Source organism: Sceloporus undulatus, chromosome 4 (genome assembly GCF_019175285.1).
Source record: "Sceloporus undulatus isolate JIND9_A2432 ecotype Alabama chromosome 4, SceUnd_v1.1, whole genome shotgun sequence".
Classification (NCBI taxonomy): Eukaryota; Metazoa; Chordata; class Lepidosauria; order Squamata; family Phrynosomatidae; genus Sceloporus; species Sceloporus undulatus.
The window spans coordinates 44,985,814-45,057,902 of NC_056525.1; the positions used below are offsets into that span (position 1 = coordinate 44,985,814).

General features: G+C 40.5%; 1 protein-coding gene across 1 annotated transcript; it reads right to left on the reverse strand.

Moving 5' to 3' along the window:
- Positions 1-16,479: 16,479 nt before the first annotated feature.
- Positions 16,480-55,001, reverse strand: MYBPH (myosin binding protein H). The gene is made up of 10 exons (XM_042465952.1): positions 54,629-55,001; positions 52,689-52,823; positions 49,089-49,256; positions 32,142-32,230; positions 29,907-30,105; positions 28,800-28,939; positions 26,394-26,553; positions 25,422-25,558; positions 23,973-24,159; positions 16,480-17,252 (listed from the first exon to the last, which is right to left on the reverse strand). Exons 1-10 carry the CDS (start codon positions 54,834-54,836, stop codon positions 17,242-17,244), a joined length of 1,434 nt encoding a protein of 477 aa, XP_042321886.1. The 5' UTR covers positions 54,837-55,001; the 3' UTR covers positions 16,480-17,241.
- Positions 55,002-72,089: the final 17,088 nt, after the last annotated feature.

Here is a 72,089-nt window from a genome sequence, read left to right on the forward strand (position 1 = left end):
TCTGGAAACCATGCCCTATGAGGAAAGACTTAGGGAGCTGGGGATGTTTAGCCTAGAGAAGAGAAGGTTAAGAGGTGATATGATAGCCCTGTTTAAATACTTGAAGGGATGCCATATTGAGGAGGGAGCTAACTTGTTTTCTGCTGCTCCAGAGACTAGGACCTGGAACAATGGATGCAAGCAAGCCTCAGGAAAAGAGATTCCACCTCAACATTAGGAGGAACTTCCTGACAGTAAGGGCTGTTTGACAGTGGAAGAAACTCCCTCAGAGTTTAGTGGAGTCTCCCTCCTTTGAGGTCTTCAAACAGAGGCTGGATGGCCATCTGTCGGGGATGCTTTGATTGAAATTTCCTGCATGGTAGGCCTGGATGGCCCTTGCGGTCTCTCCAACTGTATGATTCTATGGTTCTATGGTTCATGGTTTTCATCAAAAAAAATCCAAACATTATTGTATAAATCTTTGTGAACCAAATAGCAGGAATTTTTTTACTGGTGTTCAATGTCTTTTTGAGTAGGAATGCAAAGCCATGGAGGGGGCCATGTGTGAAAAGTCCTTGGTGACCTGCCTCTAAAGAAATTCAGTGGGTCCGATATTAAGAAACATCACTGAACATGGAGTAAATCCTTAAGCCAGGGCTTATGAGTGCTTGAAGCAATCACAAAAAGCCAAATTCTTGTGTTATTTATTTGTGACACTTCTGTCTGATCTTTCTTGCTAAGCTCCCTAAGTGGAAGGTACTGATTTTATCTTCATCCTCTGTGTATGTATGTATGATACCATCCAACTTGCAAATGCCCTCAGGCAGATATACAAACAGAAAAACACAAAGCATCAAGAAATCATATCCAAAACAAATAAGTCAGCTGATAGGGTATCAAAGTGTTGAAAAAATATTAGGATATTAAGTGTCAGTAACCCTGGGGAAGTAGATTCTGCTGAGAGAGAATTTGTGACTGGCCCAAGGCCAACCAGTGAATTTCTTAGCTGAGAGGGGACCTGAAACAAGACCTAGCCTTAGCCTATTACCCTTAGGACTACAACTCTCAGAACCCTTTAGTGGCCATACTAGGTGGAGGATTCTGGGAGCTACATTCCCCCAAAATGCAACTTTCTCCTGCTCTGCTTTGTCTTCCTAGACTTAGTTCAGTTCATTAATATTTTTTTACCACAGTTGGAAACTGCAACTCCTCTGCTCCAGAATAAATCAGGTGGCTCTTCAGTTTTTAGTTTCCAAAGAATGTGGATGAAAAATAAAATTTTAATAGCACTGTTTGGGAGTGCAGTAGCTCCCTAAAAGGCTGGCTTTTATTTACTTACATTACACCGAGATGCATTTCCTCTTTCATTTTAACAATTTACCGCCAAATGAGTGCTAATATGAAAAGTCCCCCCCCCCCATTGTGCTGATAATCAAGCCTACCTTTGTTTAAACAAAGGCAGAATGAAAATAATCTTTATTTCATTAGCTGCTAGAAAGACAAAGGAAGATGTGAGAAAGGGCTGAGAAAATATTTATTTTTTTAAAAAAATTAGAGAGGTATATGATTGTAGAGAGGTGTAGTGTAGTGGTTTGAGCATTGAAGACATCTGGAGACAAAGGTTCGAATCCCTGCACGCCTTGGAAACTCACTGGTGTGATCTCAGGCAAGTCATACTCTCTCAGCCGCAGAGGAAAGCACAGACAAATCTCTGAATACATCCCACCCCCAAAAACACACTATGTGATCGGTTTGTCTTGCTGTTGTGTGCCTTCAAGTTGTCTCTGGCTTCTAGCAACCCTAAGGCAAATGTATCATGAGGTTTTTTGGCAATATTTCTTCAGAGGAGGCTTACCATTGCCTTCCCCTGAGCTGAGAGATTGTGACTTACCCAAGGTCACCTAGTAGGTTTCATAGCTGAGCTGGGAAATGAACATTGGTCTACAGAGTTGCAGTCCAACACTCAAACCACTATGCCAACCTGGTTCATAGGTTTGTCTTAGGGTCACCATAAATCAGAAACAACTTGAAAGCACACAACAACAAAATAACTGTAGTCTCGGCCTTAAATTGAAAACCTGTCCTAAACATGTGCTAGAAGAAAACACTGGAAACAGCAGATAGGAATTGGTGAGGGAAAGGCACTCTGCACTTGTTTTTGTGTGCCTTTAAGTCATTTCTGACTTACAGCAACCCTGAAGCAAATCTATTGCAGGCTTTTTCTTGGTAAGATTTGTTCAATTCAGAAGAGGCTTGCCATTGCTTTTCTCTGAGGCTGAAAGAGTGTGACTTACCCAGGGTCACCCAGTGGGTTTTCATGGCCAAGTGGAGTATTGAACCCTTTACTCCAGAATAAGTATTGAACTCTTTACTCCAGAATCCTAATTCAACACCCAGACCACTATGCTACACACTCTGCTCACTTAAAATCTCTACTTCTGTTTTTATAAGCTGGGGTGGGAGGGTGCAGTAGCTCAGTATCCTGGGTGGATAATCTGTGGAAATATTCATTATCTATATTAAGCAAAGAACTGCAAGGCTAGTGCAATATGAGCTTGTGGCAGAAACAAGAGTAATTACTCAATTACACAGCAGTTATTTTCTGCTCATATTTCAGATTTCAGCCTGGTGTTGTATTGAAACACACACACCTGATATGAGTCCTTGGCATAAATTGCATGATGGAAAGAGATAGTTTGTCTTTGACAGTGACGGTAGTGAGTAGGTTTTGAGAAAAAGAATTGTAATTTTTGGCAAAGATTTGTTGGAACAAGGAAAAAAAAGAAAATATCAAGATGAAGAGGACAGAAAATATATGTTCCCCCTGGGGACACAATCTGTGCTTAATTTCTAAAGTGATGTTTGAGCTAACATCTGTGACGGGGGGATGCCATCACTCTGTAAACCAGGGATGGTGAATGTGGTATTTGGGTTGCCGCAACAGTCTTAGGCATTTCTGTGGCATCTGCTGCCACCACTGGTTGCAGCTAGAAGCACACTGCTGAATTCTGATAGTGCCACACAACAGCTCTAAATACCCCAAAGGCACTAGATCCCATTTGATCTTGGAAGCTAAGCTGGGTCAACCCTGATTAGTACTCAGATGGAGAACTGCCAACAAATACCAGGTGCTGTGGGTATCTTTCAGAGGACAGAACTGACAAAAACACCTGAGTATTCCTTGACAAAGAAAACCCCATGAAATTAATGGGAACTCCATAAGTTGACAGGCAACCTGAAGGCACATACATACACACACATCAGAAGGGATGGAAATGCTCTAGGGAAGGAGTCTGCAGAACTCTATGTCAGAGAAAAGCACTCTAGCATTCTTCTACACTATACAGTTCCTCTTGAATTACAGCTGTAGTTTTGAGGACTTGGTGGTGGCTGCTGGTATTTGGCAGTATCAAGAGTCAAATCACCTCATTCTGTTTGGGGGAAGGAAATCAAATATAACCTCCAACTGCCAGTACATTGCAGACCCCTGCTGAAATGCCACTCTTTCCTTCAGTGCTGAATGTGTAGATAATTGCTCAGTGGTGAAGGCAAAACACTCTGGATGTGCTCAGAGCCACTTTTGAAATTGCTACTTTTCTGTTATTGCAATGCCATGGATTCACTGGCTGAAAGTAAGCGTGTATTGCCGTACCTGTAAGCTGTAAGATGTGAACAACGTCCTTTGGTACAAATGCAATAGAGTGCATCTGCATGCACTAAATGCTCTTGACTATCTGTGCAGGATGTAGCTTGCCTCACTGATTTTGTTGTCTTGGGGCTCAAACTAGAAATCAAGAGGAATGCATTTTTCTCTCTCCCATACTTGGATTTCTTCAGGGATGCATGAGCAAGGAGAGGTGCAAATTAAGCTTGCATTTACCTTTTGTGATCAATCATACAGCAAACAAAGCAAGACACTATGGAGTTTATCACATGGGAGGAATTTCTCTTAATTTCGAATGAAAAGAAAGTGGGGCCAGAACGCATTCACATGAATTTGCTAGTTCAGCAAATTTATGTGAATCTGCTAGTTCAGCGAATTTATGTGAATTCGAATTGCGTTCGAACTGACTTCCCATTGCCTGAAAATAGCTTGCCATTGCCCAAAATTGCGTGTGATCACCTCTCATGCAATAACGTGAAACCCCAGGATTGCGTTCGGACTGACTTCCCATTGCCCAAAATTGCATGTGGTGGTCTATCACGCAATGTTAAACCCCATGATTGTGTTCGGATTGCCATTGGATTATACTTCCAATTTCCCTTGTCTGATAACATCCATAGGTAAGGGAAAACATGTACTAATACAGACAGATATCTTTCAGCACTTGGGTAAGCACCTTTTGTAAAAATGTGTTAAATGTATGGCTTAATTTGCCTGTCTCGACACAGCTCACTTTCCATTCTCTGAATCTAGAATGTGTTAGTCCTGCCTATTGTCTTCCAAGCCACATGGTTACAGCATTTCCAGACTCCACCTCTACAACTTCCTTCACATATTCATGCATCCATTCATTTATTTCCTTTAAATTGTCAAATGTTGGATGATAGAAATATAGCCACTTTGATGACTGGGAATCATTGGCAGCCATTGGGTTTCCATTGGGTTGGGTGCTTACATAATTTTCAGTAGTGGTACTTTATACATTGCAGAGTGAAAATGAGTTGTGTAGATTTTAGCTCACACTACCTTTTCACTGGTTTTTATTTAGTGGGAGTTTTCAGATGTACAGGCTCCTAGCACTGTCAAGCAAAGCTCGGAAATTTTACTTTTGGAACTACAACTCCCAGCATCCCTTGGGGATTTAAAAAGAATTTCCAAGCTCTGCTCAAGAGATGTGGTGCAGTCAATATATCTTTCTTTTCATAACTGATCATCATATGGGGGCAAGGCAGACAGGAAAAGCAATGGGGAAACATGGGAGGGTTACAAATGGAAGATGCTGCTGTCTGGGTCCACTCACCCTGTAAAATTTTGTGAATGTGACAAATTACACAATAAAAGCTATCAATAGGCACATCTAGTGTTTTGTTTCTAACTCCAAATGCTTTGTAATTTTATATATAAATGTTTATTAATTTAGAGTGCAGAGAATATGAGTGAGTTCAACCAATCCAGAAATGTTCGACTTGCATTTGCCAAAAATCTATACTAAGAGCTTTCACCTACGAAGTCTCTGAAACATATGAGCATGGTTCTTCCGCCACCACCATCACCACCTGCCAGTATGCATATTTTCAGTGCCAACATGGTTAAGCATCTCCTGGTTCATCAAAGCAGAAAGTATTTGCTGACCCTTCTGCATAGCAGACTAGAGTTTATAGTTTGATGCAGTTGAAAAACTAACAAAAGCGTGGTACAGAGCACCAAAAAGAGGCACCTCCTCGGTGCCTCTCCTTGCTCCACAGCAGCGCCGCAACAGCTCAGCAGCAACCAAATTGTGCAGCGCTGCTGCGCAGCAAGAAAGGAGCACGCAGAAGCAGCTCCTTTTTTGCGGCACACTTCTGCCACCCCAAAGCACCAGCGACGGTGTGGTGACGTACCAGCAGCGCAGCCCCGGAGGCTGCACTGCTGGCATGTCATGGCTGCACGCACCATCTGGATGGTGTTGCGCAGCTGCGGCACACCCATGGTGTGCTAGGGTTGCAGGGTCTGCATGCCCCACTCCCAAACAACCTTTGCATGTCATGGGCATGCTGCAAAGGGCGTTTGTACCAGGCCAAATGTAGTTTCTCTTCCATAAAATGAAACCAAACTGTTGGGAAATGCCAATGTATGTTGTTATAATTCAGCTGTTGGGACTCTAAATGAAATTATGTGCAAATACTAAGAGAGGGATATTAATCAAATGGGAACATTTTCAGCTCTGGAGGCAGGAGGAAATGCATTCAGACATATTTTCCAATCTTATGCAATGTTTTTCCTTCTCTCTGAAAAGACTGATAAAATCCAGGAACCAAGTGATCCCCCCTTCCTCCAAGCTTGTGTTTACCGGGCTAAGTGGTTTCTAAGATTTCTTTACCCAGAAACTGGCTTCTCTACCACCCTATCCACAGTTCTAAAATAGCATTGGCGGCTATATTTGCAGTCATACATATGCATGCAGATGCACAAGATAAATATGGGCAAGTGTAATATCATCTAGTCAACACTCCTACCCTCCTCCTTAGCTTTATTCAGATTACATATGTGGGAGTGTCAACATGTAGACAAAGGGATGATTGTGCCTGCAGGCTCTGCTTTTCTATCCATGCCATAACCTCAGGTTGCAAACAGAACCTCAGCAGACCAAGATGTAGCCCTCCAAATGTTGTTAGATTGCATCTTCCAGCATTCCTTACCATTAGCTATGCTGGCAGTGGCCAATGGACGTTTCAGTCAACAACTTCCAGGGGCCTACATTTTTCCCATTCCTGATGTATTCACTGTACACATGTAGTCCCTGAAAGTGCAGTCTATGAATGAAACAATTTTGTTATTGCTAGAAATAGCACTCAGGAGGCTGCTAGCGGTGTTAAATGTGTTAAAACCACATTTTAACAACACTGAAATTAAAGCATCAAATAAAAACCCAGCCCCATGAAAAAGACAGCAGCAACAAGAAAACTGCAACCACCAGATTAAAACCTACTTTAGCACCACATCAAAGTGTATGCCAAAAGATGGAGTGAATAAAAATATGTGTGCCTTTCGGCAGAATAACAAGAAGAAAGAAGTTAGCCTGGCTTGTCTCTGCAAACTATAATTAATATATAAAAGCAATTCAATTACAAACACATCAGTGAAAAAGAACTAAGTTGACCCATGAGTTAAAACTTGCTTCAGCAAAAAAATCCATATGCTGGGCTGAATAAAAAAACATCCTTTGTGTAACGTAGTGTAATGTAGACTGAGACACAAAAGATCCTGGATCCTGTCCCTACTAGGGGCTTGTCTAGTTAATTAAAATACAGTGGACCCTTGGTATCTGCTGGGGTCTGGTTCCAGGACCCTCCGTGGATACAAAAATCTGTGGGCGCTCATGTCCCATTAAATAAAATGGATAGTAAAAAGGTATCCCTTACATAAAATGGCAAAATAAAGGTTTGCCTTTTGGAATTTATATATTTTTTGAATATTTTCAAGCTGTGGATGCTTGTATCCATGGATAAAAAAAATCCACTGATACAGAAGGCTGACTGTACTCCTCATTCTATGTGAATACAATGTGATCCTGCCACATGTGATTTGGAGAAGTTGGGGGGTGAGGGCAAGAAACTTTGCAAACTCTGCAGAAAAGGACTTCACAGTTTTTATCAGAGTATCATTGAGTATCCTTAAGGATGTGCATTAACATGTGGCCAGCCATTTGCTTAAGATTGGAGTTTAACACACATGACAGATCCCAAGCAGAAACGTGATTTAAAGTGAGAAAAACCTGCAAAAGCAGGTTGTTTTTCACATGACGTTTGGGGTTAACCCGAACAGAAATCAAAAATAAAGCGCAAAAGCTGGTAGTTTTTCAGACAATGTTTGCTTCAAGGAGAAACAACATGACATTAATTCAAATGCAAAATCAACAAAACCCATTCCTTCAAAAGGGTTGGTTTTTTGACTTTACGTTTGGATTAATGTCACGTTATTTCTCATTGACACAAATGCATCTGAAAAACAACCCACAAAAGCAGATTTTAAAATCCCGTTTCTGCACGGTATTTAACCAATTTGCCTCCAATTTGCCTCCATGTGATAAAGTCTATTGATTGGCATGTCTGCACATTTTCAGCAGAGGAAAGGTGAATAGATGTGGATAGGTATGAATTTACACAGGAAAGTGAGAACAATTAAACATTGATGGGAATGTGTGAAAATCTGCAGTGAGCTATGAACTTCATCTGAGCAAGTCAATCTCTCTCAGCCTGACCTACTTCATAAGGCTGTTGTAAGGATAGTAGTATAAAATAAACTGGGGAGGGATGATAGCCACATATGCTGCCCTGAGCTCATTGGAGGAAAGGTGAGACATAGATTTAATTAATAAATATTTGCCTACTGGTGGAAGAACCACAAAAATGGCTTCCCTTCGCAAGGAGTTCTAGATTTTGGGACAGCCACTGGGAAGGCCCTCTCTTGTGTTCCCATCAAATGTGATAGTAAGGGAACAGAACACCCCCAAAATCCAGGCAAGCTCATATAGGAAAATTCAGTCTTTTAATCAGCTTGGTCCCAGGTCGAGTCAATTTGGAATCATGCCGGTAATCAGTGTAGCTATTGTAAGATATGAATCACATGGATCCCATGACAGTCCAAAGTCATGGCCCCAAAACTGGACCAGCTCTACTTAGGGAGACTGTTCACAGCCTGCAGTAAATGTGTGGATGGGGTTGGTATTTTTAAGGTCTACAAGCAAACTAAAGAAATAAGGCTGAAAGACATATTAAAGACTGCTGAACAACTACATATAGGACTCTTGGTAACCACTTTCCCACTGTAGTCAGATCTCCAACTCCCCAATGCTTAGCATGTGTCACCAAATTACAAAAACATTGGAGTTCACCAGGCTAGATCCTGTACATTCCCTCCTGTATTGATATATGGCTACATCTGTCACAGAGAGGAGGGAGGTTAAGGGTAGGCAGTCTTGATTTAACAATGACATTTCAGAAGAGCAAATATAGCTAACACTGTTGCACTGTGTCACCCACCGTTTGTCTGGGAACACTCTGGAGAGGCCAAGGGGGCAGCCCTTCCACATGAAGGAAGCCACCCTAGGGAACGTGCTCCCCCTCCAGAGTTGCCCTCAGGGCATTTGAATTCCACTATGAATACTGTTTATGGAATGTGGCCCTTTGGCTGTGTAAACAACATAGCATTTGGGATCTGCAAAGGTGTTCGGAAGCTTTGAGGGTGGCCTGTCCATAAATTCAATGCTGTTGTTCTCAGCTATTTCTGCCAGATTTCTCTCCCAGGAGGTCACCCTGCAGAGGTGAAGTCCTGAAGGAATTCTACTCTGTTTGGGAATTAGTAGGTCGGGGCCTTCACTCATTACTTCAGCATGTCTGCTGCTCATTTGCCTTCACAAAGAACTCAGGGCCAGATTACAAACTATGTTAAATGCACAGTAGTAACTATAGACGTTGCTTTCCATCTCTCTTTGTCTGGGCTCTTCCAGGCTGGTTTAAAGTAGCATGACTTGTAGTGATGTACTGTATATACTCATGTATAAGTCTAGAAATTTTAGTCAAAAAATTGACCTCAAAAACCTGGGTTGACTTATCCATGGGTCAATGTAAGTACTGCACTTTAACACACACACACACACACACACGAGAACTATTCCCTGTCTCTGAATAGAATAGTAAAGCTTAGTCCATGCTGAGCGCACCAAAAAGAAATATGAATTCCCTCTATTCTTTCATCCATCCAGCCTTTAAGATGAGCACAAACAGTTATGCCTGCCAGAATTTTCTAAGTTACAGTGGACCCTTGTTATACGCTGGGGTTTGGTTCCAAGATCCCCCATGGAAAACAAAATCTGTGGATGCTCAAGTCCCATTAAATATAATGGCATAGCAAAATGGTGTCCCTTATAAAAAATGGAAAATCAAGGTTTGATATTTGAAATTTATACTTTTTAAAACATTTTCAACCCGTGTATGCTTGAATCCATGTATAAGAAATCCGTGTATAAGAAGGGCCGACTGTATTTGGCATAATTTTCCCTTGCATCGTCATTTACATCCTTTGTTACACGCCCCTAAGTTTTACCCTCGATTTATCCATGGGTCATATCAAAATCCATAATTTTGGCCCCCAAACCTGCCCTCAAACCTGACCACAAGGGCCATCCAGTCCAACCCTCCTGCCATGCAGGAGCTCTCAATCAAAGCATACCCGACAGATGGCCATCCAGCCTCTGTTTAAAGATCTCTAATGAAGGAGACTCCACCACTCTGAGGAAGTGAATGGAAAAATGAATCTAACATTAGATACTGAAAGTTTTGTAGCTATGCTGTTTGTGGGGTTTTTTTTTATTATTATTTGCATATTCGTATTTGGAGCCATTGCAGATTTTTAAAGATATTAACAGAACCAAATCCTGTAATTCATAAAGAATTAATTTATACATTCTTGTAAGTCCATGCTCTCTCTAACAAAACAGTTTATTATGTGGTGAATATTAAGGTCTCAAAAAGCAGCAGACAATAGTAATAGCTAATGTGGAGTTGAAGGTTTTTATGGCCAGCATCCATAGTTTTTTGTGGGGTTTTCAGCTATGTGGCCATGTTCTAGAAGAGTTTTCTTACTGACATTTCGCCAGCATCTGTGGCTGGCATCTTCAGAGAATGCTTGCCTGGAAAAGAGTTGGGTACATAGCCCAAAAACCCCACAAAAAACAATAGTAATAGGTGTTTTCAAAAATGTGTTGAAGTCAGCTCCACTGTTTCTGTGTCTAATCCTTTCTGAAAACTGGGAGGTCTTTTTATATACTCCTTTTACTGCAGTGATCACTTCAATGGGAGCTTGCACTCAGGAGGGAGATAGGTGTTATGGTGCCATCTGGTGACCAAACTGATGAGGGCAGACTATTCTACAGATGTCTGCATTGAGGACCTGGCACCTGATAAGAATGTAAAGAAGAATGGTTGGTAATAATCATGTTGTGACAAGTCTGACCCTACCATTAGGCAGAGTGAGGTGACTGTCTCAACAACAAATCTGCCTGTTCTGTAAAGGTACCTTACTGTTAGGTTTTGTTTTTGTTTTTTGTTTTTGTTTTTTGCTGTAAATTTACTGCCAGGGTTGAGGAAAGGTGATGGTAGGATTTTCTGTCTTAAGGGTCAAAAGCCAAGCTGGCTCTGGGTACTACATTCTTTGGTTGACAGGGGAGGCACCATCTGTTGCTGTGCCTCAGGTAGCCAAATATCTTCAGTCTCATTCACAGTGATCTGGAATGGAGTGATTGTGTACCCTCTGAAGGCAGAGCTCATGAATCATTCAATTGCAGTTCCTGGCATCTTCTGCCATAAGCAAGAATTTATCTTCCACATTTTGCTTTTCTATTGCTAGCCCCAATAATAGTCAATAAGTATCCAATTTATGGTAGTGAGTACAAGGCATGAAGAAGCAGACACAAGTTTTTGTAATATCGCAATAGCTAAATATTTGCACATCTCAGATAAAGAGAAAATAAATTTGTAGAGAAAAGTCATGTATTCTGTTCCCTCCAAGGTGTCTTGATTCTAATGGGTTTTTTATTAACAAAATGGATCACTGGATAAGTGTTTAGGGATGCTCTGCACTTTCTCAGATGCATGAAGTGTTATTCTGTGGCATGTGGATGCTGTGACATGGGAGACTGTACAGTGAGGCTGAAGCAAAATGTCATACAAAGGACAGTCAGCAAACCACCTTCACCCATTCAGTGAGTCAGATTCTTGTCTGTCTGTTGATTTTGACATTATAGTGACAGAAGTATCTGACCATTTCTTTACCTTTGTCCTCTTACACATAGACAGGTCTCAGAACCATTTCCAGAGAAGCCACTCAGTAGGTTCCTTAGGTAAAGGTAAAGAAATGAATGGCACCCACTTGTAAAATGTCAGCTGATAAATACTAGCCGTGATCATACCTGGGCAGCAATAGCTTGATGATCTTTGCACTCTGACAACCACTTGAGATTACTGCAACTGCAAATGAAGCTACATTTGTAAATGTTTTAGAAACTTCCACTTGTTCAAAATGGAGCTGCTAGGCCAGTGATGGTGAACCTTTTCGAGGCTGAGTGCCCAAACTGCAACTGAAAACCCACTTATTTATTGCAAAGTGCCATGTCACTCTGGGATTTCTAGTAACAAACTCTGGCAAACTCTGCTGGGGCGACGGCACATGTGCCCACAGAGAGGGCTCTGAGTGCCACCTCTGGCACGCGTGCCATAGGTTCACCATCACTGTGCTAGGCTACCAAGAGTGGGTGATATGACTGTGTGATCTATTGCTTTTTCATCTAGCTTTCATTGTGTTTGGGTCCAATGCAAAGACTTAGCATTGACCTTTAAAGCTCTGAGGTCCAAGTACCTAAAGGAATGTCTTATCACAACCCCTTTAGTCATTGTGAGAGGCTCTCTCTCCTCTGGGTGTGTTCATCAAATGTGGCTACTAAAATGAGGACATTCTCAGATGTGGCAGCCCATTTATAAAATGTCTTCTGCAGGGAGGCTTGAGTGCACATACACTGGTGTGTGCTTTTTTCCAGCATCAATAAAGTTACTTTATTTTCTCCCATCTTTTTATATTTTAATTATTGTGAGGCCTTGTAAATCTTTACTGTATTGTGGACCATGTTGGTGTTCTAGCCCTGACAGCCTTTCAGTATAGGGGTAGATAGAAACATCATAAATAAACTAACAAATATGCAACTGTTGAAGCAAAGAAGCAAATGGTGGTAACAAATCCATCTGGTGCATCTAGCAGAGCCAATTTTCAGTAATATCTCTCAAATTAGTTTGCACAAGTTTCCACTGTCTGTACCAAAAAAGAAAAAAGAGGACACTGATCAAAAATTACACACGTTAAGCTAAAAAATAATCTCTTTTATCTGCTGTCTCATAACTGACAATATTCACAAGAGGAACATTTTAGACTAAATTAGCATGCTTTGTGTCATCTTGAAAAGCACCCATAATGATGCTGAAGAAAAAAGGGAACTATTGAAATTGTTTTTAAATGCTGTCTAACCCTAAGGTTAAAAAAAAGGAATACTTGAGAGTGGAGGCTGTTGTATAACACCTCCAATTTGACCTACCACCACAAGATTTCTTACACTACTAAGGAGGTATTTCACTAATCACTCAACACTCTTCACTGCAGCCAGCATAGTCAGGAAAACATAGTGCCTCTAATCACACCAGAGATTGATGTTTTTTTCTTACACTTCCACAAGCAGAGTTTCTAAAAACTTTGTTTTCAATATCTGCCTAATTATGGCGTGGTACAGATTGCCCAAATGTGCCGTGCTGGCGCTGATTTTAGGGAACCGCACAGTCCCTAACCCTAGCACGGTGTGGCAATGTAACAATGGCGGCGTCCTGTGTACACAGTTGCTGCCATTGTGACATAAGTGCCGTGTGGCACCACATGTCACTTACATCGCAAGTTGGCCATTGGCGCACTCGTGGTGTCCACCCTGCGGCACAAAAAGAACCTGTTTTTTCCAGGTTCTTTTTCCTCCAGAGGGAAGCTGCACGGTTTGGTGGCTGAGGCTTCCCTTTGAAGGGAATTAGGCTGCTGACAGGACGCCCTTTTGGGGCGGTCTGTCCTGTTAAGGAAAAAGCAACATGGGACATACAGTAAGAGAAATAAAACATGTATGTGAAAGTCAGAGTGACTCAGCAGAAGCCAATAGAGAACCACACAGGTGTGAATGGTAAGACAATTAACAAGTGCTGAATGCCAAGGACAAGAATTGCAGAGTGGATAATTGGACACACCTGACAATTGTTAAGTGGTCAAGGCTGAGATGATGAAATCGTTAATTGTGGGTTGTAGTTGTGGGTAGTAGAGTGGATTGGAGAGTGAGGAGTTGAGTATTGTTTGGAGCTGTGTATATAGTAGAATAAAGTAGATCTTTTATATAAGACTACTGAGTTGTCTGGTGTCTTGGGTGAAGCTACAAGAACCAGCAGGACCCTGGTGAAGAAGGGTGAAGACTTCTGTGGAAGCAAGAGTGAGAAGGCTTGGAGAGTTTGTCGGGGTCTTCAGCCTGTTCTCTGCAACTCTTGCAAAGATATAACAACTGGCCAAAACTGGTCAGCGTGGTGCACAACCAGGTGGTGAGTTCCAGGCCAGGTGAAGAGCCACAACTCCCATCATCCCTGACATGTCCCACGCCTATGTTTGTCTTCTGGAAGCAGTACAGCACCCCTGGGAAATGGTTGCTTTCTTCTGTGGGTACTGCTCAGCCACTCACTATTTTCTGGCCTTAATTAGTTCACTTCACCCCATTTCATGTAACTACAGAAACCCTATTCTGACATTTAGTTAGTGGACAAACTGAACCTAATGGAGAAGTCAGTGAGTGCTAGCTCCATCTTTTTTCTGTCCCGTTCATTGCCCTTCTACACATAAAGGGTGACAAATTGTCTGTTATCTATGAAGATTCTGACATTTATTGACTTTTCAGGATTTCAACTCATGTGGAAAGCCTCCATGGACAGTAGAGAGTCTCCACTTCAGACTTGTCTGCTTGTATATGTAATAACAAACATTGATAGAGCAGTCTCTCCCCTTGAGACTCATCCCCCTGAATGGTTCAAGGCTGGCACATTGCTCTGGTCCATATTATAAATAATCACAATTACCAAATACCTGAGCAGGTCAGTACTGCAACCACAAATACTATCTGGACATATTTGATCTTTTTCTAGTTTTGGCAGCTAAGCAGTGGATTAATCCCTGGATAGGAAATCCCTATGGATCATTATAAATCTTCCAGCAAAGCTAGGAAAGAATCCTGCCTGAGATCCTGAAGTGCCATTGCTGACAATCAGAGCACTGGCCTACTTCTAGATGTTTCATGTAGATGGATGATTGTCTGACTCCACATTAGGGCAGCTTCTTGACTCCTATGTCTTCCAATCTCCAGTGAAAACCAGTTGCTGCTGTGCAATGAAAGGAAGAGCAGCATGTTGGAAAGTACTTTTGCTCTTTGGCTAAAATAGTTTTCCTGGTTTATCTGCCCATTTTTTCCCCTCATCCCCAGCCTCCACCTTAGAAGACATGAAACATCTAGCATTATTCTGGCTCATTTCTCTCAATCATGATGATGGCTGGGGCATATTCAATTCTGAAAGTGTTTCCCATGCATTATTGTGGAAAAAAAATATCTACACAATCCACATCTGTTTATGAAATCCTTTATCAGACTTATTGGCATTAAACCAAAGGCTTTTACATTGGCCATGCAGTGCATATACCCCTATTAGTTTATGAGCTCGGTTCAAGTCATCTGCAGAACCTATCATAGAACAGTGATGAGTTAGAGGGTCCTCCCAGGCTCTCCACTAGAATTGTTTTCATTTCAGTGCTAAGTGCACATTTATTTAGAACTGTAATGATGACTGTATTGCATGGCCATGAGTAGAAATATGTAAGTAATAGCTTCATGGTCAGAGGAAACATGGTTGGCATTCTCTATAGTGTTAAAACTGTAGTAGGTTCTGTTCTCAGTGAAGTGTCTGTTTTTGAAAAGACAGAACAGTGCCTTCATTTCCAAGCTACAGATCCCTTCTAAAAACCACTAAATGAACGTAAATATAAGGTATTGTTCCAGCCCAGTGAGACCAAGAGGGTTTAGGTGGCTTTGATCAGTAAATAATGAACCAAAATACTGCAGTCAGTGTAAGAAATTGGTTCTGGGCACCCAGAACAAGACTCTTAACATGCTCAGTTGGGTGCTTGCTCTCACCTACGTATGGCTCACCACTACAAATGAATGGATTATTTTTTCTCTCCCTCCTTTAAGGACTGACTGCTTCCTTGAAAATGGAATATTGCCACTCCCTCCCATCTTCTCTCTCTCTTATAAATAGGTTCAAGGAAACCTTTCAATCCTGGTTCATATCCTCACATTTCATATATACTCCAGGATGTACTATATGTTTAAACATTTGCCAAAGGAACTGGTTGCTTATTAGATTAAGTTTCTTTTAAAAGAGCTTTATTTCTCTTGGCTGCATATCATGGAATTCTCTGTTACATTAAAGTGATATTGCAATTTGCCGTACAGAGCAAGATTTTGCCCATGTGGTTCAAAACTTCTAAGAGGCTCAGCTGTTGTGTACTGTTTTGATCTTAAAGAGGAACTATTAGGTTCCTTTTGAAATGCAATGACTGGAATCCTGTTCGTTGATCCCATCTAGAGTATTCAAACAATTGTTGAACAATATATGAGTAAATCCAATTGTTTCAGTGGTTCTACACTAATTGGGAAAAGTTGGGCCAATGGTAGTTAGCATACTTTAAAAGGGACCCTATCTATTCTTGAGCTCATTCCCACTTACATTTAAACCGGTTGGGATTCGCCTTCACTTCATGTTGGTAAATCGATTCCAAAAGGCCTGTCATTCCCGCTATGAAAGTGGATCTTTTCATTGTCCCCTTGTAATCACTTCTTTTTTGGCATGATTGTTGTTCCCACTAGTTTGCACCACTTCAAAATGCATGTCAATCATCTGTGCATCATCAGTGACATAACTGGCAGCCCGGACAGCCAAGGAATTTTATAGATAGATAGATAGATAGATAGATAGATAGATAGATAGATAGATAGATAGATGATTCAATTCATTGGTTTTGCAACTGCTTGCCTCGCTGATTGCAAGTAGTTGCAAAATCAATTAATCAAATCTACTATAATTTTTTTTTTTAAAAAAGATCATGCACCCATAGGTCACACTACAAACACAAAGGTAGCACTGGGGGGGGGATGGTGGATCTACCCAAAACTGAGGAGGAATGGTAAACACCCTTCTGCCATTCGTCTCTCCCCTCAGAATGATGTGACTCAGATCTGTTATCCCCACTTGTTGAACATGCTCCGGAATTGATTCTTTCCAAAATAGCCATTAGAAAACTAGTGTCTGGAAAAACTGTGGTTTTTTGCATTTGCCCACTTTATCATGACCAGATCAGAACTGGTTTCGAATGGGAATGATGGTAATATAAACCAATCAGCAATTCACTTTAAATAATAGTGGGAACGAGCCCTTAGTATTACAGTTTAACCAGACTTTATGGGCAGGAATGTAGGAGAATGTAGGAAATCAGAATATATAAGCCTGTGCCTTTCCTTTCCTTTTGTACCCAACTCTGCCCTTCTGCTTTTTCTCCCCTCCCTTTTTGGGTCTTCATATTGATCTGTCTTTATAGATGTATATGTTCTATGTTCCAAATGAAGGTTTTTAGATTATAATAATTAATGTGATCTTCAGTTAGGCTTCAGAAGATGAATGGACTGAGCATAAGAAGAAGAAGCAGGAGAAGATCTGTATAACAATTTTATATGAAGTCTGTTCACTTCATTTCCTTACATCTCTGTTTGTGCATTATATAGCTAAATGCAACGGAGCAATGCCAAATGTTACCAGTCTTGTACCAATGTTGTCTCCAATTCCAAACATGGACTCTTTAATATAACATATGTTGGCTGGCTTTTAAGTTGGAATGATCTCTAAAGTGCAGTCAAACACACCTTGATCTTCATCCAATTCACTGTGCCATCTTCATTCTGGAACTACAGAAAAACAAGAATTGTTACAACCAAGGTGCAATGTTAGCTCTCATAGCTCTCTTTTTCATGAAATAGATGTCTTTTGTGTCCTGCTAGCACTATCAGCAGGAGCACATCTGCCATGTACTGTAAAACACAAAGAGAAAAAGACTGAAGCAGCACACTGACTAACATCTATCAGCCAGTTAACCTGATAGATGTCATGACTACTCTGCATTTCTGTGGTGAAAACCTGAATTCTGAAATTCAGAATTAAAGTGGCAAGCACTTCAGTTCAATTTCAAAAAATGCCAGTGAGAACTGCATTTTTTGCATATTGGGACTGGAGACATTTGGGAGACAATTGTCATCATTTCCAACACAGCAGACAAAAACTACTCCTTAGCAGAAAACTTCATTTGTACAAAAATACTTCTTTATAGGTTCCACAAGAACAAAATGTAAAACACATACAGATAATTAGACCCAACCCTTTAAAAATTTCAAACCTTAAAATCAGCTGACTCAGAATGGTGTTTAGAAGACAGTGCACTATATTTGATACATAATACATTTAAAGGCTCTTGATTCTTCACCTCTGTATCACACGAGAGGCAAAGCGCCCAAATCCCATGGATATACAGTATGGGGTTTAAATCCTGGGAATGTCCAGCAAGAGTTGGATTGTTTTCAGACATGTTGGATGATTTTGACATTAACCCGACATTAACCTGTGCAGAAAGCTGCAACACTGCACCGCTTTTTAACTTGGGGATTTTCCTGAAATTAAAAAGTGATGCTATTTTGTGGCTTTTTGTACTGATTAATGTCATGTTAATGCTCAAGTCACATGATGTCATCTGAAAACAATCAAAACGACCAAAAAAGTTGCTCCACAAGCAGGGGGCTGCTATAGAAAAGACCATCTCCCTGGTGGTTATCTGACACACTTTTTTTTATGGCAGAGCACTTGGAGCAGGACTCTGAAGATCTTAAGACTTACCGTACGTAGGTACATATGGAAATGAGCGCTGTGCAGACCACTCTGAAGGGGCAGCCTGCAGCCACCTTCAGGTGTGCTGGATCAGGGCTGTGGCAACCACACCCCACAGCCCTGATCCAGCCTTTCCAGGGCACAAAAAGGAACCACGAAATGTGTCTCCTTTTTGCACCCTGGAAAGGGCATGACAGCCGTGGTACCATGGCTCGAAGGAGCTCCTTTGGCGTTGCAACAGGGGAGCGCCATGATGCCATGCACCGTGTGGTGCGGTGTGCAGCATCACAGCACTCTGGAGGCAGAGCTAGGGCATGCGTCATGTAGACACTATGCCCCGACTCTGCTCCCAAGCTGGCTCAAACTGCCGGTCTGCACAGAGCCTGAGTTATCTTGCTAAAGTGGGGGGAGCTATTTTGTGGGCTGAAACCTTCCCCAGTGGTGTAAGATGGGAGGGGGTAATTATTGCAACATCAAATAAGAATTTGTCCATCCCATCCAACAAAATTTTCCCTCAGTCTCCAAATACATCACACCTCAAACTCTAATATTTGCTATGTTTACATTCTCTTGGTAAATTCCTGCCCTTTTTATTTGGATACCTAAAGGTCAAGATGCGTACCCGTAACAGTATTCTTTAAGTGGTCATCTCTTGGCAAGACTAGACAGAGGGGATCTGAGCGGGTTGTGTGGGTTCACAAATGACCACTTGAAGAACCACAGTCACACATTTGAATTTTTCTGTCCTTTAGGCATCCAAAGAAAAGGGGCAGGCAAAGTTACCAAAGAAATCCCTTTTTCTTAGATTATGAAACTTTATTTCTTAACACTCAAGCAAAGTTTTAAGTTGCAGCAATGTGAAAAATGTGAAGATTGAAATCAAATTTCATTCAGAGGGGTAGAATTTTTATAAGGGACAATGTTCTCATTGCCCTCCTCCCACAGTCAAGAAACTGCCTGAAGTATTTGGGCTGAAAATTTATATTTATAAGAATCCATCTTCCAACTACTGGACGAATACTGATCATTTTAGATACAGTGGGTCCTCGCCTTACGTGGGGATCCGTTCCGGATCCCTCCGCATAAGGCGAATTCCGCCTATGCTCAAGCCCCATTGTAAACAATGGGGCTTGTGCACGGCGGCGTGGCGGCGTGCGGGGCGCAACGGGCTCACGCACCCATTCAATTGAATGGGACGCACCGCCCCTTCCGCCCCACGTGCGCCCCGCGGCTTGAGCCGTATGCTCAAGCTGCGTAAGGTGCGCCCGCGTATGATGCGGGCGCGCTGTATTATGGTTCATATCCAAGCCAGATCTGAATTTCCTCTGCCATAGAGTAGGTTGGAACAGCCAGCATATGGCTGCTGGCCTGGGAGCAGGAACCCTCAATGCCAGCTGTGGGTGAGATTCCTCCAACCTCCTGTACATTTTCCAGCAAGATATATGCCAGGTATCTTGGCAATTTTGGACTTGCACTGAATTGTTTATGCTCAAGAAGGAAGGGAAGCTTGCCCCATCTACTGCCCTCATATTTCTGTACTCTCATTATTTGGGGGACAGGCACTTTTGACATATTCAAACATATTCATATGTTACCATCTGGATCAGTCAGGGACAGACAAAGTGCAGCCTCTGAGCTGCATGTATTTTCCCAAACCTCATTTTCCAGACTTCTCCACCACCTGTTTACTTTTTAAAAAACTGACACTGAAGTTTGTAACTGATGTCCAACACTGCTTGTCCACCTAGAATTAAACTTTACTCCTTTTACACCTGCCTAACTCTCAGTTTTGTCCCTGGTGTCTCCAATGCTTCAGCTGGACCTTGTGAATGAGAAAAGTAAATCTTTTGGTGTATTCAAGTATTCCATTTGTTTGCTTGGGAGCCATGTCTTCTCCAACTGGAAGGGTGGGGAGCTGGGGATCACTTTGCTGAAGCACAGAAATTTGAGCAAGATGACTTATGTGAGAAATAAATTATGGCTTCCCAGGTGGGCTGTAAGTACTGCAGATGGTGAAGGTGAATCCACCACTTACAGTTGGTTATCTGCCATTAAAACAATGGTGAAGAAATCAATAGCTGCATAGTGAGGCATAAATGGATTCTATTAGAGAAATATGGGATTCCAGAGCCTGGAAACATGATCAGGTGCAACACAGTGTATTTCATCTTTTTGATTGCCTGGTTTTCCGACATGAACACACACACTCTCTCTCTCCCTCTGCTAGTTTTTATTATGCTTCCTTTTCTGTGTTGGCTGAATTGTTGATTTGGGACTTGTAGCTATGAGGAAGCCTGGCACCAAGGCAATAAAATCTAAATTACTGTCAACAGATGTATTTCCACCCTCTTCTTGAACAACTCCAAGGAACTGATTCCACATTTTCCCAGCTCATTCTGGTGCTGCACTGATACAATCAGGAGTTCTTAATAATTAATCAAAATATATTGTCCTCTAAGTAGATAAAAAAAAACTGATGCGGCAGCAAGGCCAGGCACCCATAAACAAGGTGAGCTCCATGAGTTAGGCAGAAGATTAGGAAGGAGGGTGGATCATACATTCCCAACTGCTGCCTGGAAGACAATTCATCTCAACTGAGGCCCCATTCAGACTCACCTACTTGTGCTGGATGGAACTGGGCAGAATCGGGTCCCCCCCCTCCCGGATCTCTCCGGAAGCAAGTGTCCACAAAATTTACCTCAGTCAGGGTAATTAAACCCCGAATGCCCTTGCAGCTCTTCCGGAGAGTTCACATTTGCAGGTACCGGTTTAAAATGAAGTCTCCTCTACTGTCAATCAAATTCAGTTCCACTATCGTCAGGGTGACGTTTCCTACAGCCATTGGGCAATCGGAAGTGTGTTTCCTCCTCTCCTTTTTAAAAAAACAACAGGCGGCAGTATGCACAGATGCTGTCAAATTTAAAAACCTCCAGATGTGTGTGTGTTGTGTGTATTTGGGTCACTACAGATTATGGATCTTCCCCTGCCTCCTTTTTCAACCCCAAAATGCAATCTAATGCCATCTCTGCATCCTCCCTCCTTGCGACCCCAGAATGCCTCATACACATACAACAACAACAACAACAACAATAACAACAACAACAACAACAACAATTCCTCACCCCAAATGGCTTCTCTGCATCCTCTTGCTTTCCCTTAGCCACCCCAGAATTCCTTACAGACAGTAGCAAAAGCATTCTGTGTCAATTTGCCAAATTGAAAGGGAAACATTTGTAACATTTGCATTGTAGCATTCACATATAAAAATACTTTAGAAAAAAAGCCTTTTGCAAAGTGCCTTGCTGGGAACAAGGAAATGAAAGGGAAAATAGCACAAGCAGACACACAATCTATCTATATATGTATTTAACTGTAGCAAAAAGCATGCACGCAGTCTGTCAAAAATAAAAATAAATAAAAATAAAAAGAGAGAGAAAATTGCCTGAGAGAGCGGAGACTTGCTCTATTCCCTGCCCTCCCTCTGACCTGCTCTGAATTGACCCTTTCTCCAGCTCCATCCTCCTGCTCCGTTATCCCCGATCACCCTTTGCACCTATCCTCCAGCTCCTTTCTCCTCCTCCTCTTGCTCCGTTACCCCCAATCACCCTTTGCATCCTTCCTCTGGCTCCTTCCTCCTCCTCTTCCGCCTCCATTACCCCTGATCACCCTTTGCATCCTTCCTCCGGCTCCTTCCTCCTCCTGCTCTGTTACCCCAGATCGCCCTTTGCATCCTTCCTCTGGCTCCTTCCTCCTCCTCCTCCTCCTCCATTACCCCTGATCACCCTTTGCATCCTTATTCCAGCTCCTTCCTCTTCCTCCTCTGTTATCCCTGATCGCCCTTTGCATCCTTCCTCCGGCTCCTTCCTTCTCCTCCTCCTCCTTCTCCAATGAAGGGAAGGAACGTTCTGCCCTCTGCCCTCCCTCTGACCTAAATCCCTCCCCTGAACTTGCCCCAATCATGATCGGGGACAAGTTCATATTCACCAAACCCGTTTCCCCCCCCAAAAAGATACAGCTTTTACTCTGCTTTCAAAAGACCTGCGCTAAGGGGCATTTGCCCCGGAACAGGTGTGCAAGCCTAATTGTCGCTTGTGAAAGGATCGGGTCCAATATGAACTTCCCGTGGTTAATTCGGTTTCTGATCCAGGGTAAAAGGTGGTCTGAATGGCCCCTGAGTTTCTCCAGTCAGAAATGACTGCTGCTACTGCCACCACTGCCTGCTCACTGCAGAGCTCTGCTGCCAATACAAAGCTGCAGAAGGGACATTGCTTGCCTCCTGCTTTACTTTAATGTGTCCTTACTCAAAGTGTAAGGCAAGGTGGCCCTAAAGATGCCTGTACCACCATCTCTTTATCAGCAATCTTGAGGAATACTGTTTAAAGAAAATTTAAATATTAAAACTTCATAGTAAGACATGGGGTAAGGATGGTGGTCTGTACTATCATTACTAATGTGAAGGTAAAAAAGAAAAAGCTGGGGCAGAAGGCAGGGGTGGGTGGGCCTTATATCTTAGAATCATGACATCTTCTGGTGGCCATGTGTGGCATATTGCATAAGAGACTGATGATGTTTGTGGCTTAATTTTGCTTTTGCCAGGGGCCTTAGATAACCCTCAATATGGGGGAAATAATACCAGGCAATTTAGAAAAAAGTATGGTGCAAAAGTAAAGCTGTTTTTATTCAGTTTTGCACCATTCTTTTTAAATCACCCTGTACTGATCTGTCTTCTAGGACTTCAGCAAAAATGAAATAAAGACATTTTGAAAGGATACCTTTAAAAAAACTATATAAATGCTACACAATATGATTATTAAGCTAACTTGTATATTATTCTTCTGCTAAAGATAAAGATAAAAGATTGATAACACTGTAGGGGATGTGGTCCCATGCCACCCAGGCAGATGGGTTCTTATATGCATTACTTATAAGCATTAGTTTTTGCTATTTGATTCTGTCCTATATAACCCTGGAAATCTGTCTTCTAATTGCCTGATTGGGAGGTGCATCCCTGCACAAGGGATCCATTTTCTAGCTGTGATGATTTACAGCATTGGCCCTGGGATGGTCTGGGTAGAAATGATTGTTTAGGGACCAAGTCCTATTATCTACTCTAAAAAGATGCTAGAACCCGTCCATTAAAGGGGCATGATGTTTCCTCTGCCATAAGCTGCTACACTAATTTAGCAGTCATAAAACCTCTCTTATAGTAGTGATACCATTTATTTTTAGTACAAAGCCAATTTCTTGGGAGGAAAGGAACTGTAACCAGTTCCAGCTCAGAACACACTGCATTACCAAGCTGCCTCTCTGGATTGGATCACCTTTTGAATTAATGATAATGAAGCATAGTGGAGCATGTCGTATCAAATGTGTAACCCCTTCCTATTGTGCTGCATTTCTGAAAGAAGATCCTTTGTATGAAGGGCCGTCAGTCCTGGGAACTAGCATTAACAAAGTTTGAAAATGATTATGGGAATGCCCAAGATGGAAATAGATGCCAGCAATCCAAGCAAATGGAAGCCAAAATACCAACCTTGAACTGCTTCTGATAAATACACCCTAGCTGTCAACAACATCTCTACAGGGAACCAAAATATTGAGCCAATTCATTACAAAATTGTGGCTGGAAATCCCATAGTGACAAACATTTCTCTGGAATTCCCCCACAACTGTAAACTAGCTCCCTTTGAAAAGTTTGGCAATGGTATCAGAACAGGGAAGCCTGAGCAATAGGAACACACATCACATACCTGTTACATTGAGCTTGCAGTCTACAGAGGCTTCTCCAAATGGGTTCACAGCTTTGCAAGTGTAGACCCCACCATCAAAGGGACTGGGCTTGCGAATTTCTAGAGAGCAAACACCTTGGTTTGTGATGGCGAGATATTTGGGATTTTCTCGAATCTCCATTTGGTTTTTCATCCAAATGACTTTGGGCTGAAACAGGATAAAGGGAACAAAACAGCAGAAATGAACATATATATAAGACTGGGGGAAGAAAGCTGCTACTTGATCCAGCTGCATAGCAACTTCCCCCTAGTTAGTGACAAATTTCTAGACAATATCTGCCCTTCATTACTTTTCTATCCTTATCCCCCTTAAGATTCAAAACATTACCAATGAATTTCCCAGTGTTGCTACAGACTGTAACAACCATGCAATATTTGCCGATATGGGGTGGAACTCATGAATGTATCGTTATTTATTGTTTAGGAGCATCACTAGCAGGTCTTAGGAAACTGTTGGGCATCCAGGGAGGTAGTATTTCCATATCTCTCTCTCTCTCTCTCTCTCTCTCTCTCTCTCCCTCTCCCTCTCTCTCTCTCTCACACACACACACACTTTTTTAAAGGGCAGGGGCCCTCTGATGGGAAGAGTGGGTTATTTATAATCACACTACCAATATTATTAAAGTATACTTAGGTTGGGAATATTTGTTCCTTGCTATAGAAGCCAAGGCAGTATTTTCAACCCATGCTAGAAATGGGGAAATAAATAGACAAGTAATATAGCTGGGATTACATAGACCAATAATGGCAAAACCAGGAATGCCTCTGTGTTTGGGGCACATTTATTTCAGCACAAGCAAAGATGAGTTCATCTAGGGATTGGAGGGAGCCACATTGACTATAGAGATCAGGTGGAGAATGTGCAGCTCTGCAGTTGGAGTGCAACTCTTGTAAGACCTCACCACTGCCTATCCTAGCTGAGAGACTCATGGAAATTGGAACCGAACAACAACAACAAAGCCACACATTCCTCACCTGCTTGAAGTTCCACTCCTCTAAATACTGATTGCACTGCTTTAAATACTGTAGTGCACTTCTTAGCTCAAAAGAAAATGTATTTATTAAAATATGTTTTAATATGCATGTTTTGAGATAAAATATATTTTGAAATGTTCGTTTGAAGAAAATCACATATTAACACACATTTAAATGGGAATTTTTATGCAGAATTAAAGAAAGCATTTTGGATTAAAGTGTGAGTAACACAGAATGGACTGATCACATACAAAGGTAACAGAGACTGTAAACAGGCTGACCCATTCACCTGTAATTAACTTATCCCACCATTGTGATGAATGAGGTTGAATGTACTTAAGAAAGTTCCTCAGATTATTCTTCCTGTACTTTCTATGGAACCCCTTCTTACAGAAGAAGGTCATTGTTCATTATTCAAGCTAGAGCAATACTCACCATTGGGAAACCCCGGACAGAACAGACAAGCTGGGTACTATAACCTCGAGTGGTGGTTCTGTCAGTCAGAGGCTGGGTGAACTTTGGAGGTTCAGAGAAATCCCGGCTACTGTACTTCTGTGATTTGCACACAGTTACTAAAACAAGGGGCAAATAGATACATAACTGTAAATAAAGGTAAGAACAGTTTTTGAGACAATACAAAACCTGAAAAATCGGTTTACCAGAATAAGTGCACATACCATGCGCAGCAATTCTTCTCTTACTCTACATTCAACTAGGGATGTAATTATTTGTTAATTTCTTCTTGAAGGAAGTGATGAATAGTCCCAACTGTTTTCTTTTTTTTTGGGGGGGGGGGTCAGAATATATTGTGTGCAAAATTTGCACACAGTTATTTTTCACACACAAAAAACAGCATTTCCTCAGTAAGGAACAACATTTTCTATGGAGAAAATAATATTTCTGTGGATAACTGTTATTTTCTGTACAGGAAATGCTGTTTTCTGTGCAAAACAAGCATGTACAAATTTTGGGCAGAATAAGTGCTGAACTGCAAAGGTTCTCATCAGCCCAGAATCCTTCATATCATGGTTTCTTGATGCTTGAGAAACATGATTTTTGACCATTTTTCAAATATTTCTAAATATTCAGCCCTTCCCTACACTCAACTCTAAAAACAAAACAAAACAAAAAATCCCTCCACTCTCCAGCCATGTATGTACCTTCCTAGCTTTCATGTAGGATCTTTGCAAGGTGAATTTCTTATTATTCTGCCATAATCCTTCCACTACAGCCTCTACTATGTTATATAGCCAAACATAAAGCCACACATACATAGATGCTGCCCAGATTTCAGATGATCCCTCTGGAATACTTAAGACTGTGTGACACCCTTTCATGGAAGACTGTTAGCCTAGCCAAACGAAGTTCTTTCTACTTTCTCGCTTGTCATGTTTCTATGGACCCTACCTGATTTTTTGATTTGTGCCACATCCTTGGTAACAGCAGGTTTCTCGCTGAGGCCACAGGGATTCTCTGAAAAGACTCGGAAGGAGTAGGTGTTGCCAATGATGAGATCAGACACTGTACAGCTAGTGCGATTGTAATGTTCCAGAACAGTGAACCATTGCTGGAAAGCAAGGAATGCCAAACTTTAAACATTAAAATATCCAAGTTCAGGACAAAAAGCTGTCCTGTAGGCTTCTTCAGATACTTACCTATGACAGACAGACCTTTCCCCAATCAAGAATTATCATATACTGTTTGACATTTTAGTTCACACATCAACCCTGGAATGATGATCTGTTTGGTGAGTTACTCTACATGAGGTCACATGAAAATAGAAGGAATTTTCGGCACTGGTGGGAACTATTCCCCCGTGTGTGATTTTTGTTGGGACTAAAGTCCAAGAGGAAAGAGATGACTTGCACCATTTCCCATATGCTGCAGCCTCTACCTTTCTACATCAGTGCATTTAACAAAGCATGTGGCTTAACTTGTTGTTTTTCAGTCCATGATGTTTCCACAGTCATTTTGAAAGGGAGAAAGCAGAGCTTAGAACATTTTTAAAACCACATTAGTGTGAGCTATTTCCTTTAGAAATTTTATCTTTGACTCATTTTTAACAAAAATATATTTCAAAAATAGTAAAATAGTCAAAAGTGACTGCAACAGTGTTTTAGAAATAATATGGACTATTATTCCAAAAAATAATTAGGTTATACATAATTACATTGCTATGGTGCAATACAGACAGGCCAAAATAAAGCTGCTTCAGGTCACTTTGGAGGTATGCTGTTTAAATGATGCATGTGTCCTAAGAGTCCAGAAGCCGCGCCAAAGTCACAATCCAGTCCTAAGGTGAGGGAGGCACATGTCACAGTTCCAGTTTTCCAGAAATAGCCGAGGATATCAAATCTTCCAGAGGGATTGTGATTGGATCCCACAAACAAAGCTCTGCCACAAAGGCAAACTAGGTTGACCTTCTGAAATTGAAGTAGCTGATGAAGGATCAGAAAGGAAAAAAGTTCTCAAGGGAAAGATTTGTTGTTATGGATATATTTAGAAAGACTGATTTGTTGGCTTTAGGTTAAAACTCAGCTCATACATTTTTAATTCTGATTTACCTCCTCATTCAAGATATTGGTACTGTTATAATTAAGTCTACAAACACTCATCCTGCCAACTTCTTTCTTTCAATTAGTCTCAAGGGTACTACAAGATCTCTCTATACGCTGTTATAATTTTAGTTTTTAACAAGCATAAAAGAAATATTTAAAGCATTTTAATCAGTGTTGCTTTTTAATCTTATCCTTAATTCCACAGCCTAAATCAACAGGGAAAATGTATCCCAATTTTATTTCAGTTAATTTAGGCAGTGGTTTACTAAAATTCACATAGATGTAGAATTCAAGGATATAGCCGTGTTAGTCTGTAGAATTAGTATATAGAGAGATATTGTGTTAGTCTCAAAGGTACTACAAGATCTCTCTACATAAAATTCACAACCTTCTTCATATTCAGTATGGAAAGTACTTGAAGATTTTTAGTTTAGTTTAGTTTTTTAAACCTAAATGTCAGAGAAAAAAGAACTAACAGATCTGACCAACCTGTATTAAGGCATGGGCACTGACTCCGCTGCCTTGCCTGTATGCTCCCACTTCAGCCTTTCCAATTCCTCTCCTATATGACCTAAGGATGAGAGGCCACACTGTTCAGATGTCAATTTGGATAGTTTTGGAGAACTCAAATTCAAATCTCTGATGAGCTGTGACTCTCTGATCAGCTGTGACCTAAAGGATTTTCTTCACAGCATAAACCCACCTGATAGGTTGTTACAAAAATCAAAGAAAGGGATATTATACAGCAGTTTATAGCATGGTAAACGTGGAATAGTTTTAAATATAAAATAAATGAAACCTTAAGCAGCCAGTCCTCACTAAACAGAAAGCTGGGAGGGAGTCTGCCGCTCTAATTGTTTTTGCAAATATTGTGTGTGTGTGTGTTTCAGTACAACAAATTCAGGATGTATTTGAGAACTACTTTGCTGCTCTAAATAAAACTGTATACAGTGCTCATTTTAATCAAAGTCAAGTTTGATTAAAATGTAACCTTTAAATCAAGATGAACTCTACAATTATTTATGTGTCTATTAAAATCCTGTCGCGTTTAATGGGATTCACTCCCAGGAAAACTCTGTATAGGACTGCAGCAAAATGAAAGGCAAACGTTGTCACAAAATCCTGAAGCAGTAGTTTAGCTAAATCCTTTTTAGAATGTGGGTTGGGGTTATGATAGCTTCAGGAACCACTACTGGAGATTTTCAATATCCAGCATTTATTGTAGACTGTATATCCTTCAGTCCCCAGTTTTTACCTTAGTTTTCATGTCTGCTTTCTGGACTGTGTAGCCTTTGAGCTCAGCGTTGCCATTATCTTTGGGTGGGCTCCACTCTAGTGCCACATTAAAACCCCAGACATCTAAAAGCTTCAAATTCTCAGGAGGGCCTGGTTTCTCTGGAAAGTGTCACAAAATGTAGACAAATCACAGATTATCAAAGAGGTGATACCTGCAAATGCACAGTACAAAGCAATACACCAGGAAGCCCAGATAACAAAAACAGCAGCCATTCAGCCATCCTGCTGAAAAAGGATACTCATTCATCACAATCATGAATAGCTCAAAGGACATTTTACTTGATTTGAATGTAGCCCTAATGCCTGAAACAATGACTCCAAATTCTTCAATCTCTTTTAGATATACATTTTCCTTTTACAACTGTTGAGGGAAAGGGGACAATCACCACTGGCTTTCCTAGTTAGAACTGCCAAGAGTTACAGTCCAGCATGCAAGGAGAGATACAATTTGCCTGTTCCAGCCTTTAGAAAAAATTGCCTCAAAAACAGATGTACATGATAATTCTTAAATCAGGGTTGGGGTGCACTGCAAAGTGTAGGTCACATGTGACCACTAAGGCCATTTTTAGGGTCTCCAAAGCCCTCAAATGGATTTTTTAAAACTAAAAATGACTTCCCATGCTCCTAGGTGGAGTGGAAGGGCAATTCACAATGTTCTTTGGGAAATGAAACTGTTTTGGCTGAGGAGAGATCCTTTTTAAACCAGGAGACAAGCTGGAAGGAAAACCCGTGATACTGATTTAAATGTTTTTTTTTAAAAGGTCTTGGGGTGGGCCAGTGGGATTCCTAACCCATTTAGATCATAACTGAGCAAATGCACCACTGGAGTAGCCCACAATCACACATTCATGGACTGGTTTTACGCCAATGAGGGGACAGAATTGGATGGGGTAGTTTGGAAATGTTTTGCCAATTTTTTTTTCAAATCAAAATCATGCATATACAAATGAGAAAGGATCTGGGGCTTCAAGGGTATTCTGGAGAGTGTAAAGAGAGGCTTGAGGACACACTTTCCCCACACCAGCTTTAGAGGATAAATCAAACCACATGGTTCCATTGCCCTTACCAACCACCTGGAGATTAATGATGGCCTTGTCTTCTAATTCATCCAAAATCTTAACAGTCATCTCATATTTTCCAGAATCTGCGCGTTGTGCTCCACGGATGAAGAAGATGGAGTCTTTCTCACTGTTGCGCACAGATACTCGCTTGGGATCCAAAGGTTGTCCATCTTTGGTCCAAGTCACTTGTGGCTTTGGCTTTCCCTAAGAAAAGTATATGGGAGAAAATTAGTAACAGCTTAATTTTATTCTGTCAAATATTGACAGAATAAAATACGATGACTCTACAGCACTGGGCAGATAATCTTTCATGGTGACCTTGAGTAGGCTAGGGCTTAATAGAACACTATGAAGCAGGGTATTTGTGGCAGAGTTTACCTGTTTGCTTAGTTCCTGTGTTTAAAGTAGTTTAGCAGACTACAGATACATAGTTATCATCTCTGTAGCAGATCCAGTAATACTGCCACTGTTTTATCACTGGATTAAATCCATTGTCTGTGCAATTGTATCAATAAATGTGCCAGTAAACTTTCATCCTGAGAATTTTCCAAAAAGTCATGGCTATAAATCCCTCCCTCAGTGGAATATTTAGGGACAGCTGAAGTAAGTATGACTGTGGTCACAAGCAGTTGCTTCTGACAGTTGTCCCTGTGAAGGAGAGGCCTAGATCCACAGTAATGTCTGTCCAGAAATACCTAATCCCCAAGGAAATGCATAACATGCTATACTCTATTGTAAATCCCTTTATGACTCTCCATATTGTTAGTACATGCTATTTTTGGTAAAGAGCTATTTTAGGCTCTGGGCTACAACCCTGCAATGCCACCGCTGCACTGGACTGCATACTTTATTTCTGCCTTCTGAACACAGATAGCAACCTTGACATCAGATTTGACTTTTATGTAGAGATGTTTTCTTAAGTAGGTAAGATAAGTGCTATGTAGGGAAATCAAAGTAGTTCAAAGAGGATTTAATATCAGAATTTAATGATGTGATGAGCCAAATGAAATAGATATAAGATCCTTTTTCATTGGTGTTTGGGGATTAGAAGGTTGCCAAGGAGAGGCAGGTTTTGCCTAGCTTGCAATATACAAAAAGAATGTCTCTGTAAAACCTATCTGTCAGCCAAACACAACTTGGCTAGGATTCAATACTTTGTGTAGAACCCTGCTTGTAACCCTAACATGTCCTAATATGAAAATCTTCTCAAACTCCAACATTTCTTGTTTTCTCATTATTCCCTACATAATAAGACCACATTAAAGCACAGTTGTTCACGTAGAACTTTAGTAAGTTCACATTTAAAGTCAATACAGTCTGTTCCTTTAGATGGGATGAACTGCATACATATTTTAAAGCAAACAGAACAAAGCCACTGGACTAAAAGGAAATTGAAAAAGTTACCTTTTGGACTGCACAGTCACTGAAACATATAGGGTGTGGTTCATGGTTCAAAAATTGTGTGCAAATAATTTGGGCTTGTTTAAATTTTATAGCCTGAAACTTAATATGATTTCATACTGGGAAGTAACTGGGTTCAAAATCCATATATTAAGTGAAACTGTTTTAAAAATGCAGATATTAGGGGAAACTGTTTATGAAAATAAACAAGCAAGTACTGAATCTGGAATACTCACATGAAACAATAACCCCTGCCTGGAAACATAACTTTTTTGGACTACAGCTTCCAGAATCCTCCAGTCTGCCTGACCAGTGCTGAACTTTGTTCTACTGCTGACAAAATGTGATATTTATACAACTCCTTTTAAATGGCTATATTGGCTGAGGGCTGGGGGATTCTGTCAGCTGTAGTCCAAAAGTTAATGTTTGTGTGCCCTGTTACTGAATCATAAGTCTGATCCATCCAATTTTCACATGAAGCTGCACTTTAAAAAACAACAACTATGAATATTTGTATTTATTTTTATATACAATTTCCCCCAACATTTTACACTCAATTTTACCCAACTAGATATTCTTGCTTAGGAATTCTGGGCATTTTAACCCATTAAAGCTCTGTTTGAATCCATGTGACAGTTAAAACAGACTAGAGTTAGTATAATCCAACTATGGTTAAGTCGCTGAAACCTGCCCAGTGAAACACACCTCAGAGTTTACTATCCTTTGCAGCTGCCACTTTGCCTCCCCAACTATTGTTAGGTTCTTGAACCACTTTCATAGAGCCTTCCCTCAGACAAGAAAGAAAAGGCAACATTACATAGAAATCATGATCCATGTACCCGAAAAGGAATCATCAGGTTCACCACTTCTCCCACAATCTTCATGTACAATTCTCGCAAGTGGCGGGGCAGTCGGATCTTGGGATGCTCTGGACAAAGCAAAATTAAACCATTAAACTAGTACCAGTTATTGCTATCACAGAACTGTATTGTGGTCCACTAAGATATCTACAGGGTAATCTCTCAACTGAATTTCACCAGATATCTCATTTTTTTAGTCTCTTTCTATTCAAGAAGACTCAAAGGAACCAGCACCATGGTTCATGGTTCAAGGAACCATGAACACAACCTAGAGAGATAAAAGGCAGAAACTGATAAGTGTTTCCACTACAAACTGGAAAAAAAAAACAGACAGGAATGAGTGCTTGCCAAAGCTAAAAAGTCATCTCTCTACCTCTCTTCCATAATTAAATGACACTTTAACCACACTTTAACCACTGGCGAAGAGGAGGGGTTAAAATGTGATAAATTAATAGTCTAAATCAGGCTAACACATTTTATTTGAAAGTTATTAACAATGATGATTTATTATCTGAGCTTAGAAAAATTACTTTTGGGAGATTAGAATCCCTCAGTCAGCATGTCCATTGTCCATGAGGGCTAGGTGTTTGTAGGAGCTATGCGACAAAAAAGTAACCTTTCAAAGCTGCAGTTGAGATTTCAAAAGGCTTGTTTATTCATCACTTTTGCTGAACGAAAAGCTACACTGAATATGATTGTTAGAAAAAGGCTGTCAGAAAAATGAAGTTTGCTAAAGCAAATAAAAACTATCATTTAGTAAAGAAAAAAAATAACATGTAATCAGACTTGGAAGACTTAAGTAATAACCAGTTTTATGGATCCGACAACAAATTGCAGCTTAACAGACAACACTATAACTTAACTTTCTTTTTGTTTATTTTTTTCTCCATGACTGACAGGTGGAAACTATTAGCACTAATAATGTACGTAAACCACATAGTGCTGCTGTTTTATGAACTAATAGGTTTGTGCTGGCTTCTAATGATTCTCAGCATTAACTGCAAAACTATCACAATACAGATGCCACCCACAGATGCTGGCAAAAGGTCAGAAATAAACTCTTCTAGAACATGGCCACATAGCCCCAGAAACCCAAAAAACTATTGCAATACGTTTTTGGAACTGAATTACTATATTAAACTACTGCAAAAACCAATGAATATGAACTTCAAAAAACAAAGACAGCATTTGCAGAGACTTTCATTGGCATGTTGATCGTACCTGGTTAAATTGACTATTTAGGTATTTTCTTCTCTTACTCAAGTAACAATTTTGACAAGTTGATTTAAAAACAGAATAAAAGGAATTTTGAAGAACATATGAGATAGATAAATATAACCCTTTTTCATAGAACCAGTGATGCACTACATATGGATCTTAAGAGTTCGGAAAATTAACAGTCCAAGGACCCCCTAAATAATCCCTCTAAGTGTTGCAGGTGATGGGGGAAGTGGCAAACAGGTCCACCATTATCACCAGGGCTGGCTAGTGTATGAAATTAAGCTCAGCACAGCTGATACTTCTCACTATAGTACCCTCCTGCTGCTGGGAAAGGGTTAAGACTGTTATTTTGGCTCACAACTGAAGTAATGCACACATCCTTCTAAAGAAGAGCCTCACAAGACCATTGTGTCCAGGATATAAAGCTACCTAGACTTTACCACCACCACCACCACCCACATTAGAATCTACACACATGTTGTACAGTGGCAATAATCTAGGGGCACTCTGGGGTGATCAATATGTGAATTATTTAAAAATGATATTCTGGATCCAAATAGGCCCACAAAGACCAACCAGCATCCTTTGATGGACTGTGATGAGAATAAAAGGAAGGGAAGCCCTTTGTATGCCATGCTGAATTCACTGGCAAAGAGGAAGGGTTAAAATGTGATAAATTAATATTAAACTATTGAGATAAATGCATTAATTTCATTTTTAAAAATGCACATTGAAGATCAGCTTCAATGCCCAGCTTCAAGCAAATTCAATCCAGCTTTCTTGGATATATATTAATAAATAAAACTAGGAACAGCAAAATAAATAAATAAATAAATAAAATTTTGATTTCTCTACAAATATTTTTCAAGAGGTAATATGTATGATGTTGTCTGCTAACAATGAGTTTAAAACAATATTGGATATGAATGAATTCAATGGAATCTTTTCCCCTTCTCAAAGAGAGACATAGTACATTAGTATTTGGTATCTATCAAGATAGTTATAAGACTTGAATGATATGACTAGAGTTTCATAGCAAAAAATATTTACTTTGATGAAACTTCAGGAAATAACTTGGTAAAAGTCATAAGAAACCTTGTGTGCCTTACAGTACTGAATTGTTGACAGTTCTATATCTCAAAGGATGTATCGTATTGTTTATATACCTGTTTTGTGAAAATGGATGAAGACGATTTCTTGTCTAACTTGTAAGATCAAAAATATTGCTCTAGCTGGAATACCCAGAGTAAATTTATCTTTACAAATGAAACACTGGAAGTGATGCAACATGTAGTTGTTTTCTATTTGGCTAGAGCAAAACAATGTCTAATACATTTTGATTTTGTGAACCCCTTATTCTTTTGGGAGATCACATTTGCCAGATATAAAAAGGGAGTGGAAGAAGTTTCTGGAGTGAGCACCACCTGTGGAAACTTTTGCCTGGAAGCAGTCCACAGGACTCCTCCAACTGTTGTCCCAGCTTCTTGACAGGCAGATATCCATGGAAGTTAAGTATATACACTGGAACCTTGGTATCAGCTGGGGTTTGGTTCCAGGACCCCCTATAGACAGCAAAATCCATGAATGCTCAAGTCCCATTATATGCAATGACATAGTAAAATAATGTCCCTTATATAAAATGGTAAAATCAAGGTTTATGTTTTGGAGATATATATATCTCAAGCTGTGGGTGGTTGAATCTGTGGATGCAGAATCTGTGGATGCGGAGAGCTGCTTGTAATCTGTTTTACTTATCTGGAGGAAAAGCACTCCATAGAATCTTACTCTGACACTTTTTTCATGGTGTGGAACTCATGCTGGGAATGTGAAGGGTATGGAGTGGAAGCTCTGGCAGGTTTTACCAAGTGGTAAGGCTTCAAATACAGCTCTACTGTGAACTGTACATTCACCATCCAAAGACCAGCCTGGCTAAATATGGAGAGGCTTGTCAACAGACAGCTGGACACTAAGTGATGAATTGGCCATAGGAACTATTAACAGACAGATGGTGTAAAAAGATACACCAGTGGGAAGGCTACTTGCTCTGACAGAATGATAGCTCTTAGAGGTGTAAGGAATAAAGGGGACTCTGTGTGAAAGTGTAGAACTGTGTTAAGTGTTCTGCCTCCACAGTCAATAAAAGGCAGAATCCAAGGAACTACTCACTGTAGTCATAACTCTTAATTATTTGGATAACTTTGTTACCTATACAGGACAAAAATTTATTATGCACATACTGGTGGCTTCAGTTTCAATTTGTGTTAATATCAGGGTTGACATCAGCACCCTTCGGCAGCTGCCAGGATTCAAGAGCCCTAGCACAGCATTAATATCTAACTTAACCACAATGCTGTCGACATCTATTTTGGCTCTAATTGTGGGTTTATCTGGCCACAGTAGCTATCCATCAGGGATGAAATGGAAATTTGTCCATTTCCTGATTGGGGTCAAACTTGAACTTCCCACCTTCTCAAGAAATTTACACAGGAAGAAAAATGGCACATTGATAGTTCCTGCAAATTGCAGTATTTTTTGTTGTTGTTCCCAGTAAAACATCAACTGCACACTCTGAGAACTACACAAGAGTGTGAGAAACTAGATTTGCAGGAAAAATACTCAAATGTCTTCATACTATGCACAGAACCCCCCCCCCCCCGCCTTTACATCAGACACCCCCTCTACCCTCTTACATTGTTTTTCACTATGTACTTGGGGAAAGTGCCCTGAATTTATTGAATAAATTGCATACATACTATACTATACCCCTATACAAACAACACAGTAAAGGGTTCAACATTGTGTCTGCAGCCTTTGTCAGTCTGGAAGTAGCACAACCCAAATATTATGCAGCAGAAAAAAAAGCTTTGTTTGACTGAAGTTGCCGCTACAAGTGGTTTTGTTGTAAAACATTGCTGGATGCTGCAAACATATGTTATACAAAATTGATTTTTTATTTTACATAGAAAGAGCAATGTTGCAAAACAAAAATGCTGCATAAAATCCAGCAACACTGCACACACACAAAAAATAGACACATGCTTTTATGGTGCAACATTGCTGTCTTCTGCACATTTTTTCTTGAGCAGCACTGCTGTTTTTTTATACATAAAATGCTACATGGAAAAGAGCAATGTTGTGCAACAAAAATATTGCACAAGAGATAGGCACATGGACATAACTGAGTTTTGTGAAATATTTTTGTTGTGCAACATTGCTGTTTTCTGCATAAAAAGCAGTGCATGTGTTGTGTACCTTCAAGCCTTTTCTGATTTATGGCAACCCTAAGGGGGTTTTCTTGGCAGGTTTCTTTAGAATGGGTTTGCCATTGCCATCTTTTGAGGCTGAGACTGTGTGACTTTCCCAAGGTCACCCAGTGGGTTTCCATGGCTGAGCCAGCATTCAAACCCTGGTCTCCAGAGTCATAGTCCAAAGCTCAAACCACTAAGCCACACTGGCTTGGAAGGAAGGAAGGAAGGAAGGAAGGAAGGAAGGAGGCAGCAATCTCATACAAAACACACACATGGCAGCATGGAAAAATTCAATACTAAAACCTATTGCTTTCAGGGAAGGCTGCACAATCCCCAGAGAAAGCTGTGAGATTTCCAGGAATCAACCATTTTCTGGGCAAGCTGCATAGATTTAGTGGGAAAGCTATGCACTTTCCCATCACTGGGGGGGGGGGGGGATTCCTGATTGTCTCCAATCTATGGGACAAAAGACTGCTTCATTATTCATGATATCCATTGGGGAATGAGATCTTCTGGCCCTAGCATCCACTAACCATTTTTCAATTCCCACAGTAAATTAGAATGATAGTATCTCTCTGGCTTTGCTTCACAAACGAAGATTCAGGAAGGACTCATCCCGCGCTTTGTACAAGCGCGTTGGTGACTAAAAAGGCCAATCCGGGATAAACAGGTCCGGTTGCAGAAAGCACAGCGGAAAGTCTCCTTGGGTGATGTTTCCGGGTTGCGGTTCTTTCTGCGTTGTCATTTCTCTTCAAGATTTGTTTGGCGTGAGCTTTCAAAAAAGGCTGCAGCATCGTGGATAGTGCGTCTCCATGCCTCCCAATGCGAGGCCAGGGCAGACCATTGTTGGTGATCAATTTGGCCAAGCCTGAGATGTTGTTTCAGGGAGTCTTTGTATCTCTTCTTTGGGGCGCCCCTCTTACGCTGACCCGTAGCGAGTTCACCATAAAATACTATTTTTGGGAGGTGATGGTCCTCCCAAATGACAGTATATCAGGTCATTAAGGGTAATTAACTTGGCAGGGAAGTTTTAAGCACCCACTTCAAACTGTAATGCTGCTACTATGCCCACTGTTGGCATTAACCCCTGAGCTGGGGAAGAGAGGAAAATAGTTTGGGATGTTTCTGAAATGGCACTTTCTTGTGGGATGTTCAACCCAGGAAACAGAACTGACTACTCTTTCCGTATAGTTTTATTTTAACTACTAAAGCTTATGATCAAGTAAATGAAATAAACTCGTTTTGAGCTACCTCTATCCTGATTCACCCTGGTCCTCAAGCTACTGTTGTTCAAAGACATGTAGAAGAATTACATCTTATTATTTATCCATTGTTATTTAATTTGGCAACATGAACAGACAATACAGGCCTTTATGCAGGTGCACTTTTCCTGTAGTAAATCAGCACACAGTAAAGTGAGTGTCAACATTCATCCTAAACCATAATGTTTTACTATAACATAGTGTTTCTATCATACTTTTGGAAAACATGTTTTGCAACAGCCTTTCTTTCAACCTTGGCTTTCTGAAATATCTAGGTTTTACTCTGAGTTCCTCTGCTAAGAAGACAAAGTAGGCAACTGCTCATTCTGGAAGCATCTTTTTATATGTTCCCTGTGGAAACATTGTGCAAGATGCAAATCACTTGTCATCACCTTCACTGGCATCAAAATAGCAATGTAACCCTAGCATGCTGTATTTGTAAGCAGTTCCCTTAGTGGCAAAGGAATTATGTTAAGGTTTAATAGAAGAGCCATGTGTCCCCCTAAGGCTTAAACGTGCAGCAGCTTACATTCCAGACATGATCAAGCAAAGGAGGACCCAGCATTAAAACCAAGCTGAAAGATACTGTATCAGCCAAGCACATAAAGGGCCAGCAATGTACATGATATACTTGAGCATTGGATAGACCCAAATGGCCCTGCCAACAAATGAAACAACCTCTTCAATCAGTCATCCAGCTGGTTCCAGAATCCCTTCCTGGCACTTACACTCATCAGTATAAAGAAACCGAACACTAAGGAAAAGAATTCATTTCTATGGAAATGTTCATATCCTTATATGCAGAGAGGTATACCTTGATTATTAAAGTTATCATGTTTACTAAAGTTACTTGTTATGTGGTAACTCTAAGGGATTTTTAAGACATGGTTTGTTCAGACGGGGGGGGGGTTGTCTTTGCCCCACAGAGGGTGAAATAATATGATTTGCCTAAGGTCACCCAGTGGGTTGCCATGGCTGAGTGGGGTTCAAACCATGTCTTCTCAGAGTCCAGCACTCAAAGCACTATGCCACACTGGCTCTGTACAAAATATACATCCTATGTTGATCCTATTGTGGTGTAATGGCTAGAATACTAGTTTTAATACAAGCAGGCTTGGTTTCAATCCTCACTACAGCAAACACCATCTTCAGAGACAAAATAGCACTTAGGGTATATTTCTGATGGAAAATCTGCAGGATTACTGTTTGGGCACATCTTTTAAAGTAATAAAAAGGCAACACTAGGCACATTTTTAAATGTGTTTATTATAAGACAATGTATAGTCATAAATCAGCCATTAAATCTGCAAGCTCACCTGGGACCAGTCACTAAGAACATAAGAACACCCCTCTCACACACATTAAAGCAGACCAATAGCATCTAGTTCTACACTCTCTTCAGTTTCCTACAGAAAACTCTGACACAGGCCAAGATGTACAGTAATGGCATCCTGCTACCATTGTTGTCCAGCAACTGTTTTTCTAAGGCATACTGCTTCTGATAAGAAGAGGTACTATACAGCCTTCACAACTAGACTACCATAATCTTTGTAAATTTAACTAGTCCCCATGCAGAACCATCCATGTTGGTGGCCATCGCCAGGGACGTAGCCGGGGGGGGTCCTTGGGGTCTCCCCCCCCTTCCATTAGAAAAATGAATGGTGCGTGCTGCTGCGCCGTCATGCCCTAGCTCCATTATAATGGTGGCACTTAGTCTGGACCCCCCCTTCCTAAAATCCTGGCTACGTCCCTGCCATCGCTACATCTAGTGGTAGTCAATTTAACTACGTATTATGTGAAGAAGCAATTCCTTTTTTCAGTTTTGCCTCTCCCACCAGTTCTGCTACTGAGAAAAAACAATGTATCTCTGTATGCTTTCTTCTTGCCATGCATATTTTATGAACACTGTTGTATCTCTTCCTTGACATTTTTCTCACCAAATCACTTTATTCTTTGTTGTATGTTGTTAATTTCCATCAAGTCACTTTTGACTTATGGTAAGCCTATGAATGACAGAGCTTCAAGTCACCCTATACATCAGTATCAAAGGCTTTCCTGTAATCTATAAAGTACAAGATGGCTGAAATTATTTGATGCAGGGTCCTCTGGAAATCCCTGCAGATGACTTCATAGTTGTATGTCCTGCTATGGGAAGAAGAAGCAGCAACAGCTGGATGGTTGTCTGCTACTACACCTGCTTTCCTCCAACCAAAAAATAGTTGAATTTGGGCAGCTGCAACTGAGAAAAGATTATGGGTGCTGCATAGTTAGTAGTGAATTCTGACTCCTGCAGCAGTGAGTGAGTTGTGGTGGCATAGGTCCAACTGTTGATCATTGTCATCAAATCAACTCCCACTTAAGATGACACTAGGAATGAGAGATGTCCAAGACTCCTTGTTATCAACAGCTCTGGCAAGGTCAGGAAAACTCAGAGCTGGGGCTTTCTTTATCCACTTGTAAATCCAATTTATGCCACTGTAATTCACCAACTGAATGCAAAACATGGATTAAGTTTTGTACCATCAGCTGTTCTATTTTAGACAAATCCAAGACCCATCTAATGATATTTGAAAGTACATTTAGATTTCTTGAAACTAAAGCAAAACTGGATAAATTTTCTAACTAAAAACCCTATCCATACACAGTAAAAGCATTCAAAGGGTTCAGAATTAGTTTGATTGCAACCACTTCTTGCTATCAGTCCTGTCCATTTCCTTCCTAATTACTTTCTCCAAATGAGTTGTCTGGTTTTGCTCAAGAATAGCCTGTTCTATGTCTCCACCAATGTTGTTTTTGCCTATACCATTCCCTCATCATGTGCAATTCTCCAGTTGAATGTCTTGCTTTTCTGCTTAAATTATGCCCACTCTATCTAAATATGACATACAAACAAAAAGTAGGATAGAAAAATCTTACGCATCTCTATATCAATGATGTAGACTTGAGTCAACTGACATGGACTCAAGCTGGACACAAGTCACTTCAATGACTCAACTTGTACTTGACTTGGCAATATATGATGCACGGACACAAGTCCACTCACAACTTGTATATTTTTAGTGACTGACTTGCTGGCCACCCAGAAATGTTACAGAACAGAAAATGTTTTTCTTCCTTTCAAGCAATGCTTCCATCTGATTGCATCTTGCCTACAGGTCACACAACAAAAGTGGAACTTTGCAATTGCTGTACAGGAAGCCCCACAATGGGGGTGAATCCTGCTTGCTGCTCCTAGGAAAAAGCTTTAGATGGCTTATCTGGTGTGCAACAAGGGCAAGCTGCTGAGTAAACCTCATTTTCCTAAAATGCAATCTTGATAAATTGCCTATATTTTTTTTACCTGACTTTGTGTGTCATCTTGATTTTCTAGTTACTGAAATGCCACCCTTCCCTCTCACACCACCACCACGTCTTTTTGTTGTTGTTGTTAAATTTGGCTCCCCAACATAACTTGAAAGTATCTTGCAAGGACTTGAGATTCAACTTGAGACTTGTAGATAGAGACTTGACAATTGACCAGGAGGTAAAGGAATACATCACTGCTCTGTATCCTCTTTTGATAATGCACTTCCTCTTCTTTGGTAGCCAAGTGGCCACTTTGCTCCCTCCACTTTGATTTAAACTACATATACAGATATACACATGGGAATAATACTGATCTATTTTACAATATATGGAGATGATATTCAAATAATGGAATAAGCAAGACTTACAGCAGAGTCCTGATTATCCAACATAAATGGGGCTGACTGATTGTCGGATGACCGAAAATATCAGATAATCCAATGACGGCGCGCGTGCACATGCACACGCACCACCATTGAGGACAGTGGCTCCCTTGGGGCTGAAGGAGTCTAAGCCTCGCCTCAGCGCGGTTTGGACTCCTTCAGTCCCAAGGGAGTCCTGTTTTCCCTCAGCTCGAAGGGAGCTCCGTGGAGCTCCCTTCCAGCCGAGGGAAAGCAAGCCGCCGAGGAGGGGACTGGGCCAAGGCCAGAGTCCCTCCCTTGACGGCCTGCCCAGCAGGGTTTCAGCCCCTTTCTCTCCAAAGGGAGCCGGAGAGCTCCCTTTGGAGGGAATGCTAGCGCCGGCGGGAGGGTCAGATAATACGGAATGTCAGATTAGTGAAACTTGGATAACCGAGACTCTACTGTATTAGTAATTACATCTCCCAATACTAATGTAAGGGTAAACACATATTTGGAACACTGGTAATGGAAAAACTGCTTATGAAATACCCCTTGAACGAGAGTAGTCGCGAATGAGGAAAGGATTAAACACTTTCCCTGGCACTTTATTGGTATTGTATAACTTCTCCCCTCCCCCAAAGGTTTTCCTATTTAAAAGAGGAAGGGTCAGAATAAAGGTCTGGCTAAATTGTTTTAACAATTCCCCTGATTGCTGCATTTCTGCTCCAAACTGCCCCAGTATGATCCCCTACTTGCTTTTCTCCTTGCTTGGGACGCAACTTCACATTGGTCTTCAGATATCAGTACTAACATTTCCATAGTGTGCATAACAAGTTGCAGTGGAGAGATGGTGGGTTGAATAAGACTGCCTAATGAGTACTTAAGATGAGATCTGGTACTGTCATACTACACCAACTAGAAAATGAAAGAAAACTGAGGAGGTATACATAAACTATTAGTCTCTAAGGAACCATAGCAATTTTAGTTGCTTGTTTTAATAAAGGAACACAAGCACTCGACTGAAATTTGCTTCCTAAAGTATATACATAAAACAACCTCATTAACCAGTTAGAATTACATGCAAGAGCAACTTAAATACAGTACCTCGTTCTGGTCTACGTTTAATACTTGTAAAAGTTGGATCGCCTCGGTTGAAAGTCTATTGCCATATGCCACTGTGTAACCATAGCATCGTTTTCTCAAGCCTAATTAGAATTTAATTCCCTAAAAACTGCAAAGGGAGATGAACTTTCTTTGATAAATTTAAAAGAAAGACTACACAGCATTCTGAGAAGACAACATTTTGTCAAACACTAATTACTGAATGTGGTAAATTTAATGGTTTGGTAGCAAGGTTAGTCAACAAGGTAGACTCTTTGTAGTATACAGGATATCTTCTGATGCTCATCTTTTAATGCCTCCAGAATAACAGAGCTTTTGCACTTAAACTGGAATTCTCACAGGGCAGGACCATTCATTACAGTCTGCACTCTTACCTTGTTTGCTTCTTGTGACTTAATTGGGGTTTCAGTGTCAAAATGTCTATCGCATGCATTTTATAACATGGTTCAGTGTCAAAATTGTGATTTTCATGAGAATATAAGATTGAAACTAAACTCTCTCACAGTAAAACAGTGAATAAATAAATATATCTGTTAATAAACAAATATATTTGGAGCCATCTTCAGATACAAGCTGTCAACTATAGCAAAGCTGTATGAATCCGCCCAGAATTAGGACATTCTGCTCAGCTCTGACAGAAGAAATGCCAGTGAAGTACTGCCAGTACTTTAAATGTGATCCTACATTAGACTCATCTAGACCCAGGTTAAAAGGTACTGCCCATAAACCAGTAGCAGATGTGCTGATGATTCCACTTCTTCTATGACTCCTGGCAGTGCTGCTTCAACTGGAAAACCCACTTACAAGGTGACTGATGGAGAACTATGCCCGTCATCAGCTTTCATCATTTTCCATCGACAGGTTTGTCTAAAAATAATTCCTCTTCACAGTGGAAATTAGGTTAGTCTGAGTCATGATCCCTCTATCCAAACTATACAAGGTTTAAGCACTCTATACAAAATACCTTATTAGATCATATGGAAGCAGTCCTCAGAGGAGGGTACTGATGAGTTCAAATTCACATAGAATTTTGCTCATACAGACCTTTGTTATAGTTTGAAAGGAAGTGAATAAAAATAGGTGACCAGAAGAAAAGAAGACTAGGGGAGTGGCCACACTGGAACTCCCATGACTCTGTTCTATAGAATCATGTAATGTGTAGTCCTTTGAGGTATTTAGCCTGGTCTGGTAGAGAGCTCTAGTGCCTAACCAAACTATAAATCCCAGGATTCTGTAGGATAGAGTTATGGTGTCAAACTGTTTAAATTATGTGGTGCACCAGTAGCAGTTGTTAAGGATGGAGGCAACATGCAGCAGTGGAAAAAGCTGGTCTTGTTAACATTTTATCTTACAGCATTCCCTTTTTTTCTGATTCCAACCTGCAAAATTCCCATATATGTTTGAAAACATACAACAGTACTCTGATCAATTACACCTCCTGGTAAACTAGGAGAAAATAGAGTGCAATGTGCTTATTATTGTGCCCAGGAATTTCAGTTTGGGCTGCTTTTGCTGTGTGTGTTTATGTGGGGCGGGGTGTGAACACACATGCATGCATGTATGTGGGAAAGCTTTGGTGATGTATTTGCACAGGATTTATTTCCAGAAACAAATTTGCTTATGTGGTATACCTGATCACTACTAACTTTAGCTTGGCCTGGTGTCCTGTCATCCACACTGTTAATGGTGTCTGCTGTGGGAAAATTCAGTATCTATAACAAGCATAGTGCAGCAAAGCAAGTGCAATATGAATTTCTGGTAGAAACAGGAGAAAATACTCAGGATGATCTTCAAAACTAAAAAAAGAAAAAAAACCCTCACATTTATTGTTTCAGGAAATCCATCTTGGGATAGGAAAGGAGAAAGACAAGAGAAGATAACCTAAACTTCAGTAGAAGAGCCGATAAAGCTGACTCTCATGTTTGTGTGTTTGTCTAGCATTCATCCTGAGCTGACAGCCTTGTGGATGCTCCCTTCTAGACAAAAGACTAAGTAAATTTTGAGAGAAGGCGAAAGTGACTTCTGCAGGCAGCAAAAATATTTGAGTACATAGATTAAACAGAGAGGTGAAACAAAAGGGCAGGCATGCTCTCTAGTGTTCCTTCTCGCAGGACTCATCTACACTTGCCAGAATTCTACGGTCTGCCGTGGAGTATTCTGGCCTCAAATTCCTTCCAAATTCCCTCCTTACCTTGCAGATTTTCCCCAGGGACAAGAAAAAGCTGCTTTCCCATAAAGTCCCCATTTGTTGCCTGGTGCCATAATTGAGATGAGAACAAGGCAGCCAGCTGTGCATCTTGCTCTGACCTCAGTCCAGCACTGGACTCTGGGCTATGAACAGGGACTGCACGTGAAAAGACAGTCACCACTGTCACTGAACTCACCGCATATGGCAAGTTATTTAACGGCGGGTAAGGGGAAGAAGCCCTAAACTGAGTGTGCACATCATGAAGATAGTCTGGACATGATTCAGGGTTTTGGCCCTGCATCATGTAACCAGGATACAGTAAACCTGGGATGAACTCTGGGTAAATTACCATGTGGACAAGCCATCACTTATTACTCTATACAAGCATAGGTGCCTCTTTGCTTGGAAAACCTGCAGCTTCAGCGTAATTAACATCACAGTCACGAGGGCATTTGGGGTTAAAAACATCCTTGTCCAGAGATGTAACATACACCTCTGGTTGTAGGTTAAAAAATGCTGAAGTAAGAACATGGGAAATTACCATGAAATCTGAAGAACTATCAGTCTTTTCTTTATATTCTCTGTCACCATTTGTAAGTCATTTAAAAATAATCCAATATACTTCTCTATTTTGGAAGAAAGAAATGTAGTGTGCTTTTGGGGGTGGGGGTTGTTCTTTAAATGACAGACTATCGTTTTACTTTGGATCCTAGCATAATTTTACTGGGACAATTAAAAAACTGGTTGAGTTGGAGGACACCAAAATAAAATGATAGCAATGTTAAATATTGCAGGGGGGGGATTATTACCTGCCTTTGAAAAAACATCTGAAATTCTCTAGATCTCTAAATGATTAATGAAAGTTTGGGAAGGAACTACAAATATTTTTATAGAGAAGCAGTCTTTTCAAAATAATGTTTGGAATAGGTAGTACAATTTTAACATGTTGTAACATTTGTGGTAACTTTTCTATTCTAGACTGTAATCATTACAACTCATTTATAGTGTGCTTTGTTGTATTTTTAAAATATACATCAATAATATGCTCTGAGTAAAAAGTAATATGGTATAAACCTTATTCGCAAAGGCATCAATATAGCTGTAATTGTGAATATGCTAAACTGGAAGTAAGCACTGCTAAAATAAGCACAATTACTTCAGAGTAGGCAAGTATAGGATTGCACTATTATTCTGAAGGACAGATTTACTCTTATGCTGGACTAAACATAAATTTCCAACAATGGCTATAATGGCCCTATGAGAAGAATATTGCTGTAACATTGGCCATGATATCTGAGATGTGTATTTGCCTTGCATGTTCATTGTGCTAGAAATGCAGTAGAAGCATCCATTTATCTTTTTATTTATTAAAGAGAACTTCACAATGTTAATTACATTTTTATCAGCCTACACCTATTTAAATGCTGCTTGGATCATCAGTCCAAATAAGGAACCCATTATTTCTTGTGAAACTCATTTTCCAAATCCTTGGGTTTTGGGCTCGCTACAGTAACAACTTTTTCTTTTTAAAACAACTCACTACAACTTTTTACTATATACTGTACTAATAATGTGTTATCATTAAAGTTTCTGCTCCTTTAAAAAGGGTTTTAAAAGATCCTCCTGAAACCAACTGGGCCTGCAGTCAGTGGCATCACTAGAGAGGTGCTGGGGATATAGATCACACCAGGTGACACCATAGAAAAGGGGTGAAACACGGTAGCCCCCCCACCTCAGTGCCATCGCCTTGATGCAGCATGCAGCAGCAAGAGAGCATACCCAGCCCCAACCCTACCACATGCTGTTCTTCTCATGTGCAGAGTGGCACATGACAGTGAGATGGCCAGTATCCTTTTGGCCCACCCCTCAGATGCCCTGCATCCTGCACCAGGTGACACCCCAGGCAGCGATGCCACTACCTGCAGTTGCCTCTAGCTCTCTAAAACTTACTTTCTTTTCTCCTAAGTCTTGTTTTAAACCAAAATCAAATCAACATCGAACACACAGCTTCTCCAACAGGCTTACAGCACTCTGAGAAGATTTCTGAAAGTGTTAATAACCGTTAAAGATCTAGAAACCATGCCCTGTGAGGAGTGGCCTAGGGAGCTGGATATGTTTAGCCTGGAAAAAAGAAGGTTAAGAGGTGACATTATAGCCATGTTTAAATATTTGGAGGGATGTTATAGTGGAATAAGGTTGTTTTCTGCTGCTCCAGAAATTAGGACACGGAGCAATGGGTTCAAGCTACAGGAAAAGCGATTCCTCCTAAATATTAGGAAGAACTTTCTGATGGTAAAAGCTGTAGAACACCCTCCCCTCAGAGAGTGGTGGAATAATAATAATAATAATAATATGCTTTATTTTTATACCGCTTTTCTGAGGTGATCAAAGCGGTTCACAAAATCAATAAAAATTAATACATCATAAAAATATCCAAATATATTCTGAATATCCAAACAGAATATAGTTTAAAAAGTATATGTTACAAAACTTTAAAAATAATTTAATAAACAACCACATTAAAATATTTTGAAAACATTTTACAATACATTTAAAACATAAACATGCAACATAACCCACAGAAGAACCCCTCTGCCAAACCCAGTTAAAGACTGAAGGTCTGCTTAGTAAAAAAACAAAAACACAAGCAACTCTTTGCCTGCTGGTCAAAAGAGATCAAATAATGAGAGGAAGTGCCACATTGTGGGAGCAGCCACAATGAAGGCTTTTCCATGTGTCTTCACTAACCATACCTGCAATTATAGTGGGATGGGCAGAAAGCTCTTTCTAGAAGATGTTAAAATTTGGTCAGGTTCATACAGAGAGACACTTTAGACCCAAGCCATAAAAGACCAAGAAGCAGTATTGCTCTAGGCTATATAACTGTGCACTCTTGGAAATAATTGGAATAATTTCTTGCACACTTGGAAATTGTCTACAGGTCATGTCTCCCTTATTGAAGGGAGCAGAAGTGTCTTGGATTTTGGAGTTTTTCAAATTTTGGAATATTTGCATATACATAATGAGATATCTTGGCAATGGGACCCAAGTCTCATGCAGTTCATTTATTTTTCATATACACCTTATACACATAGCCTGAAGGTAATGTTTTTTTAAATAATTTTGTGCATAAAACAAAGTGTGTATACACTGAACCATAAGAAACCAAAGGTGTCACTGTCTCAGCCACCCATGTGGACAATTTGGGAATATTTCTGATTTCAGAATTCCAAAATAAGGGAGACTCAACCTGTAATAGCTGCTGTGAGTTATATTTGTCCTCTGGATGAATTGTGCTTGTTCCATGTGGCTTTGATTTTGGTCCAAAGAAACAATTAACAGCAAAATCTAGAGGTCAGCTTTTTGGTGTGAGTGACTGTTCCACCCTGCAATGAGCAATGGAGGAACCTCTATACTCATTACTTGGGAAAAAAGGAATATCCCAGGCCTTGTTTCATTACTTAGGCATAAGGATATAAGACTAGTGATTCCACTAAAACAAGTTCACACAAATATTGTTTGACTTCATAAACTAGTTCGATTATTGTAGGCAACACTTGTAACTATGAAAATCAGAAATGAAGCACTTCTTAAAAAGCAAAAAAAAAAAAGGAGGAAGAATAAAGGGAAGTTTTAGTTGTGCAAAGGAAAGTTAGGCAAAATGAGAATTCACACAAAATCAATTCTCTATTACACAGAGTAAAGACAGCATACCATTTTCCCAGTCAAAACTATGGCCCATGCAGCTCCATGAGAAAAATGAACATCTCTCCCCATGGGATACACAAAAGCTAGGAGAGGGATTTTGATCAGGAAACACTCCTTCTCACCAAACTACTGTTCTAAGGATACTGGCAACCTTCTGCAGCTGCATTTCAGTTAAAAAAAAACAAATCAGAAGATCTACAACAGACTTCAAAGCAACATAAAGTCTGGCCATTTAAGACTATTATAGCTTGGAAAAGTTAATTTTTCAATTATAACATACAGAAAAGTGTACACCTCAGCAAGCATGATCAATGACCATGCAGATTGGGGGATTCTGGGAACACTAGGCTAAAAAACTAGGCTTTTTCTACGTTCTGAACTAGTTTTAAGATGATTTAAGGAATTTTATGAGGATAGGATCTCTTTCCTTTTTGAATAATCAGTGCTATTGTACATGTTCTGTTAGGATTTTATATACTGACAATACATACCAAGAATTTCTCTGACAAGGACAGGCTGTTCCAGGACTGCTGGATCACTTATACCATCGCCCTTCACTGATGCCACCCGAATGTGAAGTTTATCTCCAGATGTTAGATTGCGGATTACATAACGAGTAGAAAGGAAGGGTTTGTTGTTGGCAGCCACCCAATCTGTAGCTAGAGCAAAAATAGGTGACAAATAAAGGAAATATTTATTATACTCACCTCTATAATAAAGAATGATGGGAAAAACCAATTCAATGGGCAACAAAGAATCTATTCAGAAACATTAACATATTTCAACCACTTCCCCGAGCCTAGTGTCCTCCATAAGAACGAGTCTATGCTAGCTGGGACACATAGTCCAACCATATTTGAAGGGTACCAAGTTGGGGGAGTCTAGTTTAAAGAGTTTACCTTGTTTTTTGTGGAAAGAAGAGAACAAAGTTGCAATCTTACCCAAATGTTACTGTGTGCCTTTAAGGCAATTCATACATATAGCAAGCCCAAGGTGAACCTACCATAGGGTTTTCTTGACAATATTTGATCAGAAGAAGTTTGTTGTTGCCCTCCTCTGAGGCTGAGAGCAAGTAATTTGCCCAAGGTCACCTAGCTGATTTCCATAGCAAAGTGAAGATTCAAATCCTGGTCTCCCAGAGTCTAGTCCAATGCTCAAACCAGTGCTCCACAGTGGCTCAGGATCACTAAGTAAACATACTTCAGATTAAAAGCCATTGAACAGTAGGACTTATTACCAAGTGAACATATGTACATTTGGGTTGTTTAATCACAAAACCATTCCTCGCTTCTAATCAAACCTAAGATTTCCACCCTAATTTAAGTGTTAAAAGTGTGTTAAAAGTATTAAAAATGTAACTTCATTCCTACATTCTGTCTAGCTATATTGGAACTGAACATCATTATGTCAATATTGACATGTTTCTCCATGGACCATTTTTTGTCAGTTTCTGTACTATGCAAGCAGCAAATGGTTCAAGGTCAACCACAAGAAAAGAAATGTCTAATTTGATTCAGATAGCTTTGAAGCAATGTTATCAGGCTGCAGAAATGCAACCTTCAACAACAATTGGGATGTAATAAATACATGATCATTCATTTATGCAAGTCGAAGCTGGGTCCAATTAAATATTTAACAAACAATTTGGAATACAAGCAAGAAAACATTAAACCCAAAGCAATTTATTTATGAGATTTTATACAACCAGCTGTAGCTCACCAGACACCCCACATAATCCAATCACTTAAACTTGTTAAGTTTTCAATGTGAAAATGAGTTACAGAATTGTTCATATTAACATCAATAGGGATGTTAACAATTACAGAGGAATTTAGCAGATTTCACTCATTATTTATTTTAATTATAGCATGTTCATGATGCAAAACCGATCTTGCAAAGAAAACCCACACCACCTACTCTGGCTATAATATTATCTAAACTGATTATAAAGCAAATTGCTTACAACTTTAGGCTTAAATCCAATAGTTAATTAAAGTAGACCCCCTGAATTAAAACAAAATTGCTAAGTGATCCCCTATATAAGGTCCACAAATGCAATGAGTCTGTTCCAGTTGGAACTACCAGTTGCTTTGAGCCCTGAATGCTAATGTTATCCAGGTTTTAAAAATTAGTTTTTACAACCTTCACAACTATTTTTTTTAATGTCAAGTTTTGCTGTACTCTTCTTTCTATAATTTCTGATGCACTGAATAAATTTTTTCAGGAGGGACATTCCTTTACAGATTAGCATTTACACTGACTCCGGTTTTTCTTCAGATCGTATAAATCTTTCACCTTTTACAAGAGATTCAAGCTAGGAAAATTCTAGACTGGAGGTGGGTATCATGTAGACTTCCAGATGCTGTTAAAACTGCAACACTCATTGGCTATGTTGGCTAGGGCTACTAGAAGTCGCAGTCCAACAACAACTGGGGCCTGGGGGGGGGCACAATTCCCACTGCTGATCTAGACTGTGAACAGAATGAACCATTCCTTTTCCAGTCCCACTTCACAATTTGGATAGCTTAGAAAACTGCCTCTGCTAGAAGTTTGGAAAATTACTTCTCTTACTTTCCTGTTACTATATATAAGAACGAAGACTGTCATTTCCTAGTTGGGAAGTTGCTACTCTTCTCTGAATAATTCCCTAGCACATGTTGTACTTCCTATGTCAGTGTACAAGTTCTGTTGCTCAGCAGTTGGACAAAAACACCTAAGGGGAGGCTACATTTGTGGAACATTTTCACACCTCAGAGCTTTTACAACAGCCACAGATAACCTGTAGACCTCCAAATGCTGTTGGACCACAGCCTACATCATTCCTGACATTAGCTATGCTGCCCGGGGCTGAGTAGAGTTTGGAATCCAGCAATGTCTGCAATGCCTCAAGTTCCCCACTCATCTTAAAAGCAGAGGACAGATAGCAAATATTTTCTTGCTTTCAAAGCCTACTTCAGTTTTCTCCAGAAACCTGAATGATTGAATTGAGTCTTCCTCTATAAACTGAACTTGAAAAAAAGAGCTACATAAACTGTTGGTAAGGAACGAAAAGATTATTTGCTAACAGAAATAGACATGTAATCATCTCTGCACATCTGCTTAGTAGTTTTCCAGGTTTCAATGAACACTACACATGAAAGCCATCTGATACACTCACAAATCCATATGATAGCTACAAATATTTATACTATATATATATATATATGTATAGAGAGAGAGAGAGAGAGAGATCAAAAGAGAGGTGCAGTGGTTTGAGTGTTCGACTAAAGCTCTGGAAATCGAGAGCCATGGAAACCCACTGGGTGACCGCATGTGAGTTACCCACTCTCAGCCTCAGAGAACCACAAGATAAGTTTGCCTTAGTTGGAAATGACTTGAAGGCACACAGTAACAACATTATAGGTTGGGTCTACCTTATCCAAAATGCTTGGGAGCAGAAGAGTGAATTTTGGAGTTTTTCAGATTTTGGAATACTGTATTTGCATATATGTAATTAGATATCTGAGAGCCAGCACGGTGTTGTGGTTTGAGTGCTGGACTATGACTCTAGAAACCTGGGTTTGATTCTCAGATCAGCCATGAAACCCACTGGGTGACCTTGGGCAAGTCACATGCTCTCAGCCTCAAGAGAAGGCAGTGGCAAATCTCCTCTGAACAAATATTACCAAGACAACCCCATGATAGGGTCGCCATAAGACTTGAAGGCTTGAATGACTTGAAGTCACACACCAACAACAAACAATTAAATATCTTGGAAATGGGGCCCAAGACTAAACATGAAATTCTTTTCACATACACCTTATGCACATAGTCTGGAAGTCATTTTATACAAACTATTTTTTAATAATTTTGTGCATTAAACAAAGTTTGTTTATATTGAACCATGAGAAAGCAAAGGAGGCACTATCTCAGCCACAAATGTGGACAATTTTGGAATATTTTGGAATTCTGGATAAGGGAGACTCAACCGAGGTGTGTGTGTGTGTGTGTGTGTGTGTGTGTGTAAGGGGAGAAGCAATCCATACTATGCTTTTTCCCACTTTGGCACATGCAGCTTTTCATGCTTACAAGAGAGTAAAACCCAATCCTACTTCCATCTTTGCAGTACTCCACTACATATCCATCCAGGCCAGAAGGACCCACATTCTCTGGTGCATCCCATGTCAGAGTCACAGAATCATTATTCACATCATCCATTTTCAGATTCACCGGGGCACCGGGAGCTCCTGCCACCAGAAATGCAAAGACATTAATAAGGCATTTTCCATCCCTCACTACTCCCATTCTTATCATATATTTATTATTTATTTATTGAAACAAGTGTATTCTGCCTGGTATCCTAAGATCTCAGGGCAGTGTAGGATAAAAACAGTTTAAGACACGTAACAATAGCAACAATTTAAAAGATCAAATATAATTTAAAGCATTTATCACTTAAAACCAAACAATTTAAAACCAGCTAAAACAATTGAAAATAGTGCTGGCTGTAACAGCATAAGTGTGTTCACTCACACCTGAGTTTGTTCACATAAGCTGTATTTTAGATTTCACGACAGCTAGGCAAACTCCCATTTCAGACAAAGTTAATCTTTATTGAGAATCTCCGCAACAAATGGAGCTGTTCAACCAAATCCTATCCCCAAGGCAAGTGTGCCTGCATCCTAACATCAACACTCTAAACTTACTAAAAGAGTCCCTACGCACATTCAGCTAGAAACACTTAGGAGTTTATCACACGGGAGGAATTTCTCTTAATTTTGAATGAAAAGAAAGTGGGGCCAGAACACATTCACGTGAATTCGCTACTTCAGTGAGTTTATGTGAATGCGAATTGCGTTCAAACTGACTTCCCATTACCCTAAAATACCTTGCCATTGCCCAAAATTGCATGTGATCACCTCTCACGCAATAACATTAAACCCCATGATTGAGTTTGGATTGCCATTAGATTATACTTCCAATTTCCCTTATCTGATAAACTCCTTACGAACATCTGTGTCAGTGGGAATCTCAGTGTCCTACTGAATGGAAGCAGCTACATGTATACAATGTGATGAAGATAGAAACTTTTTCACTGGGTCAACTGAACATGCTGGTGCTGGAGGTGAGGGTTATGGCTGGACACATGGACACACCAATGCATAGGGCTTGGCTGCTTGGTGTGCTAACACTTCTTTTAAAAGGAGAACAACTTCACAACAACTAACTTAGCAAAGTACAGTAATATCCAAAAGTATCTAAACCGTAATCCTTATAGCCCTCTAAGGAGTTTATCACACAGGGAAAGATGTGGAAACAGTGATTAACCTGTGAAAACTGTGCAATTGACATTAAAACAGGATTAAAATTAGATTAACACAAGAGCCATTATCCCAGGAATAACCAGGGAATAACCAGGGAATAAACAGCAAAAAGTCATTCACAGGAAAATCCTGTGAATGATTTGCTGCTGTTTCTTGCCTGGTTATTCACAGGATAATGGCACTTTAATCATGTTTCATTTTGATGTCGTGTGAAAACCATTAGCGCAAATGCAGGATTGTTGTGAGTTATTCATGGGATAATATCACTTTGAATGCTCCACTCTGGGCCCACAAGAAACTCCAACTCCCAGAATTCCATAGCCTTGAGCCAGAGCCGTTAAAGTGGTGACAAACCAAGTTATTTCTCCAGTGACGATGCCGCCCTCCTTTCTTCCACTTCTTTGCCTCCCTCCCTCCTTCCTTCCTTCCCAGGGTGACCAGATGTCCTCCTCCCCACCAAGGAAGGCAAGGCCCCCCAAGTGGAGGGCAGCCAAGGAAAATGGAGGACAGGGCCACATAACAGCTGGGGGAAAACAACAACCCAGGCATATCAATGTCAATGCATGCTTCTTAGTCATGCACAAAACAGAGGATGGAAATGGAGGACATGTCCTGGAAAAGGAGTCCCTCTGGTCAAAAGGGAGGACATTTTGGGATGCCTCCTGGACAGAAGGTAGAGATGGAGCACATGTCTGGTCCCCCTGCTCCATCCTTCCTTCCTTGCTCACCTTCTTTGGACTTCTTCTTGGGGGCCGGAGGCGCAGCAGGGGGGGCCTCTGCCTCTTCGGGGCCCGACGGGGCGGGCTGGGCTTCTGCTGCTGCTGCTGCTGCTGCCGGGGGCTGGGGCTGGGGATCCGGGGCTGGGTCTGGGGCCGGGTCGGCTTCTGCTGGGGCCGCCTGGGGCTGGGAGGGAGCGGGCGCCTCTTGGTCAGCCATGGCTGGCGCTGGAAGGCTCCGAGGGGGCGGACGGGCAGAGAGAGCCTGGCCTGGCTGGGTGCTTTCCTTCTGCTCCTCTGCTCTTCCCCAGGCGGAGGAGGAGCGGGCTTTATAGCTCCCTGCCGCCGCCCGCCCCTCCTTGGCCCCGGGGCCTTGGAGAATGATCCCTGGGGACTGGGAGGGAGGGGAGGCCAGGAATAGCAGCAGCTGCCGCCCCCTCCAGCCCTCCTCCCTCGGGACTCGGCAGCAGCAGCGGTGGCCTCCCTCAGCACCGCCAAGGAGGACAGGGGGGCACCCCGCTGCAAGCCCCCTCTGCCATGCAGGAACTCTCTAGCCCAGCATCCCCTGGGACAGAGGGCCATCCAGCCTCTGCTTAAAGGCCTTCCAAGGGAGCGTGTTCCCCTCTCGAACAGCCCTTTCTCTCCAAAGTTCCCCCTAATATTTAGATGGAATCTCTTTCCCTGGAGCTTGCATCCATTGTTTGCTTTTCTAGTCTGTGGAACAACAGAAACAAGCTTGCTCCATCCTCAATATGACAGCCCTTCTAATGTTTAAACAGGGCTATCATGACATGGCAGGAGGGGAGAGATGGCCAGAAAAGACAGAAACAGAAATGCATGCTTCTTAGGCATTCTCAGAAGGGAGGATCATCCAGAGAAATGGAGGGCAGGGCCAAGGAAAAGTCAAAAACACTCACTCACAGGACTTTATCACATGAAGGCACATTGCTTCAATCCCATGCAGAAACAGGATTTTAAAATTCAGAAAACAGGATGTTTAAAGACGCATTTGCTTGAAAGAGAAATAACCTGAAAATAACCAAAACAGAATTTCCCAAAAGTAAAAAGAAATGGTTTTTGCCAACTTTCCATTCAGATTATTTTCACATTATTTCTCTTTCAGGCAAACATCATCTGAAAAACATCCCACATTTGCAGGTTTTTTTCTACTTTTAAATCTAGGAATTCATCCAGTGTGATAAAGAAATAAAATAAATATAGAAATAAAAACACCTGCTTCTTAGGACTTTATCACATGGGAGGCAAGTGCCCCGCATCCCATGAATAAATGGCAATCAAATCTGTGAATATTCCACAATAACAGGATTGTTTTCAGACAACGTCACCATTATCCTGGCATTATCCCATGAATAAAGCGGCAAAATCGTGCCACTTTTCATTCTTGGGATTTTCCCATGAATGAAAAGGCACAATTTTGCCGCTTTATTCACAAGATAATGCCAGGATAATGGCAACGTGACGCAAAGTCATCTGAAAACAATCTCGTTGTTGCAGGATATTCTCAGGATTTAATTGCCATTTATTCACAGGATGCGGGTGCTTTGCCTCCCATGTGATAAAGTGCTTTGTCACGCTTCAAGAAAAATGGAGGGCATGCCAAAAGAAAAGCTGAAAACACTGATAGAAATAGAGATTCATGCTTCTCAGTCATGCTCAAAATGGAGGAAATTCAAGAAGAATCGAGGTCAAAGAAAAGCCCAAAACATTCATTTCAATGTAGCCCTCTGCTTTTTAGTCATTTTCAAAGTGGAGGATATTCCAGGAGCATGGAGGACATGACCAAAGAAAAGCTCAAAATACTGCTTTCAATATAAACTCATGCTTCTTAGTCATGTTCAAAATGGAGGACATTCCAGGAAAATGGAGGATGTGGCCAAATACTTGCCACAACCAACATGTTGGTTGTGTAGGAGTGAGAATATTACTAGGTGTGATTTGTTACCCAAGCAGGTAACGAGCAACCCATGCTAAAAAGCCCTCTCCAGTTTTCACTCTGACAGCCTCCCAAATTTCATTCCTTTATCCATGACTAAAAGCAGTGTAAAAAATAAATAAATATGTGAACCCTTCAGTTATCTGACTGCAGCTCAGGCCAGCCCCACTGAGCAAAACCAAATCCTCTCTTTCTTATTTGCCATGTTTTTGTCCCTGTTGTTACTGTCACAGTGCCTTGTTTTCAGGTTTGCTTCATTTGGTTTCTCTTCTGCTAGAAAATATTCATAATTATAAATAAAAGATGGAAAAATATTCTTATTTGTCATCTGTCATCAGATTTTAAGCCAGTGTACAAGTAAAATGGAGATACGCTTGAGCCCTCAATTTCCCTCCTCTTTTTAAATAAAAAGTCGAATCCTGTACTGAAGATCTGTCTTTTTGCACTTAAGGGGAATTATACTCAGGCTGCTTCCACATGGTCGAATTAGAACCATAGAATCATAGAGTTGGAAGAGACCACAAGGGTCATCCAGTCCAACCCCCTGCCATGCAGGAAATCCAAATCAAAGCATCCCTGACAGATGGCCATCCAGCCCCTGTTTAAAGACCTCCAAGGAAGGAGACTCTATCACCCTCCGAGGGAGTGCATTCCACTGTCGAACAGCCCTTACTGTCAGGAAGTTCCTCCTAATGTTCAGGTGGAATCTCTTTTGCTGTAGCTTGCATCCATTGTTCCGGGTCCTGTTCTCTGGAGCAGCAGAAAACAAGCTTGCTCCCTCCTCAATATGACATCCTTTCAAATATTTAAACAGGGCTATCATATCACCTCTTAACCTTCTTTTCTCCAGGCTAAACATCCCCAGCTCCCTAAGTCGTTCCTCATAGGGCAAGGTTTCCAGACCTTTCACCATTTTAGTCGCCCTCCTTTGGACACGCTCCAGTTTCTCAATGTCCTTTTTTAATTGTGGTGCCCAGAAGTGGACACAATATTCCAGGTGGGGCCTGACCAGAGCAGAATACAGTGGCACAATTACTTCCCTTGATCTAGACACTATACTTCTATTGATGCAGCCTAAAATTGCATTGGCCTTTTTAGCTGCCACATCACACTGTTGACTCATGTTCAACTTGTGGTCTTCTTGGACTCCCAGATCCCTTTCACATGTAGTTTCATTCAGCCAGGTATCCCTCATCCTATATCTGTGCATTTCATTTTTCTGCCCTAAGTGCAGTACCTTACATTTCTCCGTGTTGAATTTCATTTTGTTAGCTTTGGCCCAGCTTTCTAATCTGTTCAGGTCATTTTGAATTTTGATCCTGTCCTCTGGGGTATTAGCTACTCCTTCTAGTTTGGTGTCATCTGCAAATTTGATAAGTATGCCCCCAATCCTGTTATCCAAGTCACTGATAAAGATGTTGAATAGCACTGGGCCCAGGAGAGATCCCTGTGGGACCCCTCTGGTCACTTCTCTCCCAGATGAAAAGGAGCCATTGTTGAGCAAGCTTTGCATTCAGCCAGTCAACCAGTTACAAATCCATGTAACAGTTACCTTGTCTAGCCCATATTTCACTAGCTTGTTTGCTAGAATGTCATGTGGAACCTTGTCAAAGGCCATACTGAAATCAAGATATACTATATCCACAAACTATAGGATTTTATCGAATTAATGCAGTTTAAAGAACCTTGGAAAAGTCACACACTCTCAGCTTCAGGGGAAGGCAATAGGAAACCTCCTCTAAACAAATCTTGCCAAGAAACCCCCATGGTAGGTAATCCAAATGCTCTAATTCACTGCAAGGTACCTCCCTGCTAGTTCACTGATAAGTGGAATAGAAAAGTACTTGCTGTTGCTATAAGGTATATAAAATGTAATGACATTTTACTTTATACAGAACTGCCAGTCTTTTTGACCCAATGGGGTGAAGTTTTAATGAGCATACGTGATGAGCACACCTACAGGATGCGGAGAATATTTTAGCAAACAGGACTAATCATGAAATATGTTTGTTAAAGTGTATGTTTCCATGTGGTTGACAATGTCTGATGTAGCAAAAGCAACAGCAAAGAGTTTGTGTTTTATTTGGCATATGCATGTTAGCCTTTAAAGTATTAGTAGACACTTCACTAAAACATAGCTTGATGTTATCATGTGTAAACTTTGCTGGAAGTAAGGGGCATGTTTAGTACTGGAATCAAAAACTGGCTGCATTGTAACTCCCATAGTTGGTTACAGTTACAGTTTTAGTTGTTCTTTTAGGATTCATCTTACCTGTAACATTGTCCTTTCAAAGCTAAGTATAGAAACACAATTAAAAAAGAGCCCACAAGTAAGGCATGTGGGAATCCCTGAAACTGTACAACTGCTCTGTGAAAACCTTGTTGAGCTATAGGATGCAAAGTGTAGAATCTGTATACCTTGAGATACCGAATTCCCCCACATTATTAGTGTGATTGAGATCAAGAGTACTGGACTAGGACTCCAGGAGACTAGGGTTGAGAACACACAGCAGAAATAATCCAGTTTGAGACTTCTCTAACTGCCCTGGCTCAATGCTAGGGAATTCTGGGAACTGTAGTTTTGTGAGACATTTAGCCTTCTCTGTCTGAGAGCTCTAATGCCACAATAAACAATTCCCAGGATTCCCTAGCACTAAGCCAGGGCAGTTAAACTGGTTTCAAACTGGATTATTTCTGCAGTGTGTTCTTGGACCCAAGCTTCATGTCCACACTCTGCCATGGAAACCCAGTGGTGATCTGAGACAAGGCACACACTCTCAGCCTTAAAAAAAGGCAAAGGCAAAGATCTTCTAAATAAATCTTGCCAAGAAAACCCTGTGGATTCCAAAAACAAAACAAAACAAAAAACCCTTAGGGTCCCCATAAATCAGAAATGACTTGAAGGCACGTGACAATTGAACAAGATAGTTTGGATGCAGCTGTCAGGCATTGTCTCTGGCAAACACTCAACCATTTCTGTTGTTGGTTTTCCAAGGAAGCTGACAGTGTAAGGACACCCCCCCCCTCACTTCAATCCTTAATTTCCTAACAGGTGTTTGATTTGCTATGATATATGTCCATCTCCAGTGACTCATTTAAGAAGCAGCCAGCAACTTTTCTGTAGCTTGAGAAAGCACTTGATAGAGATCTTAAATGTCAAAGGGTTCAAGTCTTGATTTGCTGAAGAAGTAAATCTCATTGACTTCCTATCACAAAGCTTTTGTTTTCTTAAATATATGTCTGGTAGGTGTCAGTGTTTGACAACTGATTGCTTTAAATATAATTTCAATGTTAATATATGCAAATAATGATCCAGATAGTTGAGCTTGCAGTTTTTGTATGTCATAGGAGTCAGGTATTAAATGTCTTAAGGCATAAATGTCTTACTGGGAACAAACATGAGAGCTGTCTGAGACATGTAGCACATTCTCTGCACTTTGGCCTGGACAAATTGAAAATTAGATTTGTTGTCAAAAAAGAGTAGCCAGGCATCCTTGTATCATGCTATATCCTTCTCTAGCCCAGACCCCTCCAGATGAAAAGTGCAATGAATTGTTGACTGGAGATATTGGAAGTGTAGTCCACATCTGTAGAACCCCAAGTTAAATAAAGCTGCTATAGTATAACACTACTGAACACATAATTTGAAGTAAATTGTAGTTATTTGGTATCTTTATGCAATCATTCCAGACACTGATGTTTACTCTAATGTAGTGGCTTTTAATTTCTCTACCTTCTAGGAGCTATTCTCCCCAGTGATTTGTGTGCCAGTCTATTACAGAAAGTCTGCGGTTTTAGATTATGCTTGAGAATGTTTGAGAGTACACTTTCGTGTTGTGCATAGCATAAGCTAATCCTGGTATGTTTCACTGTTGCTCCTCAAAGATTGGAGGGGGGGACCTGAGAACATACTCAGCATTCTTCTGGGAACATACTCATTATTCATTGCAAGGGAGAACAAGTGGGGCAACGGAATGTAGTAGTGGGCAGCCTATCTTTCAAGAAGGCTCTTCACCATTACTATTGTCACTGGAGGACCTCTCATAGGCTGTGTGCCTGCTGTGTGCCTTCAAGTTGCGACCCTAAGGAGAATTTATCATGAAATTTTCTTGGCAAGATTTGTTCAGAGATTTGCCATTGCCTTCCCCTGAGGCTGAGAGCATGTGACTTACCCAAGGTCACCCAGTAAGTTTCATGGCTGTACAATAATCAAACTATGGTCTCCAGAGTCGTAGCCCAAAGCTCAAACCAAACCATGCTAGCAATCATGCTTAAAAACAAGGTTCAGTGGTTTCAGTTTCATATTGGTTATGAAGTCAGTGCACAAATTACTGCTAGCTTTTGATTATCAAATTTAATCTTTTTCACACTGAAGAAGATGTCTGGAAATGCAGGAAACAAAATCCAACTTTGCAGTGTAGGGCAATTCAAGTTTCCTAAGGCTTCAGCCTTTGTTAAGGAAACAAAATATTTAAATATCAAAATATCAAAGCCAAGGCTGTTAGGGTCTAGCTTTAAATCAGCAGAGTAGCAGAAACATGTATTACTATACTTCTTTAAAAACTGGGACTGACACAAACACAATTAGCTTGCAGTTTAAACAAAAGTTTACTAATGGGTTTAATCTACATATACACAGAGCCAATATCCTAACCTAGCTAGTGAATAGCTGAGGTAAAGAAGAAATCTTTATCTCACAATCTTTCCAAACAAAGTTGAAAGAGGAAGAAGATGGGGAAAGCCCAACAGCTCAAGAGAAAAATCTTGTGTGTGTATGTGTGTGTGTGTGAGAGAGAACTTCCCAAAAGGAGGAGTGATCTAAATCACATGGTTTATTTACTAATCTGCAAAGTTATTGCCCTGTGATTCTGTAGTAGCAAATGGAATGTCTGCAAAGAGGGGAAACAGAAGGATTTGCATGCAGGAAAAACTATCTATCTAAGGAGAGGAAGAGAGAATGCAAAAATCTTCCAACATAAAGGACTACACCTTTAATGTGTGAAAGTAAAAAAGTCACCCACAAACCTTCTTCTGCAAAACCTTGCTCTCTTCAGTCACTGTTTGACAGATAAGTCATATCACCTTGGAAAAATAAAAGGACATTTGCAGATTAGTAGTCACAGTCCACTTAAGGCTTTCTTTTCCCTTGATTTCTTATTCCTTGTGGCTTTTCCTTTATGTTTTTTGTTTATTCTCCTCTCTCACACACACTTCCATTAATGACAAAGAACTATACAGAATCTGAAAGATCATGAGGAAGGTTGAGGAAAGGTTACAAATACTGTATTACCCACAAAAGAAAATATCTCCTTAAATGCAAAACAGAATTGTTTATAGGTCTGTAGGGTTGGAGAAGTAGAATTGCCAGACTTGATGTCATCATGATATTCATTTGGTCAAGCTGAGTCATACAGTACTTACTTGGATACACAGCAAGTGGACCAACAAACAGAAGCTTCATATTATATGTAAGATGCACAGTTGCATAGTTACCTCATTTGTGAACAATGATGATAAGTGTGAGCCTGAGCAGTATACAGTCCTCCATTCATTCTTGCGGTCTTCGGACCCGTATCTCTCACTTATAAATAATAATAAATAATAAAATCTTTATTTATAGCCCGCCTTTCCTTGGTAGATCAAGGCGGGTTACAAAGTACTGTACACTTATGCACGATGGACCAATGGAGGGAGAATGAATGGGGTGCACCATGAGCCCATGCCTATATTCAAACTAATGGGGCTTGAATATAGGTGAAACTCCATTTTTGTGAGGGAGTCTGGAATAGATCCCCTGTGAAAAAGGCGGGGTGACTGTACCTTCATAATTCAGGGGATCATCACTGTTGTAAGACAGCACATTCTGGACTATTCCCACTGTTTACAAGGAACACTGCATGGGGAACAGACTTAGTCTGCTTGCATGAGAACAGACCCTCCAAAAAACCATCTTCTTAGATATCATTCTTAATATATGTTAATTGAAACAGTAGATGTTAAGGCAATAGATTCTCATTCAGGATGTTTATTCTCCCAAATGTGATGATTAAAAAGATAGTTGCAGTTAAACTGTAAATGGTATTCTTTCAAACATATTCTACGTAGCTGTAATGTTTTAACATATGATGATAAACATGAAAGGTCCCTAAGAAATGTTGGTACTTGACATACACGACAAGGTGGCATCTCCTCATTCCAAATAAAAAGGCTGACTGGACTGTTAAGTGAATTCTGTGTCAACATGGATATTTCATCCTCCTGAGGACAGGAGGCTAATTCAGGGGGTACAGGGAAGACAAGTAGCACAGATAGTGCTGGCTGTTTCTTGCCTCTCAGCATCTGCTATTTAATGGTAGGGCCTGCCATGTAAATATGGCTGAGTAGTCATTCAAGTTTCTAAAAGTCCTAAAAAATAAAGGCAGCATAGAATATCGCACCGTTTGTGTTCTGTTCTGGATATAAAACCATCATTGTTTGTTGTTGTATCTGCCCTCAGGTCAACTTTGACTCATGGCGACCCTATGAATGAGACATCTCCAAGATCTCAGGTCTTCAGCCTCTCTGCTCAGGTCCTGCAGGCTCAGACCAATGGCCTCCCTGACCAAGTCTAACCATCTGGCATATGGTCTTCCACTAACTGTCTTCCACTTTTCCTACCATCATTGTCTTTTTCTAATGATTCATTTTTCCTCATGATGTGGCTAAAATACAACAGACTTTGAAAACTGCATCTACTAAAAAAATATCCAACAAAAGCTATTCTAATGTGGGTGTAGTCCTTGGAGAAGGCCACATATTAGATGTTGCCAATGTCCCCTGACACTACTTGGCCTTATGTAAGCTACCTCACTCCTATGGACTGCTCCATCTGAGACAACAGCTGGTAACTGTAATAAGGGTCTGACGCATAGATAAGCTGCTAGGAAACCAATCTTTGTTGTTTTTGGAGTCTGACACATATACAACCTGCATAACAGGTCAGACTGTATTCCTGTCTCCAATGCCACAAGTAGTATGCACTGACTGGCTAAGGGCATCACTTTCTATGAATTAAAAAAAGGTGAATGTAAGTTTTCATCCTGTTTGTGATCTCCATGTCAGAGAACAGTCAACAAGACGCTGACCAAAAAAACCCCAAATGTCTCACTTCCACAAAAATAGCTTTGCAGAGAGATGCCTACAAGAAGGTAGGACATAGACTACAGCTCTAGAATCACAGGCTAGGAACAGACATCAGTCAAAGGTCATCTTGGCTTGCTAATGCCAGAAATCCACTCTAGTCACTATCCTAACTTCTCACTGGTGACGCAGAAGTCTAACAGGTGTTGAGAGTATGTCCTTGACCTGCCAGTTAGACCCCCATTGAAAAACATGGAAGAAGAAAGGGTGGGAGGAGGCTGTTTCTTAAAGCCTTTGGACCTCACTGACTTGACTCAAAATGTTAATGTGCATGGCTTTAAAACAGTTTTAATCTTTTAAGCTTGTCTTTAACTTTTTAATAATATTCAACTTGGTTTTAGGCTATTTAAATTATTTTGTTGATTTAAATTGTTTTAACTTGCATGCATTGCATACTGCCCTAAGGTCTTTTGATACAGTGCTGGATGTGTGTTGTGTGTGTGTGTGTGTGTGTGTGTGTGCCTTCAAGCTGCCTGTCAACTTATGATGATCCCATGAATTATAGGGTTTCTTTAGGCAAAGAATCCTCAGAGGTGGTTTTGCCAGTTCCTTCTTCTGAAATACAGCCTACAGCGGGTGCAATAATTTGCTGGTGGTCTCTCATCCAAGTACTAACCAGGGCTGACCCTGCTAAGCTTCCATAGTCAGATGGGATCTGGTGTCTTTAGGGTATTTATTACCTGATATTTCCTGAGGAAGCAGAGAAGCAAAATACAGTGCGCCCTTGCTTTATGCGGGGGATCCGTTCCGGACTCCTGTTTCTTGCCCAATCAACTTAGGGAAGGGAAGAGGCTTTTACAGATATTCCATAGGTTGAGTGAGGAAACTCCATGGACCACAGGTTACCCTTCCTTGGGCTGGACCACTGGAAGGCCATCTCAGAAATATCACAGATAACAGCTGATCCATCACCTCCCAGTGAATTGGTTCCAGACTTGGTTATGCTCCTACTGAAATCACTTTGATCTTAGGTTAGTAATCACTAACTTGTACACATGATTTCATTGAATCTACTCTAAATGAAACTTAGGGGCAGTACAGACTGGCACTTTGGGCTGACCTGACCATGAAGTAGGGCTATGATAGGGCGCAGCATTCACAAACCCTACCGTGCACCATGGGCGCCATCTTGGCATGTACCCATCCAGATGGCATGTGCCATGATGACGTCCATCATGTGCAGTGTCCAAATGGGTGCAAATAGGAGCCACATTTCAGGTTGCGGGTGTGGTGTACGACTGTCATGTCCCCAACCCAACGCTTCCAGGAGCGGCATAGAGCTGCCTCTGAATGGGCTGTTTATACAGCCCCTAAGTCGGGATTAAACCCAAAGGTATCTTTGCCAACAATGGGCTGCGCATATCCACAGTGCACTGCTTTTTTTTTTTTAACATGACACAGTGGTTAAGCTTTTTGTGGTCACAGACTCCTTTGGGAATCTGATGACAGCTATGGACTGCCTTTCTCATAACATGGTGACAATTACAACTGTATGTTACATGATTCTGTACAGTAGCATCCCATGCCATACTGCACTTCTTTGGAGTGGAATTATACCTTAATAACATAATTGAACATAAACAGTTTCAGTTTTCAAAGTAGCACAAAGGTAAAGGAAGAAAACAAGTAAAAAATATTGGCATTCATTTCATGGGCCCTGAAGTTCATCCATGGACAGGTGACCATGGGAGGAGGAGGAGAGAAGATTTAATAGAAAAGGTAAAAATGTAACAATGATTGATAACATTAAAATCAGTTTTTTAAAAAACCATTCAAAAAAGATAACGAATAGACAATACAATAAATTATACAACGTCATTTCCCTTTGGGCAGTTCAGTCTTGAAAGGTCTGCTGAAACAAGTCTTCACCTGCACAGCACCAGTGTAACCTCTCTAGGAAGATAGTTCCAGACCCTGGGAACAACAGTGAGAGGTCCCTCTCCCATGTTCACACTAGATGTTCCAGTGAAAGTGGTGGAGAAGAGAGAAGGGCCTCTTCAGAAGATTCCAAAAGATAGATAGGCTCAGATGAGAGACTAAGGAAGCATGCAGCTCCATTCAAAAGATTTCTGTCTGCAACTGAGTTTTCCCTTGAAAAATAAATGTGCCTTTCCTGTTGTATTCCTCAATAACTGTGTTAGATGTCTGGGACTATTCTGATTTCTGGACATTTGCTGCCAAGAACCAGCCTTTGATTTTGTTATGAACTTACCCTTATTGTGGACATTTCCTGTGCTGGAAATGTTCCCCTTCCTTTCAGAGCTGTCAGCCAGTAATTCTTCGAGACATTTTTTAATTGAAAAGACTGAGAGCTCTCTGGATGAAAACAAAATGCCTCCTAAAATATGGAAGCTTGCTTGAGAAGAATTATGCACTTCAGAAAACTTTTAAGAGCTACTTGTTTGTTAGCTTTTTCTGTAGGTCAAAAAGACTATGTTTTTCTTCTAAAATATATTGTAGTGCTTTTGTTCTTTCTTCCCCTAGTGAAGTGAGACTTCATTATTCTTTCTCATGTAACTGATTCCAAAACACAGAGACATGAGGACATTTTTAGTTTTCTACTTCTAGTCAAGAAACAAGAAAAACATTGCTCTGTCGCATTTTCTCTACTGTGTGAAACAGTCATAGGGCCCATTCCCAATTGCATTTAATCCTGTTTGTGAGTGGCATCAACACCAGGTGGTTGCATCAATTCAAGTTGATGTGTAGTTCCCACTATGGAAGCAAATTATTTCCTTATTCCTTGCATTTGTGCCTTTTTTGACACGCTTGTTATTCCCACTTGCCAGTCTTTTTTTTAAATGTCAATCATTGGGCAGGGGGGCAATGCCCAACAGCCTCGGGAAAAGGAGGATGCCTTTCTCCCCTTCCACAGGCATCCTCCTTTTCCAGGGCATGGGAATCCATGAGGCCCAGTGGGCAGCTGCAGTGCCTGAATCAAGGGGGGGCTCTTTATAGTCCAGGGGGGAGTCTTACGAGGGTCCAATGGTGGGAGCAACAGGAGGAGGAGGAGGGGAGGCAGTGGCCCCAGAGCCCCTAACAGTCCCATGGTGGTGGGAGCGGGGCCTCCCAGAGCATCTGTCAACCCTGCCTCCCACCAGCCATGGCTTTGTTGTTGCTGTGGGGCTGGGCAAGGAGGGTGCCACCACTGGTCAGGGGCTCTGGGAAGGATGGGAAGGTAGCGGAGTTTGGCACAGGTACAGGAGGCACTCCTGGAAGGAACGCCTGGCCCTGAAGGGCCCTGCAGCTTAGGATCAGCGCTATCAACTCCAGGGGAAGCCAAGGGAGGATCCTGCCGAGCAGCCTTTGGGGAGGAAAGAGGTGGTGACTGGCGATGCCTCTCCAGGCAGAGACCAACTCTCTTCCATATAGTCCCTCCCCTCCATTACAATGCGATTGATCCAAACGTCGTTCACACTTGTTGGACATGATTGCAAATTGCTTCTTTTCAAAAGAACCACTTTTTTATCAGTCTCTAAAAAGAGTGATTTTTTTTTTTTGCATTTGCTTAACTTCATTGCGATGCTGATCAAATGCAGTTGGATCTGAAACAGTTTCCAGTGTGAACGAGGCACATATAAACCAATCAGCAAATCAGTTTAAATCATAGTAGGACCGGGTCCATAGTCTCACTGTCATCTCACACTCAGCAATGTCAGTGCCCGCCAGGCTCATGTCTGAGAGTATTTTAATGCTTTTGGGCTTAGTGATATCCACAGAAGCATGTTTGGGTGTTTATAGAATGCAGTGAAGAATCCAGATGGTTATGTATTATAAAAATGCATATCCCAACAATGTTGTGTCATGTTAAACTCTGATTATGTTCAATATAAAACAGAAGCTATGGAATCACAAAATGATTTAGTAAAAAATAAATAAATCTATATGCAAGACATGCCTAGGCATATTTTCTCAGAAGTATGCCCTCTATTAGAGGTTATTCCAGTCTTTTGTGGGGTTGTTTATATTCATAATGATTTACTGAATCTGCTTTAGGGCTCATCCAAAGGGTTTTTTTTCAGTCCATGGTGATGGTGATGGTAGTGATGACGATGATGATTTTATTAATTTATATCCTGCCTTTCTCTCAGTATTGAGACTCAAGGGGACTAACAACATATTTAAAAACAATAGGTTGACATATTCTTCAATATTTATTATTAAAGTATTTTAAAGTATTTTAGGTGAGTATTCCTTGCCTAAGAAAACTTTGTGAAATGCATGGGGCTGCCATAAGTCAATAGGTGACTTGAAGGCATTACACACACACACACACACACTTTATTTAATTCAAAGATATAGCCATGTTAGTCTGTAGAATCAATACATAGAGAGATCTTATAGTACCTTTGAGACTAACTGAAAGAAAGAAATTGGCAGCATAAACTTTCGTAGACTTCGGTCTTCTTCCTCAGATTCCTCAAATGCATCTAAAGAAGTAGACTGAAGTCTATGAAAGTTCATGCTGCTAATTTCTTTCTTTTAGTTAGTCTCAAAGGTGCTACAAGATCCCTCTACGTACACTTTATTTAAGGGGAACTACAGCTCCCAGAATCCCCAAGCCAGCATAGCTCTTGGCAGACTAATGGAAATGTAACTTTTCCAAGCTTTGCTTTTCTTCTTCAAAATATGTTATCCAAAACACATTGTTGTGTCAATGTGTCCAGAAGGTACAGTTAAATTGGAAGTACTCCTATGTATGTTCTGTTAAAATGAAGAGTTGTGGAAGAGCATTGTGGAAGCCCAACACTAAAAGTTGTGATGGTGGCGGTTGCCATGTGGATCTTCCACCTTGGCATTCCAAATACCTTCAGCTGACGTTAGTATGGAAACCTGCAACAGAACCAATGATCAACTGGTGAATAACATTGAATGAAGGAGGTCCTTCTGCTCCTTGGCAGCCTTGCTAAAAGGAGAGACTGCAGGCAGAGGCAGTTATTATTACGGAGTCTATAAATGCTTCAGGACTCTGCCAAGGAGAGCCTTCATTGGAATCTGAGACATAGGTTTCACTTTACAGCCTGTAAAGCCCTTTGGGATCCTATGGGGTGAGAACTGCAGAAACACAAGGGATGTGTATTATATGCAACTTGTAAATCTCTGGTATCCTAGGGGGAACAAGGGGTGTTTTAAGCCTCAGAGGCAGGTCTTTTTATTGCAAAACCTTTGAGATATTTTCTAGAAGATGAATTGAATGCCTTCTTTACCAACAGACAAACAGCCCGAGGGCCCTGTAGGATCCTGTAAAAGATTATTTCATTTCCCAGCCAGACAGTGTGTCTCATGAGGAAACCTAAGCCTAAGGTTTTTCAGTTAATATTTTAATAGCAATCATAATTTGCTCAAGTGTTAACTGCTCAGTTTGTTTCTCCTCCTTGATATATACAATGTGCATGGCCTCCACCTGTTTTCTCACAAGGTTTACAAGTTGCTGATTAATCATTAATGTGGTGTACACAGTGTACAAAAAATGTACACAGAATACCAGCACAGGCTGACTTTTCAAAATCCCCATTTGTTGTATGTGGAAAAGTAGAATTAATTGTGCAAGAATCATACCCACTAGTCCCATAAAGTCTAGCCTCTTGAAATGCTCCATAAGAATTCAGCTCTAAACCGAAACTCCTCTGGATTCTGACACTTTGGATTAAAGGCAGCAGTACATGTTACACTTCTCTTAAAGGTGCTGCATTCATTACAGTTGCCAGAGAGATATTACAAGTCATTCAGTATGGTGAGTGATTCCCATGTGGCCTGTTACATTTAAAAGCATTTCCCAGGTGGACCTCAACCATTCTAGTTTAATAGCCAAGGGTGTTTGGCTATTAGCTGATGTTTCCTGAGTAAGAACTAAAACAAGAGCCTGTATCCTAAAAGAAGAGATTTGTTTTCCTGAGCATTTGAGGCTGGGCAGTACATCTCCTTATGTATAGCTATGCCTTGTAATCTCCATTTATGCTCATTTATGCATGTTTGTTTTAAAAAAAACAAATATTATAATGAAGTTATACATCCCTGGTGTTCTTGGATCCCAAAACAACAATAAATCACAGCCAAAGCTATATAATCCTCAGAATTTCCCATCCAGCCATGATAGCACAGGGATTCTGAGAGTTGATGACTGAAAAAAACAACAACCTCTGATCAAAGCTAGGGATGAATGGAATCTGTCATTTTTACTGTTCACCACGTGCAGCTTTAAAAAAAATCAATTTCTTTCTATAACTTTCATGAACAAGTAAGTGAATTTGTGTGCATTCTTTCTCAAAAATTAACCGAAAGAAAGTGTCACCCATCTGCACATAAGTATAGCTGTTCTCAGCCTGGATAAAACCACAATGTACTTGACAGCTATATAGTTGTTAAAATGAGCTTATAAAAGGGAAGAGGTGGCACACCTCCTTTGGCACAATAAATACGTCCAAATACAAGAGAGGTACAATCCCTATACTTTTGAGAGCAGAGCACTCTATGCCTTTTGCTTGGATGGATAAATGTGTTGGTTTTGCTTTCTCCCATATTTGAATATGAAACTTTCCATTCTTTATGATAAGTTTTCATCTGATAAATTCTTATCAGAAAATGAAATTTCTCACTCATCCTTACCCAAGCCCAAATAAGCATTTCACTCCTCAGGAAAATGGAGAGGTTATTACTATATCATGAGTCCTCATGGTCACTGGATTGGTCTTGAAAACATATAACATGATTGCTGATATGTATACACAGTAAATAGTTCTAAGTAGTCATTCTACAGTTCTGTAGAGGGAGTTATGGATAATATTCAAGGGATGACAGTTATGTGTGCTCTAGCTTTTTAAAATGTCTACAAAGCCAGGATGCCAAGATCAGACTTCTAAGCATTTTAAACAGTGCAACTTAAGCTGTATTTCTGGTTCAGCCAAGAGCAAAATAGCCAGTTGTATCCATGTACAGTATTCGTATATTTATTATCTGAACATATGAGACAACTGAAAAACAGTTGACCTCTAGGCATCATACAATTAAAACAAACAAGCAAACAAACAAAACATCTTAAAAACAAACACAATGAAAATACAGAAGTAAATTCAAGACTGAACATTTCAAAAATAGAATACAAATCCAAACTGATGCAATATATAGCAGCAGCAGCAACCCTAAAGCCTTACATTTAAACCAACATGTAATAGAGATTAGAATAGCAAACATTTAAAAGGCCTAGCAGAGGAAAAATGTCTTAAGCTTGCGTAGAACATAAGATTGGCATCAGCAGAGTCCCTGGAACTGGTTTAAGATTAGAGGTTAAACACTGACAGACAGGTCATTACAGCATTTATTTTGCCTAGTTTCACATATGGTTTTACAAAACCACAAAAACACAGAATATTAAAATAACAAGAAAAACAAAAACAACCAATTGAAGCAGTAACACTCTGATTACCATGAAAGCAATGGTAAAACCAGGAATTAAATACAGTATTACAAAGCTGAATAAATAAAAATAAATTAATACTACTGATATATAGCAAAGGGAAAATATGTAACAGCCTAATAAGTAAATGCAAAGATGCCTACATGATCTACTACATCTGCCCTTCTACTACACTACTTCAAGAGCAAAAGCTGTGGAGATTAGAAGATATAGGATTGTACACATAATTCTCTCCAATGAAAATGCAAAATACATTTATCTGTCAAGCTTGAGGCACAGAGAAACTTCTGATGTAAAATCTGGAATTAGGGTTGCATAATGAGATGGTCACATTTGCTGTTGACAATAAACATTATAAAGAGATTGTAAAGCATTCCAAAAGGATATTTCTAAACTAGGTTTTAACATAGTAAATGAAAAGTCAGTGAAAACAAGTGTAAATTGATTCATATTGGGACAAGATATATATCACAACTTTCATATATATACTGATTACTGCCTGAGTGAGAGCTAGCAAAAAGTGACCAAGGGATCTTCAGATGTATCTCTACCACACATAGTACAAATGGCTGGTACAAGTTCCTTCATCCCCTTCTCCTACTTTTGACTTAATGAAACAACTAAAGACCACAGCTAGTTCCAAAGGCAATTGAAAGCAGCACAGTCTACCTCCTGCTGTGATCCAGCATCTCCAGTCAGGTTGTCAAAGCAGCTATTATAGTGCCTGAATGCATAGTTAGGAGGAGGAGGGCAAATTACTTCTCCTGTCCATTATTACACAATCATCCTTAAAATATTAAAACTTACTAGCATGATGAATACTAAGAAATCATCTCCTAGTAAGTATGCACAGGACAAATTGTGTGCCGGCTCTTAGGAAGGCACTAATATAATAGATGTCTTAATTTTTAAAAATTGATCCTTTC

Excerpts from the sequence above, each read along its gene's own strand:
- MYBPH (XM_042465952.1), bottom strand. The coding sequence starts at position 54,836 with ATGGCTGACCAAGAGGCGCCCGCTCCCTCCCAGCCCCAGGCGGCCCCA. Across the intron at positions 32,231-49,088 it reads CCTTGTCAGAGAAATTCTTG|AGCATCCCAAGATCCGACTG; the intron begins GTATGTATTGTC and ends TGCTTTGTCCAG. Across the intron at positions 25,559-26,393 it reads GGCACAAATCAAAAAATCAG|TAACTGTGTGCAAATCACAG; the intron begins GTAGGGTCCATA and ends CCCTTGTTTTAG.